Source organism: Paramormyrops kingsleyae, chromosome 12, assembly GCF_048594095.1.
Source record: "Paramormyrops kingsleyae isolate MSU_618 chromosome 12, PKINGS_0.4, whole genome shotgun sequence".
Taxonomy (NCBI): Eukaryota; Metazoa; Chordata; class Actinopteri; order Osteoglossiformes; family Mormyridae; genus Paramormyrops; species Paramormyrops kingsleyae.
This window is the reverse complement of record NC_132808.1, coordinates 25,369,818-25,441,906: the sequence shown is the minus strand read 5'-3', so window position 1 is coordinate 25,441,906 and position 72,089 is coordinate 25,369,818. Positions and strand designations below refer to the sequence as shown.

At 40.7% G+C, this 72,089-nt stretch overlaps 1 protein-coding gene across 1 annotated transcript; it reads right to left on the bottom strand.

Annotated features, from left to right (window-relative positions):
- Positions 1–47,589: 47,589 nt before the first annotated feature.
- Positions 47,590–68,072, bottom strand: LOC140577729 (stonustoxin subunit alpha-like). Its single transcript, XM_072698022.1, has 4 exons — positions 67,960–68,072; positions 60,640–62,538; positions 59,572–59,952; positions 47,590–47,627 (listed from the first exon to the last, which is right to left on the bottom strand). Exons 1-4 carry the CDS (start codon positions 68,057–68,059, stop codon positions 47,590–47,592), a joined length of 2,418 nt encoding a protein of 805 aa, XP_072554123.1. The 5' UTR covers positions 68,060–68,072.
- Positions 68,073–72,089: the final 4,017 nt, after the last annotated feature.

Genomic DNA, 72,089 nt, shown 5'->3' with positions numbered 1-72,089 from the left:
GTGCTATACAATCCTGAACTGGCTTCATCAGCTCTACTTCAAATACAAAATCTTTATTTGTATTGATTTCTGCTTCATGTTCCTGAATTATTTGTTGGGTCTTTTTGATTTCATCCAGTTTTGCTAAACCAGCTCGGATCTGTGGTTGCAGACCTGTGACTGCAGTCTCCAGCTGTTTGCGTTCTTTGAGGACTTCCTTGGTTAGCATCAAACTCTTGGTTTCCATACTTGTTAAGGCAACAAAAAACTTCTTCATGCTCTTCACACCCATACTCCAAAACATCTTGTCAAAGTTGTCATCACCATCTTCCTCATTTTCATCATCACTATTTTTCTTATTGACTGAATTAGAATTGTCTGCAAACAGTGCTGAATTGTTGAATTTGAAGTGAACAGGAATCCCTTTTTCTGTTCTTGGACATGGTACATTAGACTCTTTGATGGCCTCAAGAATTGGGGGCTTCTGTCCATCTGCAAATGTCACAAGCATCTGGATATTGTCTGCTATGTCTTTACTAAAAATGGAAAGGATGGAGTCAAACACATATTTCTGTGCATGTGTTAGTCGTGCCAGTGAGGCCTGAGTTACGAAGCAGACTGCATCTATATCGTTGATTCCGCTGTTAGAGGTGAAAAATCTTCGGATCTGATCAGTGATTGCTCTGTCTCTCTCTATTCCTCTTGTGTCACCAAAACCTGGGGTGTCGATGATAGTGATGGAGTAGCTTATTGTATATCCATCTTGATAATTAATTTCATAGGCAGTGACAAGGGATGTTTGGCTCTCTGCTTGTGATTTCGAAACACCCTCATCAATTAATTTGAATCGGAAATCGTCTTCCCACTTAACACCCAAAATATAGTTGATCATTCCGTTTATTAGGGTTGATTTTCCTGCTCCTGTTGCCCCAATGACCATAATGGTTCGATGTTCCCTGATGTTCTCTTTGCCAAAAGCATATCTCTTGCATCCGTCTAAGTTTGTGGGTATCTCCCGCAGGGGAACCTTGTACACAGAGGGGAACCCTTGGCTGAGACATTCACTCTTTCCTTTTATCTGATCAGCTACTGTTGTGGTTCCTGATAATGTTGAAACAGAGACTGTCAGACTTTCTTTGCTTTGACCAGATTCACCACAACTGCAGGTAATTCTAACATGATATGTCATATCTGGCTGTAGCCCAGTAATTTTACAGACTTCACCTTTACTAGTCTTTTTTTTCCAGTCTGACTTATTTTCATTTGTTTCAGTTCTGTATTCAACAACATAGTTTTCAATGTTGACACCATGGCCAATTGAATCAGGTTTTGTCCAAGTAACTACAATCTCCTCTGAGTCTACATATGTTTGTTTTGGCTTCGCAGGAGGACTTGTGGGCAAAGTTTTAATGCTGTCAGCTTCACTGGTTAGACTGACACCTGCTGGACACACTGCCTTGTATCTGAACCTGTAGCCTGTGTGGGGAAGCAGCCCAGACACAGTACATTCTAGGTTAGATTTGGGTACTTTAATAAATTGCCAACCATCTGACTCATTAGCACAGTATTCAACCAGGTAGTGTGTGATTTCACTGGATCCATACTGGGGGTGACTCAGCTTTATTGTCACACTGTCATGAGTGACATCAGATGCATTTGGTCTTTCTGGCTTTGATGGAGGCTCAAAATGGTCATTTTTTTTAATCCCATCTTTGTAAAGGTAAATACTTGCCCCTTTGTGCTCATCGTTAGGTATGGATGCAGCTATAAAGTGTGTTTTCTTATTCTCCTTGTTTGCTTTTGCAAAATCTATGAAGAGGATCGCTTGTTCTTTCATTTTTTCTGACACGGAATCTGAGAAGTAAAACTCACACGGCTCAACATCCTTCCCATCTTCCTCTGTTGGTTCTCTTAACTTTGAAGCTGAAAGAGACTTTAAGTGGTTTGCCAAGCAGGACAGATACGGCTCCTCCTCACCCAGTGATGTTAAAGCAAAGCACACTACATTCTTATCTCTATTTTTGAAGATTTCACTTTGAAGCTCACTATTTGATGCCACAATTTTCATGTCTTCCATCGTATCAGTGTACACTTGGAGCAGGTTGATTTCTTGCTCTTTGCAGTCCAGCCATTCCTTAAGTTTATTACTGTTGAAAGGAGACTGTTCCTTCTTTGTTAGGATGTTTGCAAGCACACATTCCTCTGTTCCACCTCCACGAATTAATGGTAGAATGCTTGACAAAGATCTCTGAAACACTGATTTGTACTCTAAGCACATATCCTTGAAGGATTTTATCTTTCGATCAAATTCAGGAAAGTATGAAATAAGCTTTCTGGTTGTAATATCATTGCATTGCATTTCTATTTCATTAAAGTCATCTATCACACTCTGTGTTTCACTTATTAATCTGACACTGATTTGACGCACTATTCTGGCAGCAGAAGAATCTAAGATTTCCAGGGGGAGTAACCACACCCTGACTGGCACAGCGTTTTCCCCCTTTTCACCCAGCAGAGCTGGAAGTGTTGTGTATACGTTTACAGCATCTTGGAAGGAAACTGGGTTCTGTTTCAGGGCAAAGTCCCCATAGAATTTACAAGACAACTTATCAATGGTAGCTTTGTCAGAGTCTGTCAGTTTTAAGGAAGCCTCCCCTTCAATTGACAAGCATGGTATTTTCTTTATCATCACTTGCAGGTTACCCTCAATGTTTTTTTGGTCCTCAGTTTCTGAAACTTCACGATCAAAAACAAAAAATGCCTGAGCACCGTACAGCACTGCTGTTACCACGTGTGTCGCTATTCCCTTCTCAAACACATATGGGTGTTTAACATTTCCTCGTCCAAGGTGACTCATAGACAGCTGTCTGAACTTTGTAGTTGTTTTATACTTCAGGGTGACACGTGACTGTTTTTTCGAAGCCTTTGTGTCCTTAAGATATTTGGCAGATCCACCTACTTCAACCAGTCCCCCTAAGAAACTCGCTTTTAGCGAAGCATCAACATTTAGAGCCCATGCCTTATCCTTTACAGAATCAGATGCAATGACATCAAATTCTGTGTTGTGCTGAATTGTTTCATCTGTGTCTTTTTGAAGGTCATTATGATCCCACAATGTAATTCCTGCATAGGACAAAAAATTGTTATTGGTTTATATAAAAATTAATTTTCATAAAGGGAAACAGGGAAAGATTTGTCATTGATTTGATATGAACTGTCAAACTTTTTCCAAGAATTATTCTCCGTAGTGTTTTATTAAATAAAACCCAGAGACAATGATTTTTTGTTTCTCTGAGTGTATTTTTCATAAATATGAAAGAGATACAAACTTTTTGACCACTAAATTAACATCTGCCATGCAACTGTGTATAAGTGGGTATAGAAAATGGATGGACGGAATTTAATTTTGAAATATTAACAACAAACTGAACTGCATTGATGAGTTTTGTAAATGCAGTTTTATTGTAAGTATACTTGTGTTGCTGCAACAACAAAGAGCAGCTAAATCAGAACTGCAAGAATGACAGTTGAGAGTAAAAACTGAGCCTGTAGCTGCCATCACGTCAACACAGCCGTCTGCCATCTCGGCTTATTCCATGGCTCTTTTTGTAAATTTCCCAGAAACACTCTACAGAAAACTGATTCTAAATTCCAAATGTAGGGTGTATAAACTTTATATTGATTTTCAGTTGCTCACCTCCTCGTTTTTATTGATGGCAGTTTGTTAGCTGGCCTGTGAAAATTATCATTCAGACCTTGGTGAAATTTTTTGTTGAAGAATTTAATTGTATCACTTGGCTCTAGTATAGTTCATTCTACTCAGTAGTGGCACATGAAAGAACCGGCATAGATCTGTGGAATCTAAATACATTAAGACAAGTCACAGAAAATGCCCCAGGGATGCCGGATAAATGGCCAGACCCTGCACTCTCAACTATGTATGTGTGTGTGTGTGTGTGTGTATTTGAAAAGGAGAGACATTAACCATGTTCAACCATTCAGAGCATGAGTTCAGCCATCAGGGAAGATAAGATCATTTCCTTTGGGATAATAAAAGTCTCCTATTTCTGACTCTGAAGAGATTCATTTGCCAGATTCTTCGTCTTTTTTTGAGGAAGGAATTGGTATACTCCAAGTGAAAGAACCAAGAGCCAAAATACTTTGGCTATTCTGTGATACTGACCCATTATATATAATTAGCAGTAACATGTACATTCAATGGACCCTCTTCTCAGAATCAATTAGACTCTTTCATTTGATACATGTGGTCTCTCTGTCTCAGAAAGCTCAACCCAAGAACTGCACAATCCTTTTTTTACACAATGATACTGAACCAGAAGCAGCTGTTCGATTTAGCGACTTACCTGGAATGAGACAATCATTACGCCCATCATACAGCATCCCCAGCTGGAAGGGTCTTCCAAGGGCTGCCACCTTCAGGTGCTTACTTGAAGTGGCTTCCATAATTTCAGTTCTACACCCTAAAACGTAGGTGTATTTGTTATGATTAATTCATGATTCACTGAGTTTTCCTAATTACATGAAATATTAAATTATATCTTTTAAAATCAGTTATTCTGATTTTGGCCTTTAAAGAGCACGTGAGCGTCTTTTGGGAAAACAAACAATTTTTAAAATTGCACTAAAAATTCTTTAAACCGAAATGCTCCAGTAAAATGTGTTTAAAAATAATATTTTACCATTCATATTTATTTCACGTCATATTTTATGGGAATAGATTTCTGGATAGAAAACAAAGATTAGTTCCCAAGCTGGACCAATTAATAAAAAACAAAAACAAATTTTCTTGTACAAAACACCCAGCGCTGTTTGCTTCAGCATCAACTTCAGCTTTGCTTAACAGTTCTTACCTTGTGATAGAACCGTGGGTTGCACCAATAAGGCTGCAAGAAAACTGTTATATGAACTGTAGATAAACTGCTGAGAAGACATAGAATTAGTGTTGTTAGAGGAAACTCTCTGAGACCACAGAACCGGTTTCAGCTGGTTATTGTAAGCTAAAGAGGAAAACTGCCCTGAAAAAGTAACATGGTGAACAACAAGTATATTCCCCATATATAAGTCGACACCCCAATCGCTGCATTCCCGCCGCCTGCTTCACACCGCCTGCTTGTCACCACGGCAACGTAGAAACGGGGAATCCCCACCTATCGCACTAGTCGCTCCCTGGTCTTAAGTCTCGCGTGTATAGTGCGGTGTAGTATCACAGTAGGCCTGTAGCACATTGAAGGGTGCGGTTCTTTGCCACTGTTATTCAAAATGGCTAGTGGCGGTTCAAAGCGTAAATTAAGTACAAAAACTTATAAAGAGAAGTATGAAATCATAAAGTACACGGAGGCCAATCCAGGTCTAACAAAGACGGAGATTGCAGCGAAATTTGGCATCAAAAGACCAACATTATTCGATATTATGAAAAACAAACAGAAGGTTATCGACGCCATTGAGAAAGGTGAGACTTTGGACACAAGGACAGGGTCAGTTATTTCTTTTTTGTTCACCAATTCACCCAATGCAATGTACTGTGCTCTTGAAATATACAAGTCAAGACCCTGACATGAACGCTGCACTCGAAGAGTAGTGTGATGCAATTATGCTTGGTATAGCGCTCCATACAATTAATGGCAGAGCATGATTCATCCAATGCGTGCAGCATACCTGTCAGTTCTTCCGTTAGCAATCCATGACAGAGCACAATAGATTGTTTTGAGGGTTCAACATTCAGCTGAAATTGGACAGACCGGGGGGCAATAACATCATGGCAGTCTGTAAAAGACTTGGATGGCTTTATAGGAACCCATACTGCATGTACTGACTGGTCAAGGAAGGATGCCGAGGCCGTGATGAGTAGAGGTATGGTGTAATATTTACTAGTCGACAAAACGGCGAGATGTGTCGACTTAGGTGTATCTCGTCAATTCTCTAAGTCGTCACTTTTAAGCTGGTCCCGCGAGTGTCGACTTAGACCGGTTTTACTGTATTTTGAATGGCAGGTTCGGCTTCAAACCTCTGTCAGATGGGTCCATAGACAAGACCAAAGATATTTGCACTTACTGTCGATGTGAAATGAGTTACCACTGAAGTACATCTAGTCTTAAACACCACACCAGGCTGTGGCTCTTCTCAGAACAATAGGCGCATCTGCATTTTCACGTCTTAATATACAGTAATATCCCATTATAGTGGACTCGCTTATAACGGAATATTGTCTATAACGGACAAGGGGTGCGTTTACCAAACAACGACGGAAGTTAGCATTAACGATGCATCGTACTATGGTAGTTCAAACTAACCAACATCTGAACAACGACTGTTTCCCAAAACCGATGTACCACAGTAGTTCGAACCACGTTAGTTAGTTGGGACTTCCGTAGTTCGAACTACAGTGGTTCCAGCACTGATTGGTCAGACTCACAGTGAGTCGTGTGCAACAACTAACTACTTTCACAGCCAGTCGCGTACAAAAACTCGCGAACTGTGTAAAATATATAATAATCACACACACACACACATATACACTCACCTAAAGGATTATTAGGAACACCATACTAATACGGTGTTTGACCCCCTTTCGCCTTCAGAACTGCCTTAATTCTACGTGGCATTGATTCAACAAAGTGCTGAAAGCATTCTTTAGAAATGTTGGCCCATATTGATAGGATAGCATCTTGCAGTTGATGGAGATTTGTGGGATGCACATCCAGGGCACGAAGCTCCCGTTCCACCACATCCCAAAGATGCTCTATTGGGTTGAGATCTGGTGACTGTGGGGGCCATTTTAGTACAGTGAACTCATTGTCATGTTCAAGAAACCAATTTGAAATGATTCGAGCTTTGTGACATGGTGCATTATCCTGCTGGAAGTAGCCATCAGAGGATGGGTACATGGTGGTCATAAAGGGATGGACATGGTCAGAAACAATGCTCAGGTAGGCCGTGGCATTTAAACGATGCCCAATTGGCACTAAGGGGCCTAAAGTGTGCCAAGAAAACATCCCCCACACCATTACACCACCACCACCAGCCTGCACAGTGGTAACAAGGCATGATGGATCCATGTTCTCATTCTGTTTACGCCAAATTCTGACTCTACCATTTGAATGTCTCAACAGAAATCGAGACTCATCAGACCAGGCAACATTTTTCCAGTCTTCAACTGTCCAATTTTGGTGAGCTCGTGCAAATTGTAGCCTCTTTTTCCTATTTGTAGTGGAGATGAGTGGTACCCGGTGGGGTCTTCTGCTGTTGTAGCCCATCCGCCTCAAGGTTGTGCATGTTGTGGCTTCACAAATGCTTTGCTGCATACCTCGGTTGTAACGAGTGGTTATTTCAGTCAAAGTTGCTCTTCTATCATCTTGAATCAGTCGGCCCATTCTCCTCTGACCTCTAGCATCAACAAGGCATTTTCGCTCACAGGACTGCCGCATAATGGATGTTTTTCCCTTTGCACACCATTCTTTGTAAACCCTAGAAATGGTTGTGCGTGAAAACCCCAGTAACTGAGCAGATTGTGAAATATTTATACCGGCCCGTCTGGCACCAACAACCATGCCACGCTCAAAATTGCTTAAATCACCTTTCTTTCCCATTCTGACATTCAGTTTGGAGTTCAGGAGATTGTCTTGACCAGGACCACACCCCTAAATGCATTGAAGCAACTGCCATGTGATTGGTTGATTAGATAGTTGCATTAATGAGAAATTGAACAGGTGTTCCTAATAATCCTTTAGGTGAGTGTATATATATTATTATTATTTTTATTATTATTATTATTTTTTGTGTGTCAGCCCCCTTCTGTCTGCCTGGTCGATCATTTCTAGCCGCAATTTAGGTGCTTCCTCAAATCTTGTTGCCTAAATGACTTACAGTATGTCACACTAATACTACTAAAAAATTTCACTATAACAAAACGATCCGTTTAAGAAAAACGTAAACTATATATGTCTGGTGTTTTTTGATTCAGTTTGATAATCAACCTCTAAAGGCCACTTCTTTAAATTTCTTAGCAAAATAGCGAAAGAACAGTTACTGATAAACTGTTTTATTCCTTGTTTGAATCATCAGTGGCTATGCCCCGCTCATTTTCAAAGAGAGTGACATGTCGCCTCTTGACTAAACTTTTGTAAAGCACGTGTAAAGCTACCCTTAAAGCACTTTGAATAAAATTTTTCATAGCGTGTTTTATACTTATTTTAAAATAACACATTACCAAAAAAAAAAAGGTAAAATAACAAAAATATATACTAAATTCTTGACCGTCCCCCGTACCTCCCCATCAACCCATCCTTGTCTCGTGCTAAAACTTCACACTTCTGCATGCCTGGGTGCCTTGTAACAGCTACAGTGTGAATCAGTATCCTGTAATGTGTTGTAAAACAAAACTAGCCCATATAATTTCACCATAAAACATGATGACAGTGTTTTTACCATTAGAAAATGCATTATTTAAAATAGCACGTTGACAAGCACAACTAATGTTTTTTAACCCTTAAATTAAGATAACTAAGGCATTACTCTACCAAAGTTTTAAAAATGTTTCGATGTATGTTGATATATACCGCTGACTAGTTCCTACCGTTCTTGTTGCCTAATTGATTTATATCACACTCATCCTAATTTAAAATTTCCCTATGACAAAACAATCTTTATGCAATTTTAAGAAAAGCGTTAACTATATTTGTCTGGTGTTTTTTTATAAGGCGCGTGAAGTTGTGGCTGTTAGGGGCCCTGTAATACCCATTTTGTTAGGGCGCGCCTACTGTCTGCTAGAGAAAATTACAACTGTTTTGCTGGCCTACCCTTGAGTGCGTGCTTGTGTGTGTACCCGTGGCTTTGCGGCGCGTGTGGGGTGTTCGCCTTACTTCTGTACAGTGATGGGCAGTAACTAGATTACTAGATTACTTTTTAAGTAACGGAGTAATCTAACGGCGTTACATTTTATAAGGCAGTAATCAGATTATAGTTACGACCCAACTAACGTGTCGTTACTATTGTGTTGCATTGAAGACGTTAGATTAGCCAGTTTTATGCAAAAATAATAATAATGAAATACAGTTGCAAAAATCATCAAGCAACCGCGCGCGGCGCTACGTAACGTCATCAATCCAAGACGCAGCCACACAAACACTGCAGCATGGAGAGACCACCGGAGGGAGAAAAGGGCGCTTTTTACTCGTGGAAATACAAACATATTTTAAATTTGTTGAAACAAAGGGCAAAACATAGCTGTACAGTGTGTCTTATGTGCGGGGGACAAAAGATTTTCTACCGCTTAGAGTTCGACTTCAAATCTATCGGATTCATCTTTTCCTGCAACTAAACAGCTCAGACTAGACTTTTTCAAGTCAACTGGTGAGTGGGGAAAACTTGAAAAAACTTACATAGTCGAGGAAATGCTTCCCATGTCCACAGTGGACTCGCCGTCTTTTTGCGGTTTAATCGACAAAATTAAATACCCACACGGAATAATGCACGGCTGCCTCAGAGAAAAACATTTTCAAACTATTTAGATAAGGAATATGCTACAATGGAGGCCGATGTGAGGGCCGCACTGCAGCCGGTAAACTTTATGTCGACTACTGCGGACTTTTGGACATCTCATAATAAAAGCTATATTGGGGTTATTATACACTGGCTCAACCCGACTTTTTTGGGAAAGTCTGCCTTTTTTTAGCTACAGTACTTTCATGGAATACCCCCAATGTCTGTCGACTAAGTCAGTCTTCCTTCATGTCCTGAAGTGTTCCAAGAACACCCGAACGACCGATTCGTCATGAGCCTCGGTTGCTGTATTAGTATTATCTGTCTATTAGTCTATTCGATGAAGGAATCGAACTTACGGTTTTCAGACACTCAGTCGGTGACTCAAACGAATGTTTTGCGAATCGATCCCAAGAGCCCTCGTGGAGTTTACTGTGGAAATGCAGTTACGATGTTAAAAGGAATAAAATAAACGCAGCTGTTCATCATTTATCACAACGGTAAATTATTGCATTTCTATATAATAAAACTATATGTATTTAATCAAAAAACAAAGATATTTATTAACTTTGATGTTTACATAACGCATGCAAGTTTACTCATGCTCATTGTATGTGTATGTGTGATTGTATTGGTAGTATTGCAGTTGTTAACTGTGATGCAGTCCTTGATACTCATGCACATGAATTCGGCTTAAGTAAAGAAAATAAGAACTATATATACATGTGTGTTTATTCAGCATCAACACCCTTTCTGCTTTTTATATATTGTTTTTTTTATTATTGTGAATAGTCAAGCTTAACATTTTTTGTTGAACACCAGCGCCATCTTTCAGTCAAATAACGTAACCTTGAGACACCGTTCGATTTATTATCTGATCCCATGATTCGTTGAGTCATATGGTCAGGTGCAAAAAGAAAGACGAAAAAAAATAGTGAATCATAGAATCGATTTTAGAATCGATTCATTTCAACAGACAGTTCGAAATAATCGAATCAGTTAATTAAGTCGAACTTCCCATCACTAATGCTTTCCGGAGTTTTCTTCAGTGTCCGAGATTGGATGTAGGCTTATTAAGTTTATTGGGATTCCTAATTCTGTCATATACTTTTCGTAGTAAATCGTCACCACGCCTTCCCAGATCTTCGTAAAATTATAATATTTTCTCCGATTTACTTATTATAGCCAGCTGATTTCGGAGTGGTGAGGACATTTTGCACCACTCGGTCAGTTACAAGTAGTGAAGTGAAGAGTGAAGGGCAGACAACTGCAGAGCCAAAATGAACTTGGGTGAGGGTGAAGACTATCGCTACAGAACGGAACAATACTGTGATATTAGTCGCCTTTGCGCTCTTACGCGTACGAATGACTTAAAACTGAGAACCTCCCCCCCCCCCAAAATTGTTTTTCTTTATTTTTTGTAAGTACTTGAAGTTTTGTTTTCTTGTTAAATGCATATATACTGATATTGCATTAAAAATCATATCTCAAACCCTCTTCTCTATCCATTGGGACTTTTTGTAAATCTTGGGTCAGACATTTAGGATAAAATTGCTTTTTGCTTTAAATGGTTTCCGACCTCTGATCTATACTTAGTTATATGACTAAGTAATATGTAATTTTTAGCAGGTCAACGTGCCGATCTGTTGTTGGGCTTGAGTTTTTCTTAAGCGATGAAGGGTTTCTGATGACCTTTGGACAATCTTTGTTTATTTTTGGTAATTGATTTCCAATAATAAATGCATGTATTTGCATAAAGCAATAATGTCTTGCCAACTCTAATATTGATAAGAAAAAATCCCTTAATGGTAAATGTTGAATGAATTCATGATTTAATTTGCGATTAATTTATGATTAACTATGGACAGTTGTGCGATTAATCACGATTAAATATTTTAATCTATTGACAGCCCTAATCTTTTCATGGATAACAAGGTAACCAAGAGGTAAGAAACAAATTGGATGATATTGTTTTGAGGGTATTCTATGGCTGATTTAAGACATGTCTAACATAAGAGATAGGAACAGAAAGCTAACACAATCTGAAGGTTAATTACTTATTAATTATAATATAAAAATTATTAAATATATGATGATTAATATATTAATGCATACATTTATAATTAAATATTGCATATCTAACTGCATTCCAGTGTTAAGTGGAACTTCCTTCACAGTTTAAAATCTCAAATGAAAAATTGTTATATTTTGCTTTCTTTTACAATCTATATATTTCTACCTCAAACCAAAATAAAACCAAAGCATGTTTTCGTATGTGTATAATATTAATAGCGGCACAATCACATTAAAAATGTGGACCAACCTGCAAGAATTAGACTTGCACTTGTGAAGAACTGGATCTTGTTCTTTCTCTCTGTCAAGCAGAATGTCGATGAGCTGAGCAGAAGTCAAGTGTGAAGAATGAAGTCAACTAACAGCAGCCTTTATATAACAGAATACTTTTACTTTCATTCTGAATGGTGCCTGTTGTTCATCAGTGTTTCCCTTACCATTATATTAGGAGGGCGACCCGCCCCTCCAACGGCACCTCCCACCCCCCCTTGAAGGTCAAAGTAATTTTATTTTATTTTCTATATAGCACAAGATCATAACAGAAGTCATTTAAGGTTACCTTTCCTTTTATCAAACAAATAGCCTTATGTTATTTATCTTATTTACACAACAGCTTGTCATTTTTGTCTCTACACAGACATGTGCACGCACACACAGGTGAGCACACTCCCACCAGTGGGCAGAGAGTGCATGTCAGAAAATATGTCGTGTCATCCACCTGAAAAGCAGACAAAAATATCTGCATTTTTTGGTACCTCAGAACTCGAAATTAATCCGTTCAAAACTCCGGACCGAATCCTAAAAAGTTTGAGTTCTGATCGAATTTTCCCCATAAGTAATAATGGAAAACCAATTAATTGGTTCCTGGCCACAAATTACACCAAAATATGTTTTTTTTAGCATTTAAATGCAAAATGAACCGGACAAAACAAGAAAAGCATATACTGTACTAAACACATCTAAGCACATTTATCAAAACAGTAATTTTTAAAGTAAGAAAATAAACATATCCAAACAATGTGTAAAGTTAAAAAAAACCCAATGTAATAATAATTACTGTTACTGTCTATCATTGTCTAAATGTATTTTTACTGTCTAAATATATGGATTCGCTTTGAACACTTTGAACATGTGTCTGTTTCTAGATAACCCATATACATCTTGTGCTGGGTGATGTGTGCTCTGTGAATTATCTTATATTGAATTAGTTGCAGGTTAGTGTTTTTAGTCATAGTGAAGCTGTTCTTGCATATTTGGGTCCAGAATTCAGTGTTTGTTGTAGATGATAGGTCCCTTTCCCTACATTGGATATTTGAGAGAATTTTCTTTGTGTCAGTTATTTTATTAATTTCTCCTACAAGCGGAAAAGAGAGAGAGGTTCCTAGTCACTTTGGGCGGAGCTTAGTGAGGGTCCATTTATGACAGCATAGGTGGGAGGGGTGTGTTCTTTATTCTGATTGGTCCAGGGTCATGCCCGTATATGGTATTCTGATTGGTCCAGGGTCATGTCCATATATGGTAACAGATGTGCTTGACAGTTAGGTGCCATGTGGGCACATATATGTCATAATGCTAAGAGGAACATGTGGTTTTGTCAGACAGGGGCCATTAAACTTTAGGAGAATTAAAATACATTACATGTATTTATTAATGTGTTATTTTTAATTACGTTTTCAGGAATAATAAACGAATAAAGAAGAATAAAAACTTTAGCAATGTTTTATTTCGGTATAAGTTTGAAGAAAGCATTTAACCAGCAAACTTTTAGGAGGAATTACCTTTCTGAACCGTCTCCAGGGCCATCCTGACAGAAATGAGAAGTAGGGATTTTAGACAGCCTAACGTTGGCAAACAGTTTTATGAAGCAGCTTACACTGCATGAGACCACGTATAGCACAGATGGATGAAGAGTGAACTCTATCTAGGATACCCTTCCACTGACGATTTGAAAAAGTAGTACCAAAGTCACCAAAATTTTTCAGGGATATAGTAGAAACTGTATTTAAAGAGCTAATAAAATCATACATGACAGAGATAAGCTGTTTACGGTTGCAATTAAGGGTTAAAAGGCTCTGGTGGCCAGTTAGGGAAATAAGGAAGCAGCTTTTGCACAAAGTGTCTGCTTTGAAATAAATGAAACAGATGATTCTTTGGCAGGTTATGCTTGACTGATAGGAATATGAATGTTGCAAAGACCCCCATCCTCATATAAACTATTAATAGTGATGAACCAATTTTTTGCCCATTCAAGAAAGGCAGCTACAGTTTTTTTTAAGAAAAACAGTTAATGTCTTTTCTTTAAAATTTACAAGCCTATTTCTGTCTGATTTTTCGCGATAAGACTTGTGAACGCCTAAGTGTGCTTTGGGTCTGAATACACATCGTGATCCTGACAGAAATAATTATGTCTGCTGTTACGATCCCCAGTCTAGGGTTGGGAACCGTCAGGAAAAAAACAGGGAAAGGACAAGAGAATGACAAGACAAAACAGGAACGGGAAAAGGGAACACGAGACACAAAGGGATCTTTTTTATATATATTTTATTCACAGACACTTCACAACAGTAGGTGCAACAGACTTCGGGAGTGACAGAGGTCAAAATAACAAACAAAACCACATCTAACGAACACAACCCAAACTAAGGTAAACCCTAAGTGAAAATAAGTAACCAACAAAATGACAAGGTCTAAACCTGACTCCCTATCCAAAACACAGAGTAAACACCACGTTGCGCAAAAACAAAAAGGCAGCCACTCCGTACGCACCAAACCAAAACAAACACACGGCGAATACACAGGGACAAGGAAAACACGTTATCCGAAGGGGCGAGCAAAGAGAATAATATGAAGCCGGGCGAGAGTTCAAAACCAGAAGAGCAAACAACCAAAGCGACAGTACCAGAAAGGGGCGAAGCGAAAGTTGGAATCCAGAAACAAAATCAGTCATACACAGTAAGGCAAAGCAGTAATCACAGGCAATCAAACAGAATAAAATGAGCAAGTGCTCCCGAGTGTCGCGAACCGCAGCTTCTTCTCTGGGGACCAGAAACAGGAAACGGTTGCAGATGGAAGGCGTGGCCAGGTCCAGAGTCCAAGGAGCGGCGGACGAATGGACGAGTGGGCAGGGCGTCCGAAGAACCTATAGGCATCTCCAAACTTACGGCACGTATCCGAAACTTACGGCACGTAACACTGCTTTCACAAACCTAAAGTAAAACCGTAAAGCTCTGACCTCCAGTACATTTGTTTGTGCGCATGAGCGTGAACAAACATTTGCTGAAAAAAGCGTGTTTATTAAAATAACCAGCTTTATTCTGTTAAAGTTTTTAAAAATATGTTTTTGATGCTTGTTGATAAAAGCTACTCACTAGTTCCTACAGTTATTAAATCTAATTAAATAAGCCGGTCCATCTTATTTAAAATAAACTAACAAAATACAACTAAATTGTTTTATGTCAAATATATTCTTTTGTTCAGGGTCGCAGCGGGTGTCTGGGCCTATCCCAGAGACTGTGGACAAGGCAGGGAACAGCCTCCTGACACAATCATGATGTGAGAATATGTCACCCAGAGTACCATACTTGCACTGTCTCATCCGTTTGCGTTGTGCCCTTGTAGGGGTTTATCTGTGTTAAGTTGCTAGGAGTACGTATCGCTGGGTTGGTCAAACTCCTTTTCGGTCGAAGTCTGCAAAAATTTGACGGCTGGCGGCCATGTTGTTTCCTCGAAACGCCAGTTGATTCAATACGCGAATCCCCGAAAACAGCTGGTCTTATCAATCACATCACAATAGCTAGTGTGCCGGCGCATGCTTCCCCGCTGCGCACACTATCAGCCTGTCATGTCTAAACATGTAAAACGCATAAATTCAGCCTAAAACTTGATGACCACATTTTTTACCGTTAAAAAATTATGCACAATTAATGTTTTAATCCCTTAAATTATTTAAATAATCATGGCAATATTCTGTCAAAGTTTTTAAAAAGATGTTTTTGATGCTTTTTAAAAATAAACCAACAAAATACAGTGGTACCTCAGAACTCGAACTTAATCCGTTCAGAACTCCGGATCGAATCCTAAAAAGTTTGAGTTCTGATCGAATTTTCCCCAAAAGAAATAATGGGAAACCAATTAATTGGGTCCCGGCCCCAAAAAATTACACCGAATTATGTTTTTTTTTTTTTAGCATTTAAACACAAAATGAACCGGATAAAACAAGAAGAGCATATACTGTACTAAACACATGTAAGTACATTTATCAAAACAGTAATTTTTAAAGTAAGAAAATAAATGTATCCAAACAATGTGTCCTGCCCCGATCGTCCGCTCCTTCCATGTGCCACACCCCCTCGTTAACCCCGTGTGGAATCCCCGTGTGATCAGCTTCTGGTTGTTTCTGGTTGTTGTCATTCGTCCTCTGTATTTTGTCCGCGTTTCGGTTTATTTCCCCAGTCTGGTTATTGTATTGTCCGTTTGCGTTTTGCCCGCCTTACCTGTAATTAAAGCCCGTATTCCCCGATACCCTGACGTCTGCGCCTTTGTCTCCCTTCCGTCCCCGCTGGGCACCACAATATTATTATAATTAAATGTATTAATGGTTTATTATTAATGATATTAAAATAATTCATAAGAAATCTTTATTTTTACATGTATTTTATTATATAATAATTACTGTTACTGTCTATCATTGTCTAAATGTATTTTTACTGTCTAAATATATGTATTCAATCTATGTATTGCATGTAAACATGTAATGCAAGGCTGAGACTGAAGTGTTACCCTTTGGTTCCGCAGAGAGACGTCCCCGCGCGTACAAGTTGTCTTAGGTCGGCATTCACAGTTTGACTTCTGAGATTCAGATCGAGTTCTAGGTAATTTTTTTTCGAACTGATTGGTTCGACTTTTAAGAAATTCGAGTTATAATGAGTTCGAGAACTGAGGTACCACTGTACAACTAAATTGTTTTATTCCTTTAATCATGTTGGCTTAAAAATTCTATATTAATCTGTCACACATCGTTTAAGTTATAGTGCTTTATCCAATTTAGATAAATTTAGCTAAATGTAGCTGTCACGGTTGTGGGCATCTCGGGCACGGGAACGAGGCATGGTGCAGGCACGGAACAAAACAGGGTTTATTTAACTGAATAAAGAAAAAACACAAGGAAGGGCTAACAAAACAAAAGGACCACGAGGGGTCGAAAACTAAAAAGGGATTAAGTAACAAAACTAAATAACAAAACCTAAATACACAACTAATACTGGGAATCTCTAAAACAAACCATGAAACACAAGAAATACAAATCAACTAACACGCAATCACAAACAACCTAGACATAGACAATGAACCACTGGGGAACTGAACACAGGCAGGAACTAAAATACTAATGGGTAACGAGACTAACACAGGACAGGTGAGGCTAATTAACAAAACCAAGGAAACAGGGCACAGGTGAAACTAATGAACTCAAAAGGAACTGAAGACAGGGAAACTAATAACTAACCAAGGAAACAGAAACTAACACTGGGGAATCTAAACAGGTAAAGACACAAGCAGAGGGCACAAGGAACAAAACCAAAAACCATATACGAAATCACCAAATACAATAACTAGACAAACTCAACTGAAACACTAGGGAGCAAAATACAAAAACAGGAGGCAGGATTCAAACATAGGACAGAAGGGTACTCAAGACAGAAGGGTACACAGACAACCACATGCTCTACACATTGAGCCACAAGACCAGACAGGTAACAGGGGAGAACAAGGACTGACGTATGAACGGGATGACCAGCACCACCTGCTGGTCAAACGGGGAAGGGGCACGGAAGGACCACAGCGGGAGGCCGACCCTGACAGTAGCTAAACAAACCAGGGCTGTGGTGTTAGAGATAGACTTTTATTTTAATTAGAAATAGATTATTTTATACTATTTACAAATTAGACAGATTAATAAATAGAGTCAATGCGTTTTCTGCCAGGAAGGGTTGCTGGCTGTGTACTTCCCATACACTGGGCCAGCGGTCAAATGGGGCATTATAGGGCCCCCTCGCTGCTACAGTATGTCGGCTGGTGGTCATGTCGTTTGACACCACAACTCTATATGCATGCTCTACAGGGTGAGAGAGAGAGAACATGTTGGGATACCATGTTTGGGGGTTCATGTCTCTATGCGCACGCACAACATGGGGAGAGAGAGAGCATGCTGGGATATGTCTCTACGTGCACACGCTACAAGCTGATCGAGTGAATTCTGTGAAAACTTCTCATTTCTTTCAAGAAGGCCATGGAGATGGTTCGGAAAAATAATTCCTCCTAAAAAGTTGCTGGTTAAATGCTTTCTTCAAACTTATACTGAAATATTATTATAAAAACTTATATTGTATATTGACATGACTCTGGACCAATCAGAATACCATATATGGACATGACCCCGGACCAATCATAATAAAGGACACACCCCCTCCTGCCTATGACGTCATAAAAGACCCACACTAAGCTCCGCCCAAAGTGACTAGTAACCCCTCTCGGAATAGGTAGTAAACTGTTATAGACAAGGCCTACCCTGGTACGAGAGGTACTCGCTGGCCTAGGCACAAAAGGGGGGTTAGTGACCCCACACACACACACACAGATAACAAGGGAGGCCAGCACTCCAACTTTTATTGCCCAAAGATTTAGGGACCTACAGACAGCAGAGTCGACCTCAAGGATAGGGGTCCCTCAACTTGGCACACAACCCCCTCCCCAGACATCCTACCTTACATACCACTCACCAAACAGACCAACACCCTAAAGAAAGTTTCTTTTAAGTCGGCTTTTGTATACCCTGTATATTGATTTACTCATGACTACTAGTCTCAATATACAGGTTATACAGTATTTGTGTGTGTCCTTAGACAATATTAGTGTTTTGTGTGCCATCCTTATAAGCATGTTCACGGAGTATCACCTATTTTGCCCCTCACACTAAAATATTTATATAAATTTGAATAAATAAATATGTATAGCTACCACTGCATATACACTCACCTAAAGGATTATTAGGAACACCATACTAATACGGTGTTTGACCCCCTTTCGCCTTCAGAACTGCCTTAATTCTACGTGGCATTGATTCAACAAGGTGCTGAAAGCATTCTTTAGAAATGTTGGCCCATATTGATAGGATAGCATGTTGCAGTTGATGGAGATTTGTGGGATGCACATCCAGGGCACGAAGCTCCCGTTCCACCACATCCCAAAGATGCTCTATTGGGTTGAGATCTGGTGACTGTGGGGGCCATTGTAGTACAGTGAACTCATTGTTATGTTCAAGAAACCAATTTGAAATGGTTCGAGCTTTGTGACATGGTGCATTATCCTGCTGGAAGTAGCCATCAGAGGATGGGTACATGGTGGTCATAAAGGGATGGACATGGTCAGAAACAATGCTCAGGTAGGCCGTGGCATTTAAACGATGCCCAATTGGCACTAAGGGGCCTAAAGTGTGCCAAGAAAATATCCCCCACACCATTACACCACCAGCCTGCACAGTGGTAACAAGGCATGATGGATCCATGTTCTCATTCTGTTTACGCCAAATTCTGACTCTACCATTTGAATGTCTCAACAGAAATCGAGACTCATCAGACCAGGCAACATTTTTCCAGTCTTCAACTGTCCAATTTTGGTGAGCTTGTGCAAATTGTAGCCTCTTTTTCCTATTTGTAGTGGAGATGAGTGGTACCCGGTGGGGTCTTCTGCTGTTGTAGCCCATCCACCTCAAGGTTGTGCGTGTTGTGGCTTCACAAATGCTTTGCTGCATACCTCGGTTGTAACGAGTGGTTATTTCAGTCAAAGCTGCTCTTCTATCAGCTTGAATCAGTCGGCCCATTCTCCTCTGACCTCTAGCATCAACAAGGCATTTTCGCCCACAGGACTGCCGCATACTGGATGTTTTTCCCTTTGCACACCATTCTTTGTAAACCCTAGAAATGGTTGTGCGTGAAAATCCCAGTAACTGAGCAGATTGTGAAATACTCAGACCGGCCCGTCTGGCACCAACAACCATGCCACGCTCAAAATTGCTTAAATCACCTTTCTTTCCCATTCTGACATTCAGTTTGGAGTTCAGGAGATTGTCTTGACCAGGACCACACCCCTAAATGCATTGAAGCAACTGCCATGTGATTGGTTGATTAGATAATTGCATTAATGAGAAATTGAACAGGTGTTCCTAATAATCCTTTAGGTGAGTGCATGTATGTTCTCATGGTTATACCAGATATGCCACACCAACCGAAAATATGTTGTTCCCATATATGCAACTTAAATTGGTATTACTACAAACTAATGGTCACGCCTATCTAAGGATAAGATGTGCTGTTTGAATGTGAATATGTCATGTAATGCCTGTACAAAGTGTAACATCTGTTGATATGTAACTCAAAACACCTATACTGTATACTGAGGTGAGTCAGTAACATACATGATATAAGCAATTGTTAATTAATTAATACAGATGGTATGAGGTGTGAACCACTAGGCTGGTATGGCATGTTTGGTATCAAACTGATGGAAAATCACTCCTGATTCCAAATCTTTACCATGAAACTGTATATATCAAAAGTTACACCAGCTTAATGAAAATCATCAATAAAAAGGAATCAATCTGGTCATAAATCCCAAAAGGATTGCTACAGACATCCCCTCCGAAAGCCCGCCAAATGGATGGTCAGCCATTGGTTCAGGTTTCGAATTCCTGGTCATCCCTATTCATGAACTTTAGACTATAAAACCTGGCACCTCAGAACAAAGCCAGGGGAGTAGCGGGAGAACATCAGCCTGAAGAGAGGCAAAGAACATCAGTCCAAGAGAAGAGAAGACCACAAGAAGCCCTCCTGAAGCCTGCTGGTGAAGGCTGCTACCCAACAGAGAACTGCAACCAAGACAAAGCCTTTCACCATAAAGCTTTACAAGGAGAGAGAATCCAAGGGGCTCCACTCCAACAACGCTCTAAACGCCGCGCCTTCCTGAGTGCCATCATCCCATCAGCTCATCAGCTCTGCAACCAACCGCCAAGACTTACCCCCCCCCCCCCCCCTACTCTGCAACCAAGTAACCCCACTTCCTTTCATTCTAACAACCTAAGCTGTTCTGTTAACCTGCTATATGACTTTAGGGTCGTGTTTCCAAAAACTGTGCTTGCTTTGCAGAACAGTATTTCCCTTTTAAGGTTACTTATAATTATTTCCATACATTGTTTGTTTCTATTCCGTTATTTCGTGTTTGTTGTTTATGTTAAGTGTAATGTCTGTCTTATGTTAGTTGTAGTGTTAGTTAGGATTAAATGCATGTCTTTTACACAACTTCAGCCTCCGTTCATTGCGTGCTCACAATAATCCCTGCCTCTGTGCTATCTTGCTACATGCTCTGAAACCTCAAACTCGCCTGAAATATCACGAGACTCACTCTCATCGGCCGTGAGAGGAGCTTCGCTACCAATCGTGTACATTACCTGGTGATGCAGCTCGCTGGACGAGCCTTCTAACCCAGGTTACTAAGCGATACTGGTAATTAGTGAATCCCATTTAAGTCTCACATTAACAGACTCACAGGGATACCGCAATTGAGTTTGGAGGAGCCGACCATTCGGCATAACAAATAATTAATAATCATCATGAAATACTAATTAATTAAAATTTTATTAATTTCAAAACATATTGGTGGAGATATTAAAATTTACCTGAGCTAATAATTCCTACAGATATATTGATTTTAGATTTAGGAACAGACTTTATTTGGAGGTACTGGAGGTATTGTTCTTTCCCAATGTCATACTTTTCGACTGATTGTTGGAAAGTGGCAAATGTGTGCTTCTCGAAAATGTGGTGGAGGTGTTTGATACCCGTTTGTTTCCAGGTACTAAAAACATGGAGCATTGTTGAGTGGGAAGTTCGTGTTGTGCCAAATTGGGGTGTATTTACAAGGTTTTATTGCAAATTTGAAGATTTTGTTGATTTGCCATTCAATTTAAATTACTCTTTTGTTAAAGCAGTGATGGTGTTTTATGGAGATGTTTTCCACGCTGGGCAGTGTCGGGTGCCATGAAGGCTGCACCCACGATGATACAGTTCAGGATCACCATGTGGCTAAATGGGCTAAATTCACCATGTGGCCAAATTCTGACTCTACCATTTGAATGTCTCAACAGAAATCGAGACTCATCAGACCAGGCAACATTTTTCCAGTCTTCAACTGTCCAATTTTGGTGAGCTCGTGCAAATTGTAGCCTCTTTTTCCTATTTGTAGTGGAGATGAGTGGTACCCGGTGGGGTCTTCTGCTGTTGTAGCCCATCCGCCTCAAGGTTGTGCGTGTTGTGGCTTCACAAATGCTTTGCTGCATACCTCGGTTGTAACGAGTGGTTATTTCAGTCAAAGTTGCTCTTCTATCAGCTTGAATCAGTCTGCCCATTCTCCTCTGACCTCTAGCATCAACAAGGCATTTTCGCCCACAGGACTGCCGCATACTGGATGTTTTTCCCTTTGCACGCCATTCTTTGTAAACCCTAGAAATGGTTGTGCGTGAAAATCCCAGTAACTCAGCAGATTGTGAAATACTCAGACCGGCCCGTCTGGCACCAACAACCATGCCACGCTCAAAATTGCTTAAATCACCTTTCTTTCCCATTCTGACATTCAGTTTGGAGTTCAGGAGATTGTCTTGACCAGGACCACACCCCTAAATGCATTGAAGCAACTGCCATGTGATTGGTTGATTAGATAATTGCATTAATGAGAAATTGAACAGGTGTTCCTAATAATCCTTTAGGTGAGTGCATGTATGTTCTCATGGTTATACCAGATATGCCACACCAACCGAAAATATGTTGTTCCCATATATGCAACTTAAATTGGTATTACTACAAACTAATGGTCACGCCTATCTAAGGATAAGATGTGCTGTTTGAATGTGAATATGTCATGTAATGCCTGTACAAAGTGTAACATCTGATGATATGTAACCCAAAACACCTATACTGTATACTGAGGTGAGTCAGTAACATACATGATATAAGCAATTGTTAATTAATTAATACAGATGGTATGAGGTGTGAACCACTAGGCTGGTATGGCATGTTTGGTATCAAACTGATGGAACATCACTCCTGATTCCAAATCTTTACCATGAAACTGTATATATCAAAAGTTACACCAGCTTAATGAAAATCATCAGTAAAAAGGAATCAATCTGGTCATAAATCCCAAAAGGATTGCTACAGACATCCCCTCCGAAAGCCCGCCAAATGGATGGTCAGCCATTGGTTCAGGTTTCGAATTCCTGGTCATCCCTATTCATTAACTTTAGACTATAAAACCTGGCACCTCAGAACAAAGCCAGGGGAGTAGCGGGAGAACATCAGCCTGAAGAGAGGCAAAGAACATCAGTCCAAGAGAAGAGAAGACCACAAGAAGCCCTCCTGAAGCCTGCCGGTGAAGGCTGCTACCCAACAGAGAACTGCAACCAAGACAAAGCCTTTCATCTTAAAGCTTCACAAGGAGAGAGAATCCAAGGGGCTCCACTCCAACAACGCTCTAAACGCCGCGCCTTCCTGAGTGCCATCATCCCATCAGCTCATCAGCTCTGCAACCAACCGCCAAGACTTACCCCCCCCCCCCCCCCCTACTCTGCAACCAAGTAACCCCACTTCCTTTCATTCTAACAACCTAAGCTGTTCTGTTAACCTGCTATATGACTTTAGGGTCGTGTTTCCAAAAACTGTGCTTGCTTTGCAGAACAGTATTTCCCTTTTAAGGTTACTTATAATTATTTCCATACATTGTTTGTTTCTATTCCGTTATTTCGTGTTTGTTGTTTATGTTAAGTGTAATGTCTGTCTTATGTTAGTTGTAGTGTTAGTTAGGATTAAATGCATGTCTTTTACACAACTTCAGCCTCCGTTCATTGCGTGCTCACAATAATCCCTGCCTCTGTGCTATCTTGCTACATGCTCTGAAACCTCAAACTCGCCTGAAATATCACGAGACTCTCTCTCATCGGCCGCGAGAGGAGCTTCGCTACCAATCGTGTACATTACCTGGTGATGCAGCTCGCTGGACGAGCCTTCTAACCCAGGTTACTAAGCGATATTGGTAATTAGTGAATCCCATTTAAGTCTCACATTAACAGACTCACAGGGATACCGCAATTGAGTTTGGAGGAGCCGACCATTCGGCATAACAAATAATTAATAATCATCATGAAATACTAATTAATTAAAATTTTATTAATTTCAAAACATATTGGTGGAGATATTAAAATTTACCTGAGCTAATAATTCCTACAGATATATTGATTCTAGATTTAGGAACAGACTTTATTTGCAGGTACTGGAGGTATTGTTCTTTCCCAATGTCATACTTTTCGACTGATTGTTGGAAAGTGGCAAATGTGTGCTTCTCGAAAATGTGGTGGAGGTGTTTGATACCCGTTTGTTTCCAGGTACTAAAAACATGGAGCTTTGTTGAGTGGGAAGTTCGTGTTGTGCCAAATTAGGGTGTACTGTATTTTTTGATTGCAAATTTGAAGATTTTGTTGATTTGCCATTTAATTGAAATTACTCTTTTGTTAAAGCAGTGATGGTGTTTTATGGAGATGTTTTGAAATCTTAAATTAGAGATTGATATTTATTTACATACTGATCGTTTCATATGCAGATGGTGGACTTTGGCTGCTTATCAGCAGTACATGCATCATATTTTGGGGAATTGTGAAGAGTGCCTTAACCACGATAGACAGGCAGGCAGGCAGAGACAAACAAAGAGTCTGTTATCCCCGTTGACCTGTGTAGCCTGGCCAAAGTCCATCAATCAGTTTGTTTTCCACGCTGGGCAGTGTCGGGTGCCATGAAGGCTGCACCCACGATGATACAGTTCAGGATCACCATGTGGCTAAATGAGCTCATTTATCAATCCCTCCATAATGGGCGTAAGGCTGGCTGGAGGCCAGCTTCACCCTTTTGGATGTTTTTATATTTTTTTGGTGCCTTTGATTCTGTTTCCCCATAGTTATGTCCTTGTGTTCATGCATTTCGGTTTCATTTTTCACCTTTGCTCCTTTTTACCCTAGTTTTATTATGTTTGCTTTTGCCAGTGTTCCAAGTATCCCAGTGTTTGAATCTAGTGTTGTTAAGGAGCGACTCGAGAGCAGGCGTATGGTGAATAGAGAGAGGCTTTATTACACAAAACACAAATGGTTTAGGGAAAAACAAAACAGGACTGTTAGTGATATAAACGGGAGAACAGGAAACCACAGGGGAACGGCCTAGGGTCAGACAGAGACCAGCGCAGGGACGGGCACAGGCAACAGGAGGGACGACGTCAATGACTAGACAAAAAACTAATGAGGGAACAGGCAGCAACAGGCTGGCTCATTAGGGCCACATCGGGGAGGAGATACTGTAGGAGGGTCAGGCTGACTGTCTGGTTTTGCTGAGACATGGCGGGGAAAACATTCCTTTTGAAGGTCACTTGATGTCATCCTACAATTCATTAGAAACTGTTGGATAAGTAAACAGTTACCTCTGCCACTAGAAAGTCGCTTCCACCCCCTTCCTGGCTGGTTTTTGGTCATTTCCAGTGTCTTTGGTTTCAACATGTTCTCCTGTATCTCTGTCTTTGAGCCTGGAAGGAACCTGCTGCTCACCTTCAACTGAAGGTGAACGAAAAATAAGTAATTATATGTGTGGACAAATGAATAGACCCAAACTTTAACTGCACTCTAGTCAGAAGACATAGTAAAAATGTTTTAGCAAAACTTAAACAGCTCCTTGCTATAATATCAAGACAGCATGAAGGTAAGAAAATGCAAATCAAATTCAAATTTTATTTGTCGCATGCATCATCATACATAGCACAACCTACAGTGAAATGCTTGATCTCAACCCAGCTTTCACAGCCCTAGTGATGCAAGAAGGGCATGTGCATAACATGTGATGTTAGTATTAAAATCGCACATCGCCCAGCCCTATAATGTACTACAGCCATTTTTCAAATTCAGCACAAAATACATGTTGTAACATCATTCACCAGTAAATATCAGCTTTTACTTCAGTGCAAAACCATATTTAGAAGTACCGTATTTTTGGTAGTTTTTTGAAGTACCATAAGTACAGTACCTGGTGTAGTGGAATAGCACCCTAAGTTCTTAGTTTTCTCAGGGTTCATATATGCTTGGGTTACTATTTCTGTATTGGGTCATTTATTTATGTCTTTGTTAGTGGTTCTCCCCACTTGTACCAGGTTTTATAGTTATGTTTTGTTTCACTTTAGGCTGCGTTCACATTCCAAGCTTCATTATTCAATTCCGATTTTTTTCTCACATTGGATTTGCTTATCTTGACGGTTCACAGTCATAATTACAAGTGACTTGTATCTAACTTGAATGTGAACACATCTGTCTCTGACGATGCCCTCTGACAGGGATCGTCTTCAAACAGGTAAACTCATTTTTGTAAGGCTGCTTTTGTATTTGTAAATGAAAAAGGACAATGTGTCCGTATTCACCTGAGATTTTAATGAACACATGTACAAATACAAAACACATACAGTAAATGGCTTATTGTAACAATCCAGTGATGTTTGGGTGTTTGTCCAACTTAAACTGTGCATTTTAACTAAATGGTTTTCAAAAGATAATCATAACGATCTTGCAGAATTGATCAGTATTTTGTATAACGTCACCCCTGCTCTGTTTAATTTCTATACAGGTCTAGCTCTCAATAGTATTTTATCAAACTAAAGCATATTTTATATGTGGATACTTCAGGAAAACAAACTTTCTAAATATGTGTAGGAATTATTAGCTCAGGTAAATTTTAATATCTCTACCAATATGTTTTGAAATTAATTATATTTTAATTAATTATTATTTAATGGTGATTATTAACCAATTGTTATGCCGAATGGTCGGCTCCTCCATACTCAACTGCGGTATCCCCGTAAGTCTGTTAATGTGAGACTTAAATGGAATTCGCTAATTACCAGTATCGCTTAGTAACCTGGGTTAGAAGGCTCGTCCAGCGACCATCTGGGGCCGGGGGCTGGGAGGAGCTGGCCGCCCGGTCGGGGTCTGGGCTGGTGGGCTTCTCGGCTGCTGTGGGGTCCGGGGTGGTCTTCTTGTCCCCATGCCAGAGGAAAAAAGGGATCCATCTCCGAGGTCTGGTGGCGGATTGCCCCTCTGGGGGCGGTGGTGCCTAGATCTCGGAGTATAGAGTATATATGGGGAGTGTGAGTGTGTGTACGGCGTTCATTTCTGTGTCTTCATGTTGGGCGAATGGGTGAATATTTGTTTATGTGCGCATGAGGGTGGGAACGTATGCTTGTGTATGTGTATGCCTGTTTGTCTATACGCATGTGTCAGGTTGGGTCTTAGACTCCACCTGGAATAACATCCCGGGCTCTATTGCCCCCCCCCCTCTGGTGTGTGCTGGCTCACTCTCGGCGGTTGCCTACCGGGGCCTGGCCCTTCCGGCTCTGTCGGGGCCCCAGCTGGGGGGTGGGGGGGCCCTTGGATCTCTGGGCCCGGGGTCCGGTCTGTCCTGGTGTGGCCGGCCGCCGGCGGGGCCTGCGTGCTCGTCGCCACGGCCGGATGGCCCCCCTCCGGAGCGCTCCTCTGCCCTTTTCTCGGTGGGGGCTGCAATTGTCCCTGCGGTGGTCCTCCTGGGGTTCCCGTGCCCTGGGGGGCCTCTGGATATCTGGGGCCCGGGTCTCCTCCGTGTCGACTTCATGTCCTGGGTGGGCGGGGCTGTGGCTCCCCACACACACTACTAGACAATTACATGGAGAAACCTTAGGAACACCAGCGCGCTGACACACAGGTGTGCACACAGGTGCTCACGGACACGTGCTCACGGACATGCACTGTCTTGATCGGCTGTTGTTTCTGGGCATGGGTTGTAATGCTGGTTGTGTGTGCTGTTCAACAACATTTAACGTTTGATGGTCGTTGTGATTAGTACAGATGTCGTATGTTGTCTCTCTTTTCAACAGACATGGAAGCAGATTATCTGTTTTGTTTTTTTTTTGTTTTTTTTTTTCCTTTTTTTTTCCACTCCTCTCTCTCCCTCTGTCTCTCTTCCTTCCTTCTCCTTTGTCCCCCCCCCCCCCTCTCCTTCTTTTGAGGAAGTAAATAAAAATATAAAATAAAAAAAAAATAAAAAAATAGATACAGATAAAGTAGTCCTCCGCAGAGGGGGGGTGGAGGAGGGAATATATAAAAAAAAAAAAAGAAGGCTCGTCCAGCGAGCTGCATCACCAGGTAATGTAAATAATTGGTAGCAAAGCTCCCCACACGGCCGATGAGAGAAAGTCTCGCGATATTTCAGGTGAGTTTGAGGTTTCAGAACGTGTAGTAAGATCGTACAGAGGCAGGGACTATTGTGAGCACGCAATGAACGGAGGCTGAAGTTGTGTAAAAGACATGCATTTATTCCTAACTAACATAAGACAGACATTACACTTAACACAAACAAACAAACACGAAATAACGGAATAGAAACAAACAATGTAATTATGAAAATGCAATGACCGGATTTAAATGAGTAACCTTAAAAGGGAAATACTGTTCTGCAAAGCAAGCACAGTTTGTGGAAACACGACCCTAAAGTCTTATAGCAGGTTAACAGAACAGCTTAGGTTGTTAGAATGAAAGGAAGTGGGATTATTTAGTTGCAGAGTGGGGTGGTGGGGTTGGGGGGGGCTGTTGGTTGCAGAGCTGATGAGCTGATGGGATGATGGCACTCAGGAAGGCGCGGCGTTTAGAGCGTTGTTGGAGTGGAGCCCCTTGGATTCTCTCTCCTTGTAAAGCTTTATGGTGAAAGGCTTTGTCTTGGTTGCAGTTCTCTGTTGGGTAGCAGCCTTCACCGGCAGGCTTCAGGAGGGCTTCTCTTCTCCTGGGCTGATGTTCTCCGCCTCTCGGGTTGATGGTCTTTCTGCTATGGCAGAACCAATGGCTGGCCATCCATTTGGCGGGCTTTCGGAAGGGGGTCTGTATCAGTCCTTTTGGGATTTACGACCGGACTGATTCCCCTTTGCTGATGATTTTCATTAAGCTGGTGTAACTTTTGACACATACACTTTCAGGAGTGATTATCCGTCAGTTTGACACCAAACATGCCATACCAGTCTGGCGGTTCACACCTCATACCATCTGTATTATTTAATTAACAATTACTTATATTATGTATGTTACTGACTCACATCAGTACATGGTATAGGTGTTTTGGGTTGCACCTCAACAGATGTTACACTTTGGGTAAATTGTACAGACATTACATGACATATTCATATTCAAACAGCAGATCCTTAGATAGGTGTGGCAGTTAGTTTGTGGTAATAACAATTTAAATTGCACATCTGGGAACAACAGAGTTTGCTTGGTGTGGCTTATCCCAATTGGTCTGCTCTCCAGAATGGATAATGAACACATTAATTTGGTTCTTTTAATGCAGCATGGTAGAGCACAAAGAGCTTGCTAATGGGCCACAAAGATCAGATAAGGACCACAAAGGAATGTGGAGGGAAAGGGGGGGGGGGGGGGTTTGTTAAACAAAGAAAGAAGACTCTTTGAAAGTTAGGACACACTGGTTACACTATTTAATTTTCCAGATTCTTCTGGTATAACCATGAGAACATATGCAGGGGTAGCTAATACCTATTTATTTATTCAAATTTATATAAGTGTTCAAGTGTAAATGGGTAAAATAGGTGATACTCCGTGAACATGGTTATAAGGGTGGCACACAAAACACTAAGATTGTCTAAGGACACATACAAACATCTGTATCTATCTGTATATTGAGACTAGTAGTCATGAGTAAATCAATATACAGGGTATACAAAAGCCAAACGTAAAAGAAACTTTCTTTAGGGTGTTGGTCTGTTGGGTGAGTGGTATGTAAGGCAGGATGTCTGGGGAGGGGGTTGTGTGCCAAGTCGAGGGACCCCTGTCCTTGAGGTGCACTCTGCGGTCTGTAGGTCCCTAATCTTTGGGCAATAAAAGTTGGAGTGCTGGCCTCCCTTGATATCTGTGTGTGTGTGTGTAAGTGTAAGTGTGTGTGTGAGTGTGTGTGTGTAAGTGTAAGTGTGTGTGTATGTGTGGGGTCACTAACCCCCCTTTGATGCCTTGGCCAATGTGTTCCTCTCATACCAGGCTCGGCCTTGTCTCAGGCCACCTGGAATTTAAGCTCTGTGATACAGTATGTGCATGTGTGATCCTACATATGTTAACTTATAATTACATTTAAAATGCACATTTTAGCACCCTACATTAATACCCTTTAATGCTAAGCTTTGAGGCATAGGATGTTTCTGATTCTTTCTCTCTTTTTTCTGACAATCGTTATATAAGGCGCTGGTTGTTTTGTTGTTCATAGTTGTACAGTACTCACAAGACCTGTATCTAACTTGCTAGGCAGAACAGAAAAAGCTGCTTCCTGTATAACTAGGTATAGAAATGTGATCTGATTTCAGAGGCATCAAATTACTTGAGTATATTTGTTTCAAGAAACAGAATATTTTCTGACTTTCATTATGAGATTAATGATTTTTTACTTAATCATAACGGACAGATTGACTTTCTACTCTGATTTGTATTCTTTAGATTGAGCGGTTGTCAGTTAGTTTTGTCCTTTGTTTTTCTCAGCTTACTGAAATGTTCTGACAGACAATGCTTCATCAAGGCCATCCAGGTCAGAGAGTACTCTTTTTACAGTTTTCACTTACCATCTCCTCCAGTACTCTGAAAGCTAACAACACAGAAATCAGCAGACAATAAACATACCTAGTTATTCACTTAAATATGGTGGCCTGGGGTTTATATTAATCAGTGTTACACCCTGCATACCCACCCCTCGTGTTATGCGTTTGTCTTGCCTCTCATTCTCACCTTTATGGGATTAACTCCAGTCTGACTGGAGTTACCTGCCTGTCATAGACTCGGATGGGTTTGGTGCAGGGACGTGGCATGACACGGGCACAAAAGGTGGACGACCCACCGGCGGCTCAAAGAACAAAAAACAGGGTTTATTAAGCAAAACAATGAGACTAACACAGGACAAGTGAGGCTAATTAACAAAGACCAGGAAAACGGGGCACAGGTGAAACTAATAAACTCAAAGGAACTAAGACAGGGAAACTAAGAACTAACCAAGGAAACAGGTGTTAGGATCGCGGGCAAGCGAGCCAGAAGGCAGGAGATCGGAGCCGTAAATACGGACAAACGGGGTTTTATTAGGAGCGGGAAGGCTGACCAGAACAAACATCCAAACAATACAATGACGGATCTGGGGAAGACGGACTGAGACTCGGACTAAATACAAAAGACTAGGCAAACGGAACAGGCAACAGGTGAGAATAATCAGGGAATCACACGAGGTAACGAGGTGGGCGTGGCACACATCGGGATCGAACGGGGCGGATCGTGACAACAGGGAAACAGAACTAACACTGGGGAATTACAGACAGGTAAAGACACAAGCAGGGGCACAAGGAACAAAACAAAAACCAAATACAAAATCAGACACAAGAACAAGAAAAACTCAAATGAAACACTAGGGAGCCAAATACAAAAACAGAGGAGGTGGGACTCAAACACAGGACAAGGATCACAAGCAACCACATGCTCAACACATTGAGCCATATGGCCAGACAGGAAACAGGGGAGAACAAAAGACCAACATGAAGAACGGGATGACCAGCAACACCTGCTGGCCAAACGGGGAAGGGACACAGTAGGACCACAGGGGCTGACCCTGACACTTGCCTGACTGCAATGTACCAATTGTAAAGTTTGCGTGTGTGTTCTTTTAGGTCATAGGCTGTTAATGTCACAGTGTTCAAAGAAAGATTCTCTATTTAAAGGTTCTATTCATATGGCAGTCAGTCATGTTTGAGTAATCTAACAGCTTATCATATTCATGATAGTAGTATGCATTCTTATTTGAACCTGTACAACTTTGTTCCAGAGATTGATGATATTACTGGATTTCTTTATCTTTTTTGTAACCTTAAGATCTTTTAAATGCAAAAAGTTCTTGTATATGCCCAGTGTGAGAGGAATTCTTTTTTGTGACATGTTCAAAGATGTAATGTTTTTTTGACGTAAAAATTCTGTTCATATGCAATCAGGCATGTTTAGTATATATGTTAGCCTACCCACATGGAAAGAACCTATATGAGGATATACTGTATGCGCATATATGAAACCTATATGCAGTATATATGCATATATATGATAATATATATGCTGCATATATGCGTATATATGCCACATATAGGCAAAATTGAGGTGCATATATGTGCATATACAGGCCATATAGGTCTCCTGTATTGCTTCTTTATATCCACATATAAGCCCTATATGTACATACAGGATATGTCTCCTATAGAGCTCATGGCAGGATCTGGTCATTTTAGCTCATATCTCACTTTGGCAACTGTCATACATGATGCTTAGCTCATATTTTCTATTATCAAGGCAATAACTAAGAACTAAATAAAATTAAAAAAAATGCAAAAAACTTATGTGCGAACACGTGAAATTGGTATCACATGCAATTGGCATGTTATGGAATTTAACTATGGCAAATAAGTGAGAGGAGATGGAAAGCTATGATGTCTACACGTTTTCCTGAAACATTTACTATGCAGTCCCATGAAACATTTACTATGCAGTTGTATTTAGAAGAACATTTCTTTTTCACGCCAACCTTCGGAGGGAGAGGGAGAAACAGAGGAAAAAGAAAAAGCAATTTAATGGCGACAGTAGCACAGATGGGAGAGCGGGTCGTCCCATGATCGCAAGGTTGGGGGTTTGAATCCCAGCTCCTGCAGGTGCAGACTGTCGTTGTGTGACAAGACACTTGCTAAATGTAAATAAAAAATTTAAATTTCTACATTTTGGGCTTTTATTTATGTTGTCTAGCAGCTATGGATTTTAATAATTTTAGTAATATATAGGTGAACATATAGGTGAACATATAGGTGCATATATGCACACATATATATATATGCAAATATGTACCTATATAGGTACATGTATGAACGTATATACAGTATGTGCACATATGTACATATATCCATCCATCCATCCATCCATCCATTTTCTCCCGCTTATCCGAGGTCGGGTCGCGGGGGCAGCAGTCTCAGCAGGGAAACCCAGACTTCCCTCTCCCCGGCCACTTCCTCCAGCTCCTCTGGGGGAATCCCGAGGCGTTCCCAGGCCAGCCGAGAGACATAGTCCCTCCAGCGTGTCCTGGGTCTTCCCCGGGGCCTCCTCCCAGTGGGACATGCCCGGAACACCTCACCAGGGAGGCGCCCAGGAGGCATCCTAATCAGATGCCCGAGCCACCTCATCTGACTCCTCTCAATGCGGAGGAGCAGCGGCTCTACTCTGAGTCCCTCCCGAATGACCGAGCTCCTCACCCTATCTCTAAGGGAGAGCCCAGCCACCCTGCGGAGGAAACTCATTTCGGCCGCTTGCACTCGCGATCTCGTTCTTTCGGTCACTACCCACAGCTCGTGACTATAGGTGAGGGTAGGAACGTAGATCGACTGGTAAATCGAGAGCTTCGCCTTTTGGCTCAGCTCCTTCTTCACCATGACAGACCGATGCAGCGCCCGCATCCCAGCGAGAGCCGAAGGTCACGGTCTGATGAGGCCAACAGGACCACATCATCTGCAAAAAGCAGAGACCTAATCCTGAGGTCACCAAACCGGACACCCTCAACGCCCTGGCTGCGCCTAGAAATTCTGTCCATAAAAGTTATGAACAGAATCGGTGACAAAGGACAGCCCTGACGGAGTCCAACCCTCACCGGAAACAAGTCCGACTTATTGCCGCTCATGCGGACCAGACTCTGGCACCGGTCATACAGGGACCGAACAGCCCTTAAAAGGAAGCCCGGCACCCCATATTCCCGGAGCACCCCCCACAGGACTGCCCGAGGGACACGGTCGAATGCCTTCTCCAAGTCCACAAAACACATGTAGACTGGTTGGGCAAACTCCCATGAACCCTCCAGAACCCTGCGGAGAGTATAGAGCTGGTCCACTGTTCCACGGCCGGGGCGAAAACCACACTGCTCCTCCTGAATCCGAGGTTCGACAATCCGGCGGACCCTCCTCTCCAGAACCCCCGAATAGACCTTACCAGGGAGGCTGAGGAGTGTGATCCCCCTATAGTTGGAGCACACCCTCTGGTCCCCTTTCTTGAAGAGGGGGACCACCACCCCGGTCTGCCAGTCCAGAGGCACTGCCCCCGATGTCCACGCGATGCTGCAGATGCGTGTCAACCAAGACTGCCCTACAGCATCCAGAGCCTTCAGGAACTCTGGGCGGATCTCATCCACCCCCGGGGCTCGGCCACCGAGGAGCTTTTTAACCACCTCAGCGACCTCCGCCCCCGAGATAGGGGAGTCCACACCCAAGTCCCCATACTCTGCTTCCACATCGGAAGGCGTGTCGGTGGGATTGAGGAGGTCTTCGAAGTATTCCTTCCACCGACCCAAAACGTCCCGGGTTGAGGTCAGCAGCACCCCATCCCCACCATAAACAGTGTTGATGTTGCACCGCTTTCCCACCCGGAGCCGCCGGATGGTGGACCAGAATCGCCTCGAAGCCGTCCGGAAGTCGTTTTCCATGGCCTCACCAAACTCCTCCCAAACCCGAGTTTTTGCCTCAGCGACCGCCGAAGCCGCATCCCGCTTGGCCTGCCGGTACCCGTCAGCTGCCTCTGGAGTCCCACAGGCTAAATAGGCCCGATAGGACTCCTTCTTCAGCTTGACGGCATCCCTCACCACTGGTGTCCACCAGCGGGTTCGCGGATTGCCGCCGCGACAGGCACCGACTACCTTACGGCCACAGCTCCGGTCAGCCGCCTCCACAATGGAGGCACGGAACATGGCCCATTCGGACTCAATGTCCCCCGCCTCCCCCGGGACATGGGAAAAGTTCTGCCGGAGGTAGGAGTTGAAACTCCTCCTGACAGGGGATTCCGCCAGACGTTCCCAGCAGACCCTCACTATACGCTTGGGCCTGCCAGGCCTGGCCGGCTTCCTCCCCCACCAGCGGAGCCAACCCACCACCAGGTAGTGATCAGTTGACAGCTCCGCCCCTCTCTTCACCCGAGTGTCCAAGACATGCGGCCGCAAGTCCGACGACACGACTACAAAGTCGATCATCGAACTGCGGCCTAGGGTGTCCTGGTGCCAAGTGCACATATGAACACCCTTATGCCTGAACATGGTGTTCATTATGGACAATCCGTGGCGAGCACAGAAGTCCAACAACAGAACACCACTCGGGTTCAGATCGGGGGGGCCGTTCCTCCCAATCACGCCACTCCAGGTCTCACTGTCATTGCCCACGTGAGCATTGAAGTCCCCTAGCAGAACAAGAGAGTCCCCAGAAGGAATGCTCTCCAACACCCCTTCCAGAGACTCTAAAAAGGGTGGGTACTCTGAACTGCCGCTCGGCGCATAAGCGCAAACAACAGTCAGAACCCGTCCCCCCACCCGAAGGCGAAGGGAGGCTACCCTCTTGTCCACCGCGGTAAACCCCAATGTACAGGCGCCCAGCCAGGGGGCAATAAGTATGCCCACCCCCGCTCGGCGCCTCTCCCCGCAGGCAACTCCAGAGTGGAAAAGGGTCCAACCCCCTTCAAGGAGACTGGTTCCAGAGCCCAAGCCGTGCGTCGAGGTGAGCCCGACTATATCTAGCCGGAATTTCACAACCTCGCGCACCAGCTCAGGCTCCTTCCCCATCAGAGAGGTGACATTCCATGTCCCAAGAGCTAGCTTCTGCAGCCGAGGATCGGACCGCCAAGGTCCCCGCCTTTGGCCACTGCCCAGCTCACAATGCACCCGACCCCTATGGCCCCTCCTACGGGTGGTGAGCCCATTGGAAGGGGGACCCACGTGCCTTGTTCGGGCTGTGCCCGACCAGGCCCCATGGGTATAGGCCTGGCCACCAGGCGCTCGCCATCGAGCCCCAACCCCAGGCCTGGCTCCAGGGGGGGGCCCCGGTGACCCGCGTCCGGGCAAGGGAAAACGTGTTTCCAAAATCTTTTTCATCATATGGGGTCTTTTGAGCCGAACTTTGTCTGGTTCCTCACCCCGGACCTGTTTGCCTTGGGTGACCCTACCAGGGGCATAAAGCCCCGGGCAACTTAGCTCCTGGGATCACTGGAACACGCAAACCCCTCCACCACGATAAGGTGTCGGCTCCAGCTGCATATGTACATATAATATAGGAAAACGGCCAATTTTATATATGTCACATATATTAAAAACCTATATTAAAACATATATGTTTATATAGGTTATTTCCGTGTGGGTAATAATTAGGGCACACATCCTTCTTATGGTGCTTTGCTGAAGTGTGTGTGTCTGCAGTGATCTTTTAAGGTGGAGTGTGGTGCTGCAAGAGATTGTACTTTATATATTCCTTTAAACTTAAATTTAAATTAAAAAAAGGCTAATAAATGCGTATATGTGTATACACGATGTTCAAAAAGGGGAGTGAAATTAAAAGTTGCATTTAATAGTTAAATAATTCATTGTCTCTGTCGTGATTGTTAAGATGAACATGTAATTAATTGCATTTAATTCTTTATGTTTTTCATTAAACTTACAAAGTAAGTTTAGAGAGATTTGAGCAGACTTAGAAATGTAAGGCAACCAGCTGCAAAGCATTTCTAAGTTTTCTCAACTTCAATCACCATGCAGTTGTGCTAACCTGCTTTTCTTCTTTGGGTTACAATAGTTCACCCAATTTATAATTTCAATCTCAGCAAAATAACACTTATTTGATTGTGCTTGCAAAGTGAAGTTGAGGTAACTCAAAGCACTGCCCTGTGAGAACTCACAGTGTAACTTAGGAAATTAAGTCAGCGCAACTACATGGGCTTGAAGTTGAAAACTTAAAAATGCTTTGCAGCAGGTTGCCATAAATCTTTAAGTTTTCCTAACTTTTTATTTTTTAATATTTCCGTGCTGTGCCAGTTTCTAGGATTAACAGTAGTGCATGATCTTTCTAAAGTGGGGTTGATAACTGCAGCTGTATTAAAGTCACCCCCAATTAGCCTACTATTGTAGAGTTTGATGAAATGGATAGTGAGTCGAGAAACGTATGGAAGAAAGCGGGGTCATCAGAATTGGGTCCATATATATGTTTGCAGTAGTGAGGTTTTTGTTGTTGATTGTGTTGTTAATAATGACATATCGCCATTCGGGGTCTGTGATTGTTGTGTTATGGGTAAATGTAATTCTTGTAGGAATTAATAGCTCAAATAAATTTTTATATTCTCCACCAATATGTTTGAATTAATTAAAGTTTAATTAATTATTATTTAATGCTGATTATTAATCAATTGTTATGCCGAATGGTCGGCTCCTCCAAACTCAATTGCGGTATCCCTGTGAGTCTGTTAATGTCAGACTTAAATGGGATTCACTAATTACCAGTATCGCTTAGTAACCTGGGTTAGAAGGCTCGTCCAGCGAGCTGCATCATCAGGTAATGTAAACGATTGGTAGCGAAGCTCCCCTCACGGCCGATGAGAGAGAGTCTCGCGATGTTTCAGGCGAGTTTGAGGTTCAGAGCGTGTAGCAAGATCGCACAATGGCAGGAACTTATTATGAGACACACAATGACGGAGGCTAAAGTTGTGTAAAAGACATGCATTTATTCCTAGCTAACACTACAACTAACATAAGACAGACATTACACCTAACACAAACAACAAACACGAAATAACGGAATAAAAGGTAAAATCTACCTTTACTGATGATTTTCATTAAGCTGTTATAACTTTTGATACATCCACTTTTATGGTAATCACTGACCAGATTTGGAATCAGGGGTGATTAACAATCAGTTTGATACCAAACATGCCATACCAGCTTCACAGGTACATACCTCATACCATCTGCATTAATTGATTAAACAATTAATTATTGTATCTATGTGACTGATTCATATCAGTATAGGATACAGGGGTTTTGGGTTGCACCTCAACAGATGTTACACTTTGTTAGGACACATTAATTACTCTCACTTTTCCCGATTCTTCTGGTATACCATGAGAACATATATACGATGGTAGCTATACCTATCTATTTATTTAAATTTATATGTGTTCAAGTGCAAAGGGGTAAAATAGGTGATACTCCGTGAACATGGTTATAAGGGTGGCACACAAAACACTAAGATTGTCTAAGGACACATACAACATAACCTATCTGTATATTGAGACTAGTAGTCGTGAGTAAATCAATATACAGGGCATACAAAAGCCAAACTTAAATGAAACTTCCTTTAGGGTGTTTGTCTGTTGGGTGAGTGAAATGTAAGGCAGAATGTATGGGGAGGGGGTTGTGTGCCAAGTCGAGGGACCCCTGTCCGTGAAGTCCACTCTGCTTGTCTGTAGGTCCCTAAATCTTTGGGCCATAAAAGTTGGAGTGCTGGGCTCCCTTGTTATCTGTGTGTGTGTGTTTATGTGTGTAACCCCCCTTTGGTGCCTCTCGTACCAGGCTCGGCCTTGTCTCAGGCCACCTGGAATTTAGGCCCTGTGATATGTGCATGTGTGATCCTACATTCTTTTGTTTATCAAAATTGATACGCCTTGTTTCTTAGAATTATACGTAGATGAGCATATTCGGCTAAATTGTGGGGTTTTCAAATTTTGAGTTTCGGATTCCATGTCTGCTTGAAATTGGATCAGGTGGTTTATAATTTTTATTCGTTTTCCCTGTGAACTAACTTCACGAATGTTCCAGATTATAAACTTTAGTGGATTCATTGATATGTTGGTGCGATAAAGTAATAGTGATAATAACAATACTACTACTACTATTATTATTATTATTATTATTATTATTATTATTATTATTATTATTATTATTGTTGTTGTTATTAACTCATTAAGCGCAGGTTGTAAAAGCAGTCGTCAATGAAGATGAATAGGTGATCCAGAGTTAAGGAGGCAGATACTTTCGTATCGACTCTGGTAACAATGGTGAACGTCTGAGAATATCCGGAGAGACGTACGTCTTGTTGATCTTCTGCTCTCTTGATCTCACCCGCTGTCTCGCAATGGTCTCAGAGTAGCATCATTCCTCCTCACCAATATGAAAATACCTTATACCGCTGTAATGTCCGTATGCAAGGTATGTAAAAGCCTGATCTCAAACCAGCTGTGACGTGAGAATTGCATGTGCATAATTTGCGATGTTGATATTAATATGGCACATTACCCAGTATTTTTATACTGCGATGTTGCACTGTCTTGTTAATTGTCTGTAGTCTGTGGGGATGACATTCAAGTAAGAATTTCATTGAACTCTGTACTTTGTACATATGACACTGCTTTCTTAGCTCAGATTGAAGCAGAAGAAACTTGACCTGCCATTACATTTTAAAGATGTTGTACACAGAGGCACACAATAGTGTTCGGAGTACTTTTCACTGAGGGAAGTTAAACAACAGAATAGCACTCTAAACAAAGTAATAGTTTTACTTTTAGTTTCATTCTAACAGTAAAAGTTGTCTATAACTTTCGTTCTGATAGTGCTAATGTCTGTTGTTGATTATATTTAAGGGGGTTATAAGAGGCCACATTTTTCCAGCCTCACTAATGTGATTTTTTTTCATTGCCTGACCTCAAAATGCTCTTCTGGATGAATGGGAGTGAAATAACAGAATAGCACTCTAAACAAAGGAATATTTTTACTTTTAGTTTCATTCTAACAGTAAGAGTTGTCTATAACTTTCGTTCTGACAGTGCTAATGTCTGTTGTTGATTATATTTAAGGGGGTTATAAGAGGCCACATTTTTCCAACCTCACCATGTGATTTTTCTTCACTGCCTGACCTCAAAATGCTCTTCTGAATGAAGGGGCAAAAAGTATGAAGGTAAAACAGTAGCAAAACTCGAGAGCTTGCTAATTTGAATGTGAGAACTTGTAAAATTAATATTTGTATTTGTAAGTTGAAATTTATACTCACAGCTCTGATGTGAAAAGCTGCATCTATCGATTTGCACACACAGACAATACTCAGAACACCTGTGTTTTGAATTCGAAGTTGCAGATTAATAGTTACAAATGTGTAAAGTGTCATTCGCATAAACAAAATGACAGGCACAATTGTGTACTACACATTTATCTTTGCGCTTTACTTCAGTTTCGCTGTACAACCACAAGTCGGCACTCACAACCTCTCAGATCTGGCAGTACAACCTCAAATCCTAGCGCTTTGACTTTTGCTACTCTTTTTGCGATATTCCTGTAGCAAAACTCACTCGTGCACTTGTAAATGCAAACTTGAGAGAGCAGAGTCGGGGGCGGGGCTAGGGTGGGAATAAAGTCATTTTATTGGTCGATGCCTCACCAATGAACAACGCCAGCCACAATGCAAACATTTGTATGCATATGTATCAGCTATTTTTTTAAAACGATTGGAAAATATTTTTATGAAATGTCATTAGTTTTACTGGTTTTTATATATCAGTAAAAGCGCAGCAATGTCGTTACTACACAGAGCAGCTCGCGCCATTTCGGTGGTGGTGGTGGTCGTCGTCGTTGTCGATCGATCGCGATGGCTGAATCGAACAATCCGAGAGTAAGTTTTTATTTTTTTATATTTTTCTATACATTCAGTATTGTTAGTCAGAGACTGTTATATATAACTGCAAAGTTAAAATATATAAGTGCCTTCTCATGTATTTTTAGTTAATTAAATTGTTAAATAAATGTACATAGTACAATAATTGCCTAAATGTTTATTATGTTTATGAAAATGACAGTTTTTACAATGCATTAAGCATGTTTTTCAAGATAACATGAAAGATTCTGAAAAATAAGAAAAATATCTGCATTTTAATGATCAGTGTTTTTAAACATCCCACCGTGAGTACTGATAAAAAAAACAAGACAAGATACTTCGTGACCAACCTTTTTGTAATAGAATCATTACACTGTACCATTCGTGTGGGATGGGTCACTTCTTGCTAATAATTACATTTATTGTTATTATTATTGTTGTTGTCGCATTTAATGTAAATGCACTTAAGTTTTCTTTTTACAGGAGCAGATTTCAGAAATAGAAAGTGCTGTAAGGAATCCGCTTAGCTGCATCCAAAAGCATAGCAATCCTCAAGCACAGGGGAATTCCAACAGTTCTGCCACCGTGGCACCTCAACCTGGTACCAGTGCTTCCTTTGGGGTTGGCCAGGCTGTCAGTAGGCCAAACACAGTTCAACAAGAAATGCAAAGGTAAGGAATTGTGTACCCAAAGCCCCCTTCTTAGTCAAGTGTTCATATTTATATACTTTTTTTTAATTATGGGAGGAAATTTTTAACATTTTTATATATTTGTGTTCTATCACATGCAAGGTTGCAATTCAAGGTTCAGTAATGTCTTTTTATTTCTGTTGATAAGCAATCTGTTGGGGTGATGTGGTAAAGATGTAAGCTAGTAATCAATAGTTGCAGGAAAGAACCCCATTAGGGCCCATCCATGTATCTGTCATCAAAAGACAAATTCAGTGTTTGCAAGCATGTAATATTATTTAAACCTATATCATTTTACGTAACATTCACCTACTTTATCTCACAATTCTGTTTTTTTTTTCTCTGTATAACCCAACAATAGTGAGTTTGTAAATTTAGAAATGTGGGATTAAAAAAACAGAAGCATGGGATATAAATTCATGATTCTGAGCTAAGTGCAAAAGAAAGAATGACGAATAGTTTTTCCTTTTCTGAATTGTCAGATAAAATCTTGTAATTGCGCAAATAGTTAGAATTTTAAAATTTAAAGTCAAATGAACCTTTTCTTTAATTATTTTTTAATTTAATTTAATTTCTTCCATAGACTAATACTTGCAAACTGTCACTTTCTGCTACAGGCTCTGCCCATTAAAAAAAAACACTGTTTGCAAACACTGAATTTGTCTTTTGATGACAGATACATGGATGGGCCCTAATGGGGTTCTTTCCTGCAACTATTGATTACTAGCTTACATCTTTACCACATCACACCAACAGATTGCTTATCAACAGAAATAAAAAGACATTACTGAACCTTGAATTGCAACCTTGCATGTGATAGAACACAAATATATAAAAATGTTAAAAATTTCCTCCCATAATTAAAAAAAAGTATATAAATATGAACACTTGACTAAGAAGGGGGCTTTGGGTACACAATTCCTTACCTTTGCATTTCTTGTTGAACTGTGTTTGGCCTACTGACAGCCTGGCCAACCCCAAAGGAAGCACTGGTACCAGGTTGAGGTGCCACGGTGGCAGAACTGTTGGAATTCCCCTGTGCTTGAGGATTGCTATGCTTTTGGATGCAGCTAAGCAGATTCCTTACAGCACTTTCTATTTCTGAAATCTGCTCCTGTAAAAAGAAAACTTAAGTGCATTTACATTAAATGCGACAACAACAATAATAATAACAATAAATGTAATTATTAGCAAGAAGTGACCCATCCCACACGAATGGTACAGTGTAATGATTCTATTACAAAAAGGTTGGTCACGAAGTATCTTGTCTTGTTTTTTTTATCAGTACTCACGGTGGGATGTTTAAAAACACTGATCATTAAAATGCAGATATTTTTCTTATTTTTCAGAATCTTTCATGTTATCTTGAAAAACATGCTTAATGCATTGTAAAAACTGTCATTTTCATAAACATAATAAACATTTAGGCAATTATTGTACTATGTACATTTATTTAACAATTTAATTAACTAAAAATACATGAGAAGGCACTTATATATTTTAACTTTGCAGTTATATATAACAGTCTCTGACTAACAATACTGAATGTATAGAAAAATATAAAAAAATAAAAACTTACCCTCGGATTGTTCGATTCAGCCATCGCGATCGATCGACAACGACGACGACCACCACCACCACCGAAATGGCGCGAGCTGCTCTGTGTAGTAACGACATTGCTGCGCTTTTACTGATATATAAAAACCAGTAAAACTAATGACATTTCATAAAAATATTTTCCAATCGTTTTAAAAAAATAGCTGATACATATGCATACAAATGTTTGCATTGTGGCTGGCGTTGTTCATTGGTGAGGCATCGACCAATAAAATGACTTTATTCCCACCCTAGCCCCGCCCCCGACTCTGCTCTCAAGTTTGCATTTACAAGTGCACGAGTGAGTTTTGCTACAGGAATATCGCAAAAAGAGTAGCAAAAGTCAAAGCGCTAGGATTTGAGGTTGTACTGCCAGATCTGAGAGGTTGTGAGTGCCGACTTGTGGTTGTACAGCGAAACTGAAGTAAAGCGCAAAGATAAATGTGTAGTACACAATTGTGCCTGTCATTTTGTTTATGCGAATGACACTTTACACATTTGTAACTATTAATCTGCAACTTCGAATTCAAAACACAGGTGTTCTGAGTATTGTCTGTGTGTGCAAATCGATAGATGCAGCTTTTCACATCAGAGCTGTGAGTATAAATTTCAACTTACAAATACAAATATTAATTTTACAAGTTCTCACATTCAAATTAGCAAGCTCTCGAGTTTTGCTACTGTTTTACCTTCATAAAAAAGTCCCACAGACACACTCCAAAATCTTCTGGAAAGCCTCCCCAGAAGAGCGACAGCTGTTATAAGCGCTGTTGGGTGTTCGTCTGAATAAACGTGTTTGACATATTTCCCTTGCTTAACAGTCGGAGGTAAAAAAAACTTTGTTCACTTTCGCTCGGTAGAGTCGGTACTCTCACTGCAAAGTGGATGACGACTGGTTCTGTTGAATTAGGTCTGCGTTTCATTAAGAGTCAAACATGCTGCAGCTCACCCACCAAACATGAGACGTCCATCAGACGTGCAGATCATGTCTAGATGGAGTCGGTCGGTCCAGAACCATATCTGGATGTCTACACAACGTGCAAATCAGGTGCAGTATCTGCACGTCTAACTCTGACCCCTCTTGGGCGTAGATATCAGTGATGCGCGGGTCAATGTATAAACAACCCGAACCCGACCGACGTTTTCAATAACCCGCCCGCAACTCGGACCGCAAAAATATATATATATATATATTGTACCCGACCCGCTTCCTGACCCGCATTTTTTTTATAGCCTAGTGTTATGTAATAAAGGCTTGATTTATTCATTTATTTCATTTCATTTTCTTAATTAAGATGCTGCATGTGTTTATCCAGTCTAATCGAAGTGTGCGTCTCTCCCCCGACTTTCCCAACAAAATCCCACCCCCTCTCAGAAAATACATAAAACTGACATTACTGAGCTATATGCGTTTAAAAGTAACCTATTAAAATGATTCAATGGCATTGCTCAGTTCAACGTGTTGGGAAATCGGGAATTTTGTCCCGCATCAGCATTTATTCAACAATTAATAACGCTCAACATTCAAAAGGTAAATAAGGATTACCTACTTGTATTAGTAGGCTTAGGCTATTTCGCCACGTGGATGCCCAATTGAAGCACTCACAAGCACAAAATACAGGCATAGAATATGTTAATAAAGTCTTTATTAACCCATTTTAAACGAACAAAAACAGGTAGGCTAAACCAAAGACTGAGGCTACAATATCCATAAATAAATGTTCACAATAATTGGCATCTTTATTTCAAACGACCCGACCGACCGCGACCCGAATATCATTAAAAATATTTTTGGATGACTCGTAACCGCGGGTGACCGCGGGCACCCGCTCATTTCGGGTAGACCCGCGCATCACTGTTAGGAACATCATACTAATACGGTGTTTTACCCCCTTTCGCCTTCAGAACTGCCTTAATTCTACGTGGCATTGATTCAACAAGGTGCTGAAAGCATTCTTTAGAAATGTTGGCCCATATTGATAGGATAGCATCTTGCAGTTGATGGAGATTTGTGGGATGCACATCCAGGGCACGAAGCTCCCATTCCACCACATCTCAAAGATGCTCTATTGGGTTGAGATCTGTTGACTGTGGGGGTCATTGTAGTACAGTGAACTCATTGTCATGTTCAGGGGCGATTTTAGCCCATTTTTGGGGGTGCTTCAGCACCCCCAAAATGAATAAAAGCACCCCCAAAGATTTCTAAAGATTTCTAACTTTTTTTTGACAGTTCATGCTGTTTATGTGAGACAGTATTAAAATATGAAAAATCATTCAGATGTAATATTTTAATAACTAGTATAGATACCCCCCCCCCCAGCCCCGAAAAATGGTTCGTTCCAGCTTCACTCTCCGCTACTCTGACTGGCTCCAGCAATGGTGGCTGAGACGCATTGGAGCGGTGGTGTGAGTACTTGGCTTAAAACAGGACATGTTAGCTGCATTTAACCTTCAGTAACTCTTTCTTTATATAGTTAGGTAGTAGCTAGGAGTCAGACCATGTCTCTTATTAGCTGAAAAACATTACCCTCACAGGTAAACTGCAGTGTTGAAAACACGTTTTCTGACGATGTTTGCTACCCTACAATCCGCCCTACTCTGTAGGAAAATCAGCAACATTTTGACCGTCCTGTTGCTCCCATTGAACTTTATATAGCCTAAATCTAAAAACTTAAATTGCCAACCGTTTTACCAGTCCTCTTTGAAATGGAACGAGAGAAGCTGGTTATTTTTTCATGTTCCGAATATTAAACCTAAGGTAGCTAACTGACTGGATGCCCATTAACTTTATAACTTCTGGTGTGTGTGTGTGTGTGTGTGTGTGTATTTTGCACAGAAAGACAGCCAGGTTCATAATGGATATAAGGAAGTTTTTTCAAAAAAAGGACGGGCATTCAGGTAAAAGTAGAAGATCATGATCTGTCAATCAAGAATAATGTTGGATCAGTGTTTAAATAGTCATATATTTTATTAAATGTACACGTGGTTTGGTTATTTGCCTTTTGATTGAAAGTACACTGAGAGAAGAGTTTTTTTTATTAGTGATGTTAATAGTATTTTTTTATATTAATTAGTGGTGGTCATAGATTAATTTTTTAAATCTAGATTAATCTCACTGTAACCTGGCTGTGATGTCAGTTGAGAAAGAGATGCTTGAGAGAGTTGACCACCAAAAAGTGATAGACAGATTTGCCAGCCACAAGGTGAGGCGACATAGGTTAAAATAAAAAAACAAATCTGCAGAGTCATAGTAGTATCTGCAGTAAAGATCTTTTCATACATTGCATACATTGTACCATAGGCAAAGTTGCCTCCATCTTTATAATTTTTTTTATTAATATTTTGTACATTTGTGTATTTCACAGACTGTTCTATTTTTTGAGGGTATTTTTTATGTATCTGTATTATATTATACATACACATTAAAAGTGAATCCCTGTCCAAAAAATGCACTCAGTTTACTTTTTACTCACTATTAGCATTATTCATTACTCTCCTCCAGTAATTAAGGTTAGGATATGTATTTTTTTATTCCAATCCATTCTTCTTTTGCAGTAGTGGTCTTTTGCAGCATTTAAAAAAAACCTTTATCAAATTTGATTCCAAAAAGTGTTTTGCTTTTCTTACACAAATGTTGGAATTAAATTGTTAAAATGTACAAAACAGTCATGTCATGTTTTTTTACAAGGACCCAGACACAGAGAAACTCTTAGGATTTAATAAAGAAATTTGCAGACTTGCACAGAGATGGTAAAATGATGACTGATGACGAAGACAACAGACGAAAAGGACAGGGAGGAACAGGGGTTAAAATGCACAAAGGAGACAGTCAGATAGGACAACTGGAGACATTTAAGGATGCGGGGACTGAAAGAGGCAGGGAAAAAGTCTCATTGTGACGAGTAAAGTGTATCTTGCCTTGCTGGGCAGCTCTCTGGGTGCTCAGCACCCCCAAAGCTCTGAACCTAGAATCGCCCCTGGTCATGTTCAAGAAACCAATTTGAAATGATTCGAGCTTTGTGACATGGTGCATTATCCTGCTGGAAGTAGCCATCAGAGGATGGGTACATGGTGGTCATAAAGTGATGAACATGGTCAGAAACAATGCTCAGGTAGGCCGTGGCATTTAAACGATGCCCAATTGGCACTAAGGGGCCTAAAGTGTGCCAAGAAAACATCTCCCACACCATTACACCACCACCAACAGCCTGCACAGTGGTAACAAGGCATGATGGATCCATGTTCTCATTCTGTTTACGCCAAATTCTGACTCTACCATTTGAATGTCTCAACAGAAATCGAGACTCATCAGACCAGGCAACATTTTTCCAGTCTTCAACTGTCCAATTTTGGTGAGCTCGTGCAAATTGTAGCCTCTTTTTCCTATTTGTAGTGGAGATGAGTGGTACCCGGTGGGGTCTTCTGCTGTTGTAGCCCATCTGCCTCAAGGTTGTGCGTGTTGTGGCTTCACAAATGCTTTGCTGCATACCTCGGTTGTAATGAGTGGTTATTTCAGTCAAAGTTGCTCTTCTATCAGCTTGAATCAGTCGGCCCATTCTCCTCTGACCTCTAGCATCAACAAGGCATTTTCGCCCACAGGACTGCCGCATACTGGATGTTTTTCCCTTTGCACAACATTCTTTGTAAACCCTAGAAATGGTTGTGCGTGAAAATCCCAGTAACTGAGCAGATTGTGAAATACTCAGACCGCCCCGTCTGGCACCAACAACCATGCCACGCTCAAAATTGCTTAAATCACCTTTCTTTCCCATTCTGACATTCAGTTTGGAGTTCAGGAGATTGTCTTGACCAGGACCACACCCCTAAATGCATTGAAGCAACTGCCATGTGATTGGTTGATTAGATAATTGCATTAATGAGAAATTGAACAGGTGTTCCTAATAATCCTTTAGGTGAGTGTATATGCACACATATCAAGGCTGTGGAGAGCTACAGGTACCTTGGTGTTCACCTGAACAATAAACTGGACTGATGCACTTTACAAAAACGGGCAGAGCAGGCTGTACCTGCTGCGGAGGCTCAGGTCTTTTGCAGTGCAGGAGCCGCTCCTGAGGACCTTTCATGACTCTGTAGTGGCATCAGCCATCTTTTATGGTGTGGTCTGCTGGGCCAGCAGCAGCATCTCCGCTAGGGACAGAAAGAGACTGAACAGGCTGATCTGGAGGGACAGCTCTGTTCTAGGATGCCCTCTGGACCCGGTGGAGGTTGTGAGGGACAGGAGAATGGTAGCTAAGTTGTCATCCCTGTTAGATAACATCTCCTACCCCATGCAGGAGACTCTGACAGCACTGAGCAGCTCCTTCCGTGGCAGGCTTCTGCATCCACGATGTGGAAAGGAGAGATTCAGAAGGTCTTTCCTTCCAATCGCTGTCCTTGCAGCTGACCACACACACATAGACTAACAAAACACACTCATCCAGTACACCATAGTGTTTTCTTATGTGCAATATTTCATTGAGTGCAATTCCACAGTGTTGTACATATATTTATATTTATACTGTATACACACAGTGCTCTGCAGCAAATAATAATGTAAATATAAAATCACAACATCTGTTAATAAATAGCAATAAACCTGCTAACATTCTACTACATCCACTGTCAGGCATCTGTCGATCAGTGTATATTATACTGAACTACCTTGACCAGGCGTAACTCAATAGCTTAGGCCTATTTCTGTACCGCTGTTTTGTTCATCACTATTTCCACAGGATGCTATACTCATTACATATTTATTATATTATTTTACATATTTAAGGTAAATAAATGTTTAATACGTTGATATTGAAGGATATACATCAATCAGAATACGTACATTTACAGTTTAACTGTAATCACTGTTGACTAACATGCATTAATAGGTTTTGGACTCCAACTGAAATGACAACAGTTCTTTATGTAAGGAAATACTTTCGCTTTTATACTTTCGTTTTGACAGTGCTGGAAGCAGAAGTGTATGGGTTTGGTTCATATAACTGCCAGTATGGGAAAATAAATTCTGCCCTGTTTCGTCTTATAACGAGATACATATCTCAGCCAAATTGATAATGACTAATAAAAAGCCACCCCCCCCCCCCCGCCGCCCCAGTCCTCCGTCTACGCATATGCGTACAACGTAACATTTTATGTTATTTAAAACTTCATTTAACAGCACTCTTCACCCCCCCCCCCTCCCCCTTAAATATTTTCTGATTGATCCCACACCCCCTTTGTCATTACATTTGTACTGACCCCCTCATAGAGCATGTTTAGTTTGGGGACAAGTGTCATCTGGGCTGTGTGGAGTAACAGTATTTTAACCACACTTTGTAAAAAGAACCAGACATTTTATAAAGATCGACAGAAAATGTATTTTTTTCCTCTGAGAAAACAAGAACAGTGTTACTGTACATCTTATAACAATTATAGTGCAACAACATATATATTTCCAAAATAACTAAAATGATGTGTGTTGTCCTGAAATATTAAATCGATATTAAAATGCTGTAGCCTAAGTAGTGGGTTAACTGTCTGTTTTCAGCACCGCGGCGTATTTTTCATTGTTTGTTTGTTGTATATCTGTATTTTAACAAAATATAATGGCACACTATAACACAACATTAAACTACAACAAACAATGGGAAAAGTTGAAGGTGTTGAGCAGGTAGGAAAGGGCGGACGCGATATGTGGCCGTGTGATGTATGCGATGTGTGTATGAGAGTGCCCGCGGCGGAGTACGTGTGCGTGTGCCCACGACAGAGAATGTGCCTGCGGTTTACTCTTATGGTTTCTCTTCTCCGCTCAGCTCTTCCACGAAGTAGGCTACCTGCCCGCCCCTCCGGACACATATAGTAATGTGACGCCGACCCCAGCCCGTCCGCTACAGTGTACACTGCGTCTGAATGCGTGGGATAACGAGCCAAGGAGGAGCTGGAAACAACGCTGCTGCATACAGGACCACGGCCCTCCGAATACACCGGTAGATCAGGCACTGTACGAGAAACCGGCCGGTTCTTTAACAGGAACTGAAAGTGACAGCAGTACTTTAAGATCCCGCATGTACCATTTAAGGGGACACTGATAAGCTGAAGCGCTTCCCTGTGCTCGGCGATGGATGGACTCCACTGAAGCGATTGATCTTTATACAGACAAGCATTAAACAAAAAACTGTGTCACCCTTCTTGTTCATTAGTGGTGCATCTGAAAGTTCCCAGGATTTCAGTGATACTGGTTAAGGCAACGTAAAATATTCGGTTCGGTAAGAGTGGTTTGACAGATCCTCTGGCACAATTCATTAATATTGTTGAGTAGTAATTATGGATTGGAAAAAACATATAACAGAAACTGTATGTTAGAGATCATTTCAGCAACAATCTCAAATAGTATTTTATAGGACATTTTTAAAAGATACGAGAAATGTTATGGAGATAAAACATATCAATGCCACATATAAACGCCAGATGCCAGTCCATCACAGGGCACACAGTGACACTCTTGATCTAGAGAAGGTCGGTCCCCTAACTCGATCTGTGGGAAGAAGCAGAAGTACCTGATGGCCGCCCAGAAAAACACAGAGAGTGCATGCAAACAGAAGGGCATGAATTTCAATGAATGGGCGACTCCTCATCTGGGCTCATGCGGTACAGGGCTGCAGGCAGAGGAGCTTTAACTTGGCCAGGGGCCCCGGGGCTCATCGAGTTTTACAGGGGCCCCGGGGCTCATCGAGTTTTACAGGGGCCCCGGGTCTCATCAAGTTTTACAGGGGCCCCGGGGCTCATCGAGTTTTACAGGGGCCCCGGGGCTCATCGAGTTTTACAGGGGCCCCGGGGCTCATCGAGTTTTACAGGGGCCCCGGGGCTCATCGAGTTTTACAGGGGCCCGGGGCTCATCGAGTTTTACAGGGGCCCCGGGGCTCATCGAGTTTTACAGGGGCCCCGGGGCTCATCGAGTTTTACAGGGGCCCCGGGGCTCATCGAGTTTTACAGGGGCCCCGGGGCTCATCGAGTTTTACAGGGGCCCCGATGATAAAATTTGTGTCAGTTCAGGGGATCAGTTGCGCATTCCGGGTTAAATTGAATTGAGCACGAAAAACTGCATCCGATATTGGTTCCAAACGGAACCCCGTGTTTTATTTCTCAATACAAGAAAATCCTGTAAAATACGGGACAGATGGCAACTCTGGGTTTTAGATTTTATTAAACAATTTAGTTGAAGCTCCTTCTTAGCAGATGCCCCTGGGCTTCAGCCCCGGTAAGAAGATGTACATGATAACAGATATACAGAGTAGTGTGTAGTTCAGCAGGTTAAAACTGTGTCTGTGCCCAGAAGTTTGTGGGTTCAAATCCTGTGGTTTGCAGAGTAATCTGTAATTTTCATCATAGGTACACTTCAATTGTGAGAGACAGAATGTAAAAAAAAATCCAGGAAATCACATTGTACGATTTTTAAAGAATTTATTTGTATAATGGTGCAGAAAATAAGTATTTAGCACCTGCAAACAAGCAAGAATTCTGGCCCTCACAGACCTGTTACTTCTTCTTTAAGAAGCTCTTCTATCCTCCACTCGTTACCTGTATTAATGGCACCTGTTTGAACTCGTTATCTGTATAAAAGACACCTGTCCACACCTTGAAACAGTCAGACTCCAACCACCACCATGGCCAAGACCAGAGAGCTGTCTAAGGACACCAGGGACAAGATTGGCTAATCCCAGTCTTGTGCAGGTGTACAATCTACAATAGGCAAGCAGCTTGGTGAGAAGAGATCAACTGTTGGAGCAATTATTAGAAAATGGAATAAATACAAGATCACTGACAATCTCCCTCGACCTGGGGCTCCCTGCAAGATCTCACCTTGTGGGGTACAAATGATCTTGAGAACAGTGAGGAAACAGCCCAGAACTACACGGGGGGAGCTGGTCAATGACCTGAAGAGAGCTGGGGCCACAGTAACAAAGGTTACTATTAGTAACACACTACGTCGTCATGGATTAAAATCCTGCAGCGCTTGAAAGGTCCCCCTGCTTAAGCCAGCACATGTCCAGGCCCATCTAACGTTTTCCAGAGACCATCTGGATGATCCAGAGGAGGATTGGGAGAATGTCATGTGGTCAGATGAGACCAAAATAGAAGTCTTTGGTATAAACGCCAGTGATGCGCGGGTCAATGTATAAACAACCCGAACCCGACCGACGTTTTCAATAACCCGCCCGCAACTCGGACCGCAAAAAAAAAATATATATATATTGTACCCGACCCGCTTCCTGACCCGCATTTTTTTTTATAGCCTAGTGTTATGTAATAAAGGCTTGATTTATTCATTTATTTCATTTCATTTTCTTAATTAAGATGCTGCATGTGTTTATCCAGTCTAATCGAAGTGTGCGTCTCTCCCCCGACTTTCCCAACAAAATCCCACCCCCTCTCAGAAAATACATAAAACTGACATTACTGAGCTATATGCGTTTAAAAGTAACCTATTAAAATGATTCAATGGCATTGCTCAGTTCAACGTGTTGGGAAATCGGGAATTTTGTCCCGCATCAGCATTTATTCAACAATTAATAACGCTCAACATTCAAAAGGTAAATAAGGATTACCTACTTGTATTAGTAGGCTTAGGCTATTTCGCCACGTGGATGCCCAATTGAAGCACTCACAAGCACAAAATACAGGCATAGAATATGTTAATAAAGTCTTTATTAACCCATTTTAAACGAACAAAAACAGGTAGGCTAAACCAAAGACTGAGGCTACAATATCCATAAATAAATGTTCACAATAATTGGCATCTTTATTTCAAACGACCCGACCGACCGCGACCCGAATATCATTAAAAATATTTTTGGATGACTCGTAACCGCGGGTGACCGCGGGCACCCGCTCATTTCGGGTCAACCCGCGCATCACTGATAAACGCCACTTGCTGTGTTTGGAGGGGGAAGAATGCTGAGTTTCATACCAAGTACACCATACCCACTGAAGCATGGGGGTGGAAACATCATGCTTTGGGCTGCTTTTCTACCAAGGGGACAGGACGACTGATCTGTATCAAGGAAAGGATGAATGGGGCTTTGTATCGTGATATTTTGGGCAAAAACCTTCCATCAGTGAGAGCACTGAAGATGAAACATGGCTGGATGTTCCAGCATGACAATGATCCCAAACACACCGCCCGGGCAACAAAGGAGTGGCTACGTAAAAAGCATTTCAAGGTTCTGGAGTGGGCTAGCCAGTCTCCGGACCTCAATCCAATAGGGAATCTGTGGAGGGAGTTGACAGTCCGTGTTGCCCAGCGACAGCCCCAAAACATCACAGCTCTAGAGAAGATCTGCATGGAAGAATGGGCCAAAATACCAGCTACAGTGTGTGCAAACCTGGTGAAAACCTACAGGAAACATTTGACCTCTGTCATTGCCAACCAAGGTTACATTACAAAGCATTGCGGCGAACTTTTGTTATTGACTAAATACTTATTTTCTGCAACATTATATAAATAAATTCTTTAAAAATCATACAATAAAGATGGCAATTTCGAATCATCAAAACAATTTAGAAACATTCGAGACAAACAATGTTTCAAAACGGTTGGAAAAGTTTCGAAACACTAGCTGTGCACAGTCTGCTGGCAAAAACCGGAACTGCAGCTATAGCAAATACGGCAATACCTATTGCGGCAAGTTTCGAATGTCACACAGCTCGAACCGTCAAAAGTGTGTATAATACTACGGTGGCCGAATACAGGGCAAATCAAATTAACATTGCATAAAACAAATTATCATATCATAAAACAAATCAGCATATCATAAAACAATATTGCAAAAATAAAAACAAATTTACAATATGCAAAGCACTTTTACCAGTCCCAAAACCAATTTACAAAAGTGAAAACAAATTTACAACAAGCGAAACATTTTTACCAATCACTGACAAAAATTTACAAGCGGAGAATCACAGGGAAAGGGTAGGTACGATACAGAGGAAGTTTGTGCCGTGTCAGTCAAACAGTTTCGCCGGGTGAAGTAAACTGTGCGTGAGACGTGATGTTTTCTCCGTTTTATGGGAATTATTACAACCAACTGGCTCGCTTTAGTGTTTCCTGTAGGATACGTCACCGTGGTTAAGTTAGCCTCATATTCAATATTCAATTTTCTGGCTTTAATAACTTTTAAAGGAAGTAAGGTGGGGCATTTGTAATGACGGTATTGTACCGCAATGTCCAGTACACAGACAAAAAAATACACATATTGTATGCTCAGTCCAGTTAGTTTTGTACATAAATTATATGTTATATTAACTATGAGTATAGTGAGTGAAATATTTCTACAGCTACTTAAAAATTCACATAAAATCATCTTGATGTTTCACTCCACTAGTTAAATTTTTTTTTTTTTAAATCCATGTACACTTCAAAATGTGGCAATATGAAAAAAATGTACCATGGGGGAAATTGGAGAACTCAGAAGAAACCCCCTTAACCACACAGGGAGAACATGCAAAGTCCGCACACATAGAGCCCGGCAACAATGTAACAAATTACAGTCTGAAGACGGAGGAGCAACGGTAGAAATAACAATTCATTATGTTAGTCTGCCCTCTAGTGGGAAATGCTAATAATGTTCCCTTCGATAACCTGCAGTTTCCTTTTGACAGTCAGGATCCGTCCCAGGCTTGTCTGTCATTTGCCTGTTTACCCAGCTAGTTGCCACCCTTGTGCCACTTGGTTTTTGCTCCTGATGTGTTCTGGGGTTACCTGGACCACCGTCTGGCTGAGCAGGCTCACTTATTAACCCTCTGTGATGGGTTCAAGGTCAGCTTCACCTCTTTGGGTGTTTTATGTTTTTTTTTGTGCCTTTAATTCTGTCTCCCCCCAGTTTTTGTTGATACCTTTTTATCCTGCTTGTGTGTAGTTTTATTATGTTCAGTTTTGGCAGTGTTCCCAGTATCTCCCAGTGTTTGAATCTGCAGTGTTATTAATTACTCTCACCCTTGTCACGTTACTCCTAGTTCCTAGTGGTTCCCTTTGTTTTTTTTTAAAATGACGTCCCTTGTTTTGTTTGAGCCACAACATGGACTGTCCCTTCATCGGTTCACCATGCCGATTCATAGCAGACAGTTAATGACTTCAGCCTACTCCTTTTGAAACATAAAAGACTGGAAATATGTTATGTAAATGTGGTGAATGTGAATATCTGAATATGTTTGAAATAAACAATAAAAAAACAAAGACAATGATCAGTTTCAGTGCAGCGTTTTCTGAATCTTTCATACAAATTTAAATTAAGTCAAAAATATGCAGAGTACCGATCTAAAGATCTAAAGAGCTGTCTGATGCCCTCAGAAAGAAGATTGTGGCCGCTTATGAATCTCGTAAGGGATTTAAAAAGAAATTCTCAAAAGAATTTGACATCAGCCATTCCACCATCCGGAAAATTGTTTACAAGTGGAGGACATTCAAAACAACTGCCACCATGAGCAGGTCTGGCCGTCCAAGTAAATTCACCCCCAGAGCAGACCGCAAGATGCTCAAAGAAGTCATCAAAAATCCTAAAATGTCATCACGGGAACTACAGCAGGCTCTGGCTACTGTCGATGTGAAAGTGCATGACTCTACTATCAGAAAGAGACTGTACAAGTTTGACTTTCATGAGAGGTGTGCAAGGAGGAAACCTTTGTTCTCTAAGAGAAACATTAAGGCCAGACTGAAGTTTGCCAGAGGGAACGTAGACAAAAGACCATGACATCTGGAATAATGTTCTTTGGACAGTCTAAAATTAAATTTTTTGGACACCAGAACAGAAGACATGTTTGGTATAAACCAAATTCAGCCTTCCAAGAAGATAACATCATACCAACTGTGAAGCATGGAGGTGGCAGTATCTTGCTTTGGGGATGCTTTGTTGTAGTAGGACCTGGCCAGCTCACCATCGCACAATCCATCGTGAATTCTACTGTGTATCAGAGAGTGCCTGAAGAACATGTGAAACCATCTGTAAAAAAATTAAAGCTGAAGCGGAACTGGACACTGCAACATGACAATGACCCAAAGCATACCAGCAAATCCACCAAGGACTGGCTAAAAACTAAGAAGTGCCAAGCCAGAGCCCTGATCTTATTCCCATTGAGATGCTTGAAACGGGCTGTACATGCAGGAAACCCCTCAAACATCTCACAGCTGAAGGAATTCTGCGTTGAGGAGTGGGGCAAACTTTCTTCTGATGGATGTCAGAGACTGGTAAAAGGCTACAAAAGGCATCTCACTGAAGTTATATCAGCCAAGGGGGGCAACACTAGTTATTAGGGGGTAGGGTGTCCTAACTTTTTCCTCCATTAAAATACACATTTTTGTTCATATCTATTTGATATGTAAAAAAATTGTTATTTTTTGTTGTTTAATTGCAATTAAGTCACTTTCTTTTCCAGAAATACATAAAAACATGATTGGACATTGATATGTGAACATTTCTTAAGAGCTGATTATTTCATGGGGTGTCCTAATTTTCTCACATGACTGTATGTATGCTCCCATTTACATGCTCACAGGAAGATACAAAAAAAATAAGGCTGGCCTCAGCATAGATTGCAGCCCTTTCTGAAATTTGAATGAACTTTTCTTTTAGATAAATATCCACATACTGTACATGTTTGTTCTTTTGTTGTAGCAGAGTAAAGATCTCTGTGCTGCAGTTGTTGCAAACAGCTCATGCCAGAGTGCATCTGGAGCAACTAGCTGACTGTGACCCTCTGGTGGACATTAATGTACATAATAGATTTGTTGCTTGACTGCTTTTTGTACATTATTTTGGCAGTGATACTATATAATCCCGTTTATATAACCAGGGCAGCATAGTAGCTTATGTCTTTCGTTGTGTGTGTGTGTGTGTGTATGTGTGGTGTTTTCATGTTTTCCTCATGTTCTTGTGGATGTCATTTTCATTTTTGTCTTGTAATAAATAAAGCAACATCTTCTTAACTGTGTGTGATTGTGTGTATGAGTGAATGTCAGTGAACCCTGTACACTGCACTGGATAACTGATTATGGAAGATGGATTGGTGATAACGAGCCCTGTGATACTGGTATCCCACTCAGGGTGTCTCCCCTGTACACTGGATGATACTGGTACAGGAAGATTTTAAAATTAGGCTGGCTTCACTGTGAACTGCACAATTTTCTGACCTTTACATGAACTTTTTTTTTTTTAAATAAATATCTACATACTTAATAGTTCTTTTTCTGGAGCAGAGTAAAAGTATATGTGATTTTCAGAAACAACTCATGCTAGAGTTCATCTGGAGAAACCAGTTGACTGTGGACATTAATGTAAATGCCCTCTGGTGGACATCAATGTAGATGCATGTAACTGAATTACATGTACTGTATAACTCGTATTGCATATACTGTACAACCCTTATTACATGTGCTGAATAACTCTTATTACATGTACTATATAATCCTTATTACATGTACAGTGGTACGTCAGTTCTCAAACTCATTAGAACTCGAATTTCTTAAACATCGAACCAACCAGTTCGATAAAAAAAAAATACCTAGAACTCGATCTGAATCTCAGAAGTCAAACCATGAACACTGACCTAAGATAACACGCGAGGAAATGAGTTATGCGGCAAGTCTCTCAGCAGAAACAAAGGGTAACACTTCAGTCTCACTCTTGCATTCGCTGTGATAGCATCGTGCATGTTTACACTAGCTGAATACATACATTTAGACAATGATAAACAGTAACAGTAATTATTATTACATAATAAAATGCATTTAAAAATAAAGATTTCTTATTAATTATTTTAATATTAATAATAAACCATTAATACATTTAATTATAATAATATTGTCCTGCCCATCGGAGACGGACCGGAGACAAAGGCGCAGACGTCAGGGTATCGGGAATACGGGGATTAAGTACAGGTAAGGCAGGCAAAACGCAGACGGACAATACAATGACCGGACTTTGTAAACAAACTGAAATGCTGACTAAATACAGCGGACTAATGACAACAACCAGAAACAGCTGATCACACGATTCCACACGTGGTTAATGAGGGGGCGTGGCACACGGAAGGAGCGGACGATCAGGGCAGGACACATTGTTTGGATACATTTATTTTCTTACTTTACAAATGACTGTTTTGATAAATGTGCTTAGATGTGTTTAGCACAGTATATGCTCTTCTTATTTTATCCGGTTCATTTTGTGTTTAAATGCTAAAAAAAAAAAAAAAAAAAACATATTTAGGTTTAATTTTTTGGGGTCAGGAACCAATTAATTGGTTTTCCATTATTTCTTATGGGGAAAATTCAATCAGAGCTCGAACTATTCGATACGGAGTTCTGAACGGATTAAGTTCGAGTTCTGAGGTACCACTGTACTGTATAACCCTTATTACATGTACTGTATAACCCTTATTACATGTACTGTATAACCTTGTTCACATAACCAAGGCAGCACAGTGGCTTCTGCCTCTGGCTCCATGCACATGTGAAATTTGCGTGTTCTCCCTGTGTTTGTGTTGTGAAGTTCCTCTCGTAGTAAACACAAGTGTATACAAAGTAAATATCAGTGAGCCCTGTGATGGACTGGTATCCCAGTCAGGGTTATGGAAGATGGATGAAAATATCGATAAGTAAAATCATAGTTTAAAATCCATTTTAAGAGACAGTAATTTCTTGTACACAGCACCATTCAGTCAGCATTAATTTTTATTGTACTGAAAACATTTAAGTATATCGAATGACTATCACACTGATATAGATTAAGGTACATACAGTACATGTCCTATCCAATTTAAATTCAATACTACATTCTACAATAATTTCAGCTATCAAGAGAAAGAAGTTAAAAAACAAAAAACACCCACTACATACAAATTCTTCTGACAAAGTAACATTTTAGATTTGAAACTAATCCCCAACACATTCCCAAGATTTCACAAATAAAAATAAACTCAAACAGTCCCACCCCCCCACCATAACTCAATTGTAAGGATTCTGATTTATGACTATCAGTGATTGCTTAAAAGGAAATCCAAGCCTGCCTCCCTCATTAAGAATGGGATGATTTTTGGTTCAGGTGCCCATATAAATAAATTAATTTTCCATTCAGTTGTTCACCAAAACAGCAGGGCTTTTACTATTAGTATAACTGAAACTACTTTAGCACAAAAGACAATATGCCTTGCATAACTTTATAACGTAAGCAGCAGTATAGAATTGAGGAATCAATGAAAGATGTGGCAGCCATAATTTTCTTGTCTTTTGAAATTCTATTTTCACTCAAATATCATTCATGATTGCAATGTTTGAAAATCATACTTTTTCACTTTGTGAAGAAGGATACGAAGCCTTTGATTACCTTACCAAACAATGCCTTTTGTTCTTGTCTTTCTGTTTTTGCCTTATACATCCTTGCCTCGGATGGTAAAAGTTCTTCTTTATTGATGACCTTTTGTATGATCACTGCTTGTTCTCTCATAGCTTCAAGTGACTGAATTCGCTGCAGGAATCCAGGTTTAGCTTCTGCCTTTTCACTCTCAATCAGCAAATCAATGTATTCTGGTGTGGAAAGTGGGTTGGGCTTTAAAGCAATGTCATTTAGTCGAGCTAAAGACCTTCGTAATGTTTCAATTAGATTCAGTACTATATCTTGAAGAAGTTGAATTTCTTCTTCTTGTCTGTTAATTATTTCTTGGGCTGTCAGTTTGGCACCTAATGCTTTCTCATAATTTTCTTTAAGCTCTTGAATTGTTCTCTTTTCTTTCACCGTCTTATATTCCCATTTATACTTCTGGTTAAAATGCACTTTCCAGGGACATTTGCCAGGACACACTGTACAGTTTCCAAAGCAGTTCATGGCAGAACAACGCGCCTTTCGAATATCATTTGAAATACCACAAGGATAGTGGCAGGTGACAAAACACTGCTGACAGTTGGTTATATACTGTCCAGATCTTTCTATACTAATCTGATCTGGCTGTATCACCTCTACTTCAAATTCAAAGTTTTTGTTTGTATTTATTTCTGCTTCATGCTCCTGAATTATTTGTTGTGTCCTTTTGATTTCATCCAGTTTGGCCAAACCAGCTCGGATCTGTGGTTGCAGACCGGTGACTGCAGTTTCCAGCTCTTTCCGTTCTTTGAGGACTTCCTTGGTTAGCTTCAGGCTCTTAGTTTCCATACTTGTTAAGGCAACAAAAAACTTCTTCATGCTCTTCACACCCATACTCCAGAACATCTTGTCAAAGTTGTCATCACCATCTTTCTCATTTTCATCATCACTCATTTTCATATTGACAGAATTAGAATTGTCTGCTAGCAGTGCTGAATTGTTGAATTTGAAGTGAACAGGAATCCCTTTTTCTGTTCTTGGACATGGTACATTAGACTCTTTGATGGCCTCTAGAACTGGGGGCTTCTGTCCATCTGCAAATGTCACAAGCATCTGGATATTTTCTGCTATGTCTTTACCAAAAATGGAAAGTATGGAGTCAAACACATATTTCTGTGCATGTGTTAGTCGTGCCAGTGAGGCCTGAGTTACGAAGCAAACGGCATCTATAGCGCTGATTCCGCTGTCAGAGGTGAAAAATGTTCGGATCTGTTCAGTGATTGCTCTGTCTCTCTCTATTCCTCTTGTGTCACCAAAACCTGGGGTGTCGATGATAGTGATGGAGTAGTTTATTGTATATCCATCTTGATAGTAAATTTCATAGGCAGTGATAAGGGATGTTTGACTCTCTGCTTGTGATTTCAAAACACCCTCATCAATTAATTTGAATCGGAAATCGTCTTCCCACTTAACACCCAAAATATAGTTGATCATTCCATTTATTAGGGTTGATTTTCCTGCTCCAGTTGCCCCAGTGACCATAATGGTTCGATGTTCTCTGATGTTTTCTTTGCCAAAAGCAAATCTCTTGCATCCATCTAAGTTTGTGTGTATCTCCTGCAGGGGAACCATGTACACAGAAGGGACCCCTTTGCTGAGACATTCACTCTTTCGTTTTATCTGTTCAGCTAGTGTCTCTGATAATGTTGAAATAGAGACTGTCAGACTTTCTTTGCTTTGACCAGATTCACCGCAATTACATATAATTCTAACATCATATGTTGTATTTGACTGTAACCCAGTAATATTACAGACTTCACCTTTACTAGTCTTTTTTTTCCACTCTGACTTATTTTCATTTGTTTCAGTTCTGTATTCAACAGCATAGTTTTCAATGTTGACATCATGGCCAATTGAATCAGGTTTTGTCCAAGTAACTACAATCTCCTCTGAGTCTACATATTTTTGTCTTGGCTTCCCAGGAGGACTTGTGGGCAAAGTTTTAATGCTGTCAGCTTCACTGGTTAGACTGACACCTGCTGGACACACTGCCTTGTATCTGAACCTGTAGCCTGTGTGGGGAAGCAGCCCAGACACAGTACATTCTAGGTTAGATTTGGGTACTTTAATAAATTGCCAACCATCTGACTCATTAGCACAGTATTCAACCAGGTAGTCTGTGATTTCGCTGAATCCATACTGGGGGTGACTCAGCTTTATTGTCACACTGTCATGAGTGACATCAGATGCATTTGGTCTTTCTGGCTTTGACGGAGGCTCAAAATGGTCACTTTTTTTAATCCCAACTTTGTAAAGGTAAATACTTGCCCCTTTGTGCTCATCGTTAGGTATGGATGCTGATATAAAGTGTGTTTTCTTGTTCTCCTTGTTTGCTTTTGCAAAATCTATGAAGAGGATTGCTTGTTCTTTAATTTTTTCTGACATGGTATCTGAGAAGTTAAACTCACACGGCTCAACATCCTTCCCATCTTCTTCTGTTGGTTCTGTTAGCTTTGCAGTTGAAATAGCCTTTAAGTGACTCCGCAAGCAGGACAGATACGGCTCCTCCTCACCCAGTGATGTGAATGCAAAGCACACTACATTCTTATCTCTGTTTTTGAAGATTTCACTTTGAAGCTCGCTCTTTGATGTCATAATTTTTGTGTCTTCCATCATATCAGTGTACACTTGGAGCAGGTTGATTTCTTGCTCTTTGCAGTCCAGCCATTCTTTAAGTTTATTGCTATTGAAAGAAGACTGTTCCTTCTTTGTTAGGATGTTTGCAAGCACACATTCCTCTGTTCCACCTCCACGAATTAATGGTAAAATGCTTGACAAAGATCTCTGAAACACTGATTTATACTCCAAGCACATATCCTTGAAGGATTTTACCTTTCGTCCAATTTCAGGAAAGCAAGAAATAACCTTTCTCTTTGTAATATCATTGCATTGCATTTCTATTTCATTGAAGTCCTCTAACACACTCTGTGTTTCATTTATTAATCTGACACTGATCTGACGCACTATTCTGGCAGCAGAAGAATCTAAGATTTCCAGGGGGAGTAACCACACCCTGACTGGCACAGCGTTTTCCCCCTTTTCACCCAGCAGAGCTGGAAGTGTTGTGTATACTTTTACAGCATCCTGGAAGGAAACAGGGTTCTGTTTCAGAGCAAAGTCCCCATAGAATTTACAAGACAACTTATCAACAGTAGCTTTGTCAGTGTCTGTCAGCTTTAAGGAAGCCCCCCCTTCGACTGACAAGGATGGTATTTTCTTTATCATCACTTGCAGGTTCCCCTCAATGTTTTGTTGGTCCTCGGTTTCTGAAACTTCTCGATCAAAAACAAAAAATGCCTGAGCACCGTACAGCACTGCTGTTACCACGTGTGTCGCTATTCCCTTCTCAAACACATATGGGTGTTTAACATTTCCCCGTCCAAGGTGACTCATAGACAGCTGCTTGAACTTCGTAGTTGTTTTATACTTCAGGGTGACACGTGCCTGTTTTTTTGAAGCCTTTTTGTCCTTAAGATATTTGGCAGATCCACCTACTTCAACCAGTCCCCCTAAGAAACTTGCTTTTAGTGAAGCATCAACATTTAGAGCCCCTGCCTTATCTTCTACAGAATCAGATGCAATGACATCGAATTCTGTGTTGTGCTGAATTCTTTCATCTGAGTCTTTTTTAAGGTCTTCAAGATCCCACATTGTAATTCCTGCATGGGAAAATAATCATATAAGTGGTTTAAATAAAATGTATTTCAATAATGGAGCCAGGAATAGTTTTTTCATTAACTTAAGATAAATACTTGTACTTTTTTCCACAATTACTTTCTGTATTATTTAATGAAGCAAATAAAGCCCATAAACAACGATTCTTTGTTTCTCTGGGTTGTATTCCATGAAAGTAGCTAAAGAAAGTCAGACTCAAACTAGCTCCATCTCAAACTAGTGGCATGTTGTTCCAGTAACGCAGTTCAGCTTTAATTAATCAAGGCTTATACAAGTCAATACTTGCATAGTTTCACTTTGTGTATGAAGAACACAAAGACGTAATCACTAAAAAGGCAATACTGTGGCCATAAAGACAGGGAGTTGGCTTGACAAAGAATTGCAGACAGAATAAATGTGGAAGTTATGTAACATGTACCCAGTACAGTGACACAGTGGTACAGTGGTTCCTGCTGTCACCACACACTGCAAAAGTTCCTGGTTCAATTCCCATAGCCAACATGAGCCAGACTTGTTGAAATAAGTCAGACTTTCCTTTTATTTTTTTTCCTTTTTCCCTTTATTTTTGCTTCATGGAATACTCCCATGGATAAATAATCTTTTCATTTACAAACAACTTTAAAGTAGGAATATACTTTTTCCCGGGTAACTTCTGTGGTATCAATGATAAACTGTACAGAAACAAGCTTGTATGCATTGTTGGAATGTGTATAATTAGCATTGATAACTTTTGTAAATGCAATTCTACTGTAGCTTTAATTGTGGTGCAACGTATTCAGTATTTCATGTTAGGTAATTCTAAGTAACTCTGTATTTGGTAGGGCTAGGCGGTGTATCAAGATTTTAAAACATACCGAGATACAAATAGAGCATGATATGGATCTTTTATATTGAGTCAAACGAAGTTTTAAAGTTTCAAAAGTTCCATTTCAAAAGTCTTTTTTCTTTTCTCTCACTGTCTGCTGCAGGCTCCACTGCTCTGCTCTGCTAGCAACCGCGCCCCCACTCTCTTGCATGCATGCTGTGACGGGGTCAACCGTGCACACATGCTGTGATGGGGTTAACTGCGCCCCCACTCGCGTGCAAGCATGCTGTGACAGGGTTAACTGCACCCCCACTCACATGCACACATGCTTTGATGGGGTCAACCGCGCTGCACAAGCAGTTTATGAAATTAGTATAAACTAGTGCTGTCACACTATAAAAAATTTTAATCAGATTAATCACAGGGTTGCTGTGGATTAATTTTGATTAATCACGATTAAATATCATTCATTTTTAATCTATATTAATCGCATTTCATTTTGCATAAGCAAACAGACTCAAGAAAAAAGGGAATATATATGCACTTAACATGTTTATTGAACATCTTGAACACGAGTCGGATGCATTCCATCTGCCACAGAAGTGCAATACCATGGACCCATATCAAAAAGCAAGATTTTTTGCTTAGCCGGTACCTCAGTTTAAATGGTCTTTATCTTCGTTCACTTACAATTAGCCTGAACTACCGTAAATCCAACAAATAATCAGACTAATCATGAAATCCAGTTGGACGGTATAGTGTGTGTGACCGATTTAATGAGCCACAAATGAGAAGTAGTGCTTAAACAGTATAAAACTACAACTTTCCCTTCTGTTGATAAAATGCGCAGCCATCTTGGATTCTGAACTCGGGATCATTTATATTTCTCGGATCTCTGAGAAATGGGAGTGCGCATGCCGTCACTTCCGGCTTCAAAACTCGGAATCCGACTCGGAATACGAGTTCCCAGGGCAAATGGAATGTATCCAAACTGCCCAAAATGGGTTGACAGAGACATTTCAGGGATTTTGAGTCATTCTGCGCTGCAGATGGGTTAATTGCGTTAAAAATTTTAATCAGATTAATCGTGATGATGGATTAATCCACGATGGATTAACCCCTTAATTTTGACAGCCCTAGTATAAACTTAACATTGGACAGTGTGATAGTTATATGAATTGCAGATGGACCCTTGTTGATTAATAAATTAATACATTTAACGGTTGGCTGTTAACGGGTTGGATTGTTTGTCGTCTGTGTGTAGCTGTACTTGTATATGAAAAAAAGAGCACAATATTGTTTTTTAAGTGCTAGTGCAAGTATTGCAGGTTACCATATGAAATTAATTTTAACTTAGTCAATAGCACATGGTAGGGAAGTATTTACCAAAATAGGCTAGGATGAAATGCTTAGATAAGACCACCTCTAACCCAGGTTACTAAGCGATACTGGTAATTAGTGAATCCCATTTAAGACTCACGGAGTTTCCACAATTGAGTTTGGCGGAACCAACCATTCGGCATAGCAATTAGTTAATAATCATCATTAAATAATAATTAATTAAAATGTAATTAATTTCAAAACATATTGGTGGAGATATTAACATTTACCTTAGCTAAATATTCCTACACATTCAAGTATTTTGTTTAGATTTGTATTGTGTTCTTAACCTGTAGCCTAATTGCATTACATTGTTGAAAGCACTTTCAGATACTGTAGGCCTGTAAGTTAATTATAAATTCATTTGTTGTGTACAACCTTTATTTTGTTAAAGTGTTTTTGTGACATCTTGTATTGCTTTGACTTACAACTGAATTTTTTCCACACTTCATCAAAATATAGGTATATATTGTCATTCGGCCAAAATATATTGTGATTTTTTTGTCCATACCGCCCAGCCCTAGTATTTGGTATTACATAACTCACCAGTACTCCTGCTTATACACACAGGGATGTAACGCTTACTTAATGGAAAACAATACATGCTTTGCTTGCAGTTTTTACATTATCTGATCTATGAGTTGTTCTAATGCTGACTGTGAGTATTCATACTACATTGATTAACAGTACTCTGTTTTGATTCCTTGGCCTTGTGGCTAACAGATGACTAACTGGGCTCAGATAGCTGCCTGCTACAATCCCTGGACTGTGGATCCATGTGTTCTGATCTCATTTTCCTGCATTGGGCAGCTAGACTATTTACCATAGAATAGAATCATTTTCAGAAGCCATTTACACTATTCAGGATCACCAGGGGTCCAGAGCCTATAGGCACAAGGCAGGTAACAAACCACAAGGCAGCACCAACCCATTGCAGGACACACTCACACACCAATAGGCAGTTTGGTAACTCCAATTAGCCTGAGCATGTTCTACACTGGGGGGGGGGGAACCCAGAGGAAACCCCACAACAATATGGGGTGAACATGCAAACTCCACACACACACACACACAGCTCAGGCAGAGACTTGAACCCAGGTCCAAAAGGTGGGAAGTAACAGTGCTAACCACTGTGTCACCCCAGTCATAAATCCTATGATGCCAATCCATGCATTTGCCATAAATTGTTTTAATACACACAGCTCACAAGTCATATTGCTTGATCCCTGTCTTTAAAGTAAGGATAATCCATTTGGTTTTTTTTCTGTTGAAATTATGTCCAACTTGCTACATCTTCTAAGTTGTTGTGAGGGTATATTTTCATGAACTTGTTTATGTGACACTTTTATCCAAAGCAATTTATACTTGAGGTTTGAAATTTGGGATAGGTGATATATCAATAATATATTGTATCTTCATTATGAACATTCATATCCTCAAGTTGAATATTGTGAGCATCGACATACAGCCTAAACACTTGTTTTCTTGCACAGTTAATATAAGAACATCAGAAATTTACAAACGAGAGGAGCTCATTCAGCCCATCAAGCTCATTTGGGGAGAACTTAACTAATAGCTCAGAGTTGTTAAAATCTTATCTAGCTCTGATTTAAAGGAACCCAGGGTTTTAGCTTGCGCTACATAAGCAGGAAGACTATTCCATACTCTAACTACACACTGTGTAAAGAAGTGCTTCCTCAAATTTGTTTTAAAATGTTCTCCCGCTAATTTCCACCTATGGCTATGAGTTCTAGTATTTAAAGTAATACTGAAATAGCCATTTGGCTGAACAGCATCCAGACCTGATAGAATCTTATATACCTGGATCATGTCCCCCCTTAGTCTCCTTTGCTCGAGGCTAAACAGATTCAGCTCAGCTAACCTCTCCTCATAAGACATTCCTCTAAGACCAGGAATTATTCTCGTAGCCCTACATTGCACCCTTTCCAAGGCAGCAATGTACTTCTTAAGGTATGGTGACCAAACCTGCACACAATATTCTAGGTGAGGTCTTACCAAGGAATTATATAAATGTAACATCACCTCCCTTGACTTAAACTCCACAAACCTAGAGATGTAACCCAACATCCTACTGGCCTTTGTTATTGCTTCCCCACATTGGCGAGAGTGGGACATGGAAGCATCAACATACACACCAAGATATTTCTCATAATCAGCTACCTTTATTTCAGTGGAACCCGTAAAGTATCTGTACTTTATATTTCTGCTCCCTGCATGGATTACCTTACATCTATCCATGTTAAATTTCATCTGCCAGGTATCAGCCCAATTGCTAATTAAATCAAGATCCCGTTGTAGCCTCTCTGCTGCTAGATCAGTATCTGCTACACCACCCACCTTGGTGTCATCTGCTAATTTAACCAATTTACTGTATTGGTGTCAATATCAATAAATTAGGAACAATAGTGGTCCTAAAAGTTAACCCTGCAGTACCCCACTATGAACACAGGCCCACTGGGACATGGTGCCTCTAATAACTACTGCTTCCTGTCTGTTAATCAGTTTTCGATCCAAGCTACTACAGTAATAGTGTATTAGTTTTACACAAATTCCTATAGTTGCCTATAGTTGGCATAATTTATCATTATACCATTCTCTATAACTGTTTTAAAACAATTTAGTTGTCACAATCAGGACAACTCAAAACCACACGTCATATTTTATCGTGTCCTACATATTAATTTTAGAATATTGTGATACATATTGATATTTTGAAAAAAACCTACAAACAAAAGTTTTGTTGGCGTTTTCTAGTGTTACACCCTATGATAAAAAAAGTTTGTTTTTATATGATTCGTTTATTAAAATTAAAGTCCAGTTTGCAGTCTTTTATTTTTTTTTTGTATTTTTCCATGTTGGGAATCTGTTTAAAGGCAATTCTAAGAGAATATTGAACACTGAAGTAATGAAATACTGACATGAATTGTATTGTGATAATTATCAGTACTTGATATGAAAAAAAATACCATCATATTTGCAGTTCATGTGTGTTCTCTGGGATGTGAAATTATACTGTGTATTGTTAGTTCAAAGCTGTACTTGTTGAGCTACAGGAGCTGAGCTACCCTCAAAGGCAGGGTGTCATGTACACTCATGTACTCTCAAAAACATGTGGTCTCATTGAAAACTCTACCTTAGAGTTGCAGCTCTATGCAATCTGGTAAAGAACCAGAATCAGCTGTTTGATTTAGCGACTTACCTGGAATGAGACAATCATCACGACAATCATACAGCATCCCCAGCTGGAAGGGTCTTCCAAGGGCTGCCACCTCCAGGGGCGTCTGTGAGTCAGTTTCCATGATTTGAGTTCTAAACTCTAAAAATGCAGGTGTATATGCTATGATTAATTAATAATTGTGTGAATGTCACAAATTACATAAAATACTAAATTATATCATTTAAAATTAATAATTCTGAATTGAGCATTGGAGACATACGAGCAACATTTAGGAAAATAAAAAAATCATTTTAACAATTGTATTAATAACAGCTTGAACCCAGGTCCCAGAGGTGTGTGCAACAGTGCTAACCACTGCACCACCGTGCCGCCCCCATCATCATCATCATCATCATCATCCTCCATCCATCCATCCAACCATTTTCCGCCGCTTATCCAGTCTCAGGTTGTGGGAGCAACAGTTTAAGCAGGGATGCCCAGACCTCACCAGACACATCCTCCAGCTCCTCTGGGAGAATACCAAGAGGTTCCCAGATATAATCTCTCCAGTATGTCCTGGGTCTGCCCCAGGGCCTCCTCTTGGTTGGATATGCCCAAAATATCTTCCCAGGGAGCTGTCCAGGAGGTATATCCTAGATAGATGCCCAACCAGCTCAACTGGCTCCTTTCGATGTGGAGGAGCAGTGGCTCTACTTTGAGCCCCTTCTGAATGTCTGAGCTCCTCACGCTACCTAAGGCTGAGCCCAGAAACCCTGCGGCGAAAACTCATTTCTGCCACTAGTATCTGTGATCTCATTCTTTCGGTCACTACCGAGAGCACCACAGAACGGTACAGCATCCGCGTTACTGCCGACACTGCATTACTGGCGACACTGCATTACTGCCGACACTGCATTACTGGCAACACTGCATTACTGGCAACACTGCATTACTGCCGACACTGCACCGATCCATTTGTCGATCTCCTGCTCCCTATTTCCCTGACTTGTGAAGTGAGCCACTCAAACTCCTCCACCTGAGGCATCAACTCATCCTCCACCAAGAGAAGGCAGCGCACCCTGGACCTCTGTGATCCTAGGAGCTACAGTATGTTGTAGGGAACTGCCCCTGGTATGGACTCCCAAGGCAAATTGGTCCTGGGTGAGAGGACAGACTAAGTGCGGTTCACAGAAACACCTATGAGGATCAACAATAATGACCATGTTACCCCACCCTGATGGGGGAGACGGGGGCCGCACCCTGGAGCAACGAAATATACATTTTAACAAGGAGCTTTAATAAGAAAAAGGTAAGATCCCTCCTCCACTTTCACAGGCGACTACAAACACTCCGCAGAATAATATCTGATAGGACAAATGAAATAAACGTGATTGGCAGATTCAGATGGCAGAGACTAAAGTTGACCAACTGGGTAGGCAAAGCAGAAATTTAGGCGGGCATTGCCCACCCCTGCCCAGTTATAGATCCAGCCGCGCTGGAACTTCCACGTAACGTCTAAATGAGAGCTTATGCTTGTGGTCTACCAATCAGGTTGTTGCAAGCACCTCCCAAATAGTTTGTGCTCAAACAAGAAGTAGGTACTAAGAAGGGTTTTTCCGAGGAACTACAGTCAGACCGAGTTCCTGTGAGGGGACACGACAAAGTTCCTGGTTCCGAAAAAAGGTTATTATTAAAAAACATTTAATAATAGATTTATTACAAAATATCAGCCATTTGATTGGGTGGGCCAAAGGCAAAATTATTACGTTATTGCCAATAAGGGTAGTTATTACCTTATTGGCTGTTACAGGGGCTACTCCCCAAAGTAAGTTTATACAGTTATACAGGTGACTTTAAACGTTTCTTCAAAGTATGTTGTCAGGAAACCTGATTCCTGGCCACATATCAATGTCCATGGACCATGGACATTGATAGGGATTGATAGGGATCCATAGAACTTCCCAAAGGACCAGTGGACCACTGGTCTTTTGGGAAGTTCTATGGATCCCTATCGAGTCCAGCTGCTTTCAATTTAAGCAGATAATCATTTGGTTCCCCAAAGAAAATAACCCATATTGCAGTGTGTTTTGCCACTCAGTACGTCTGGGAGCAAGATGATCTGGCAGCAGAACACTGAGCGACGACCACCACTAGGGGGATCTCCACTGTGGGGCCGGAAATCTCTACATCTCCACACCTCTCTGGTTGCTAAGCAGAATATTAATGCTGTTTCCTGTAGTTATAAGTCCCCGCTCTGCAGCCACAGATCTAGCGTGAGGCGGTTTATTTCCTCATAACTCCATTCTCAGTACAAGTATGATTTCATAACAATTTTCGATATAAACAGTGCTTGAAGTGGGCCGGAACGCAGCGGAACGGAGTTCCGGAACTTCAGCATTTTCGTCTTTTGGGTTCCGCCACTTTTTCTGCGTTCCGGTACTTACTGAAACTGATCCGACGCAGCGACAGTGGCCCGAGAATAGACAATATCACAAGATCGATAAAAGACTACATGTTGTTTTAATGGTTTTTCAATATTCCATTTGTGAATTAGAAAAAAGTAGCCTATGCCTATAGGTTATTGCTTGGAAGAATGATTAAATTAAAATAGTTTTCGAACCAACACATCCTAAAGACTTGATTTTTTTTTCACCGCACAATGTCGGAAAATTAGAGTTCCTGCACTTATTTTTTCCCACTTCAAGCACTGGATATAAACAACATCACTATAAAAATGTGACTGAAAATCATTGGATATCTGAGGTGTTACACTCTTCGAGCATTGCGTTGCATGTCTATGGCTTTGCAATAAGCTTGATGGCCAACAACTTTTGATGGGGTTTCCTTTATCATTCATAACATTTTTGTAAACCGAAAAAATCAAATAATTAAAATAAGTGAACAGGTCGTCAAGGAACTTATTTTTCGAGTCTCATTTTCACAGTAAAAACTGATTGAGGCCTGGCTCGTTTTTCGATAATCTGTAAATCCTATGACAGCAAACATATACATCAATTTCCGCTTAATAATAAATCTGAAAACAGATGAATTTACAAACTGTTTTAACAGTCTCACCATTTTTTATAACCCTTGCCATTACAGTGCGCGTCGACTTGCGTTCGCATTTTGAACCGGGACCACCGGCCTGTAATATACACACAGTACTCTGCAGCAAATAATAATGTAAATATAAAATCTCAACACTTGATAATAAAAAGCAATAAACCCGCTAATGTTCTACTACATCCACTGTCAGGCGTCTCTCGATTAGTTTTTTTTTCTCGATTTTAGTTATTTACTTTGGACATGATTGCGAACTGACCGGATGTAAGACTGTCATATTCTTTGCCTTTATTTTTAAACTTGAAAACTGCTCACAAAGAACCAAGAGTGCAACTGCATCCGGAATCCTGGAGGTGTGAAAGAACAGTGCAGCAATAGAGACATCGTGCTTTTCTGTTTTATAGAAAGCTTTATATACATAATGCGTATAGCTAGCCTACTCTAGCTGATATATTGTATAAGTACAAACTGACCGGAATTTTTAAGGTGTAACACATATAACGTAGGCCTATTGTCGCTCACCATTTCCACAAGATATTATACCCTTATTTTTATCTTAAAGGTAAATTAAAGTTTAATATGCTGATATTAAAAACTGTATTAGTCAGAGTACATTTACAGTTTAAGTTAAACAAAATGATAAACTGTTGACTAACCTGCATTAATAGGTCTTGGACTCCAACTGAAATGGTATCAGAACAGTACGTGCTTTATGTAACGAAATACTTTCACTTTTATACTTTCGTTTTGACAGTGCTGGAAACGGAAGTGTACGGGTTCGGTTCATATAGCTGCCAGCATGAGGTAATAAAATTTGTCCTGTTTCACGTTATAACGAGATACATATCTCAGCCAAATTCATAATGACTCATTAAAACGCTTTGACCAAGTTTTACTCAATGCTGAGGAAACGTCCCCTCCCAGTACTAAAACGTAACATTTACTTTCATTTAAAACTTCTGGTAACTAATCATTTAATTTTCTGATTGATCCCCTCTTTGTACATTTGTACTGACCCCGTCATAAAGCACGTTTTTAAATACAGTTTGGGGACAAGTAAGTGTCATCTGGGCTGTGTAGGGTAACAGTATTTTAACCAAATTTGTAAA

Bases quoted from the DNA above. Each gene is read 5' to 3' on its own strand.
- LOC140577729 (XM_072698022.1), bottom strand. From the start codon at position 68,059: ATGGAAACTGACTCACAGACGCCCCTGGAGGTGGCAGCCCTTGGAAGA. The intron at 59,953-60,639 runs GTGAAGTCTGTA...TTTTTGGTAAAG, and splicing joins GAAAAAAAAGACTAGTAAAG to ACATAGCAGAAAATATCCAG. The intron at 47,628-59,571 runs GTTTGGCCAAAC...TTCTGTCCCTAG, and splicing joins GCAACCACAGATCCGAGCTG to CGGAGATGCTGCTGCTGGCC.